The sequence below is a fragment of the Periplaneta americana genome, chromosome 9, assembly GCF_040183065.1.
Source record: "Periplaneta americana isolate PAMFEO1 chromosome 9, P.americana_PAMFEO1_priV1, whole genome shotgun sequence".
Classification (NCBI taxonomy): domain Eukaryota; kingdom Metazoa; phylum Arthropoda; class Insecta; order Blattodea; family Blattidae; genus Periplaneta; species Periplaneta americana.
The window spans coordinates 63,162,882-63,223,777 of NC_091125.1; the positions used below are offsets into that span (position 1 = coordinate 63,162,882).

Genomic DNA, 60,896 nt, shown 5'->3' on the forward strand with positions numbered 1-60,896 from the left:
TTTAAAAATATGTTCAGTGCTTCTGATATCATAGTTTAAATTTTTATGGTCAAGTTTCATTGTATTCTTCACCTGACATAATTAGGAACATTAAATCCAGATGTTTGAGATGGGCAGATCATGTAGCACGTATGGGCGAATCCAGAAATGCATATAGAGTGTTAGTTGGGAGGCCGGAGGGAAAAAGAACTTTGGGGAGGCCGAGACGAGATGGGAAGATAATATTAGAATGGATTTGAGGGAGGTGGGATGTGATGGTAGAGACTGGATTAATCTTGCTCAGGATAGGGACCAATGGCGGGCTTATGTGAGAGCGGCAATGAACCTCCGGGTTCCTTAAAATCTAGTAAGTAAGTAAGTATGGTCAAGTTTACCCCAGTTTACGGAATGGAAAATTATTTATTTCATAGGCAGTAGGGAAACAGTAAGCCACGCAATATGTCCAGCACCGTAGCATCATGCGTTATGGAATGTGCGTTGGTTCGGGTCCTCACGGGAAAGAAATTGTCTCATGATATTTCAGCCAATGTATGGGACTGGTGTCCAGCCAGCATCGTGATGAATTTGGAAAGCTACGATAGGTGACAAAATTCGGTTACGAAAACCAGCTATAATGACTGGAGGGATCAACGTACTGACCACACGATGCCTCCGTTATGGTTGGATGATCGATCACCTCTGTTGAGGTACGAACATGAAAATACAAAACTACACAAACCGGTACAATAAACTTACTCAAAATATTATCCAAACTGCGCAGTAAGGAGCCTTTAATAGTTCAATGTAACACACTCATGGGTCATTCCATGCAAAAAAGTATGTTTCTGAACTATGATGTCTCAAAAGTAAAAAAAAAAATATTGTTGTAGGTTATTCTGTATGTTCTAAATATGAATTTCACGCAATATTATATTTATATTCTTCATAGTTTGGCAGCAATCAGCATTTACAATATTGGTTTAGCAAGGAACATGGCTTAATTTCTTTTATTTATTTTAGTAGGTTATTTTACGACGCTTTATCAACATCTTAGGTTATTTAGCGTCTGAATGAGATAGTGATAATGCCGGTGAAATGAGTCCGGGGTCCAGCACCGATAGTTACCCAGCATTTGCTCACAATATGTTGAGGGAAAACCCCGGAAAAAACCTCAACCAGGTAACTTGCCCCAACCGGGAATCGAACCCGGACCACCTGGTTTCGCGGCCAGACGCGCTAGCCATTACTCCACAGGTGTGGACACATGGCTTCATTCATTGAAGTTTCCTTACAATGTAAAAAAGATGAAAAAGTGATTTCAATGCAATTCGGAAAAGGAGAGTCTAGTTTATAAATGCCCTCAAAATGAAAAGAAATATACATAATTTTTTTAATAGTTACCAGCCGTAAAATAATTTTAAAAAATATGGAACACAAAATAAAATTCATTTTACAGACGAAAGAAACATGTGTTTAATTCTTTAGGGTATATTGATTCCACTGTGAAAATTTTAGATTGTAGACTTAAATACCATGCTAGTTTTTAATAAAAATAACTCACCCGAACAAAGGAGCTCCTGCGGGACAAAATTCCGGCACATCCGGCGACGCTGATATAACCTCTGCAGTTGCGAGCGTCGTTAAATAAATCATAACATTTAACAAAGGAGCTCGGCAGGTAGGCTATCCCGCAACTTCTCCGTGCACTTAAGTAGCTTCTTTGGGTACTTCACATGACGAAGAAAATGTTTTAATAGTTATTTTGTTCTCGCAAACTGAAACTACACAGTGAATGCTACGTGTTCCCGGCACTGTCTTCAACCTGAGAAACCGATCGTTATTTAATACGTCAGCCTCATTTTCATGTTGTTCTTTCCCCGTAAACGAAATATCAACACCAGGAATATTAGTTTTCGCACATTCATACAGTTCTTTCGGGTTCGTAATTTGAGTTTCCCGCAGACTGGCGTGTGCAGCAAGCCTCTTTACTGTTATTTTATTTTTATTTTAGTAGCTTATTTTACGACGCTTTATCAGCATCTTAGGTTATTTAGCGTCTGAATGGGATGAAGGTGATAATGCCGGTGAAATGAGTCCGGGGTCCAGCACCGAAAGTTACCCAGCATTTGCTCACATGGGTTGATAAAACCTCAACCAGGTAACTTGTCCCGACCGGGAATCGAACCCGGGCCACCTGGTTTCGCGGCCAGACGCGCTAGCCGTTACTCCACAGGTGTGGACTCTTTACTGTTCCACTGACACCGTCACAGGGGCTCTTGACGTGATTTGTTGCAAAAAAATATCACTCAGCTGCGACCTGAAAGTCCGTTATGTGATAAGATATATTGACAAAATTCTTTCTGTTCTTATATTGCCCTGCTGCACCATCGCTGAAATAATAAATTTTTTCCACATCCTGAAATTTTTGTTTTAGTTTTAGCATAAGTTCTTTTTTTAAATAAATGAACCCCTGCAGTATCATACGCACTAAATAATCGGATGTAACTGCGAAGCACAGATGTTCCACTGAGTCATCCTTAATGTTTCTGAAATAAACAACAAATGGGTGTATTGTGGCTTAGCTTATACTTCAGTGGTATTCTTGAATCGCATCCTGTGTTACGAAACTGTAATTCTCAGAATAATCGCCAATAACGATAAGTACTCCATGTTGGATTGTATTTTTGAGATGTTTTAGATATGAGGATTGAGCTTTTGCAATGAAATTGTGGGCTTTGATTTTTTTAGACAAATTATGAAATTGTATAAGAAGTTTTCTGCAGTTGCTTTAATTGTTTTATGTCTCCTCTGTCAGTTGTTGTCCATTTTTTGTATATAATTTCCTCTATTAGATTTTCCTTCATGAAATCATTTATTAATTGGGAAATATTTTGAGTTCCAGGACATTTTTCACATTTATTAAGGAAGCAGTTTTCAGAAGAATTTTCACAAACCATTTTTTGTATAAAAAATCAATTTTATTCATTTCGGGATTTACACCTTAATTAATAGATTGCATACTCATTAACATCAACTTCGTGTTTTAACACGTAGTACATACACAAACATTATGCGTGCCTGGGGCACCCGGTAGAACACACTGTTTCGATCTAAGGGACGCAAAGCTAGAAAACCCTATCTTTGATCTGGATGCCTGTTCTTAAATTCTTTGTAGAGCTCTTTTAGGTTAGCCAAAAGGAGCCGTTTTTGTTTATTCACTCTTCTGTCGCCCTCTTTCAGACTTTGTATCTTTAATTCATGCTAAAATCGTCCTCTAAGTAGAAGTTGTGGACAAGTATGACAGTTTCTTCAGGGATATGGCGTTGATATTTTCTGTTAGGTACAGACATTATTCCTTTATGGTTTTGTGTCAGTTTAGAGGTGATAGTTAGGCCTACATAAAGTGAAACTCCAAATTCTGACATTATTTTGTTTACGCTCCAGTTTTTGGGTAAACAGGTTAAAACCATATATTTTTCGTTCGTTGAGTGCACATTTAGAAAATTTCTCCTTAAATTGTGCGATCATTTCTTCGCCATCGTTAATTTTATTCCCCACATTACTGTTTCGTTTAAGGCACTGACTTTCCTTGCCGCGTATGATTTGACGCGCGACAACTTACATTTAGAAACAGGAGATTGTCCAAGGGGCGTTAATAATTGATTTAAATTGCTTATTGCGGCCTTCCCTTTAATTTCTGGTGGAACATACTCTTCTTCACTAGATTTCGACTCAATAACAGTTCGTGGCACACTTTCTTCTTCGCTCGATTTCCTCACATCACTTTGTTCACTACAGCCCGCGGATGCTATTTTTTATAATTTGATACAACACGAACTGCATATTGCATCACCTATCACTAAATTCGGTAATTTTTGTCGCATCCATTCGATAACTTTTCTATTACCTGTCTTTCTCTATGTCCTTGGAGTCCGAAAGGGTTACAACACCACAAATACCGAAAAGACTTTCAGATTTGGGCATTTTAAATCTAATCAAGCACCACTGCACTGTTAAAAATTCACAGCTTTAAACAAATGCTTCAGCTGCGCGATCAAGGTCAGGGAGAGGACACACGGGTTTGAGATTATTCATCGAGTTATGACGTCTCGCGACCGCCACACATAGCAAGCGATTTTCAACCGTAGAACAAAAATTAGGCTACTAATTTTATTAATTTAATTACTCGTAGGTTTTTTGAGATTATGTCTTAAAACATGGGAGATGGATTAAGAATAAGATTTTCTTCAATACGAATGAAATTCGCATGAATTTAAAATGTTCCATTCAAATATAAAACTATTTCCTTTTTTCAATGAAGCATTTTTATGAGCATCCCTTAATATTATTCGAATTAGTCTTTAAGATATTCAAATATGGTTGTTCAGGCTTACAATGGCGTCTCTTTAGTTTCGATAACACTTCATGTAGGGTGTCTAGAATATTTCAAATTATGGATAACATGTACTGCCACCCATTTGTCAGTCATCCGTAAGACTAAAATATTAATGATATGGGTCATAGTTGGCAGTTTAATTTATTTTTATAATAACATTATTATATTAAAAGCACACAAAAAAATTCATGACATCACTGGCATATTCTTAAAATTTTCTATGGAATGACCCTCATACTAAAATTTGCTGTGTACACTGTACCGCAGATGCGTCCTAATTCCACCCTAACAGAACTTCTGATGCACATTTTTTCGGCTTTAAAGCAAGAGTTGGGAGCAAATGAAGAGTGCTGGTAGAATTGAATGCCTGGCTGCAATGAAAACATGCGACACGCAAGAGCCAAAAGAGTGCAACAGAATTTTATTGTAGTTGAAGAATAGCTTGAAAAGCTTAGGGAGGAAAAATGAGGTAGTGTAGTATTCATATGTATTACTTGCACAAAACATGTGATTAATAGTAGGTATCTGTTTTGGTTGGTTATTTAACGACTTTGTATCATTACGAGATTATTTAGCGTCGATTGAATTGGTAAGATCAAGATGGTATTTGGAGAGATAACACCAAGGATTCACCATGGGTTTACATGATATTCCCCTTACAGTTTGAGAAAACTTCGAAATAAAACCCAGCTGGGTAAACAGCCCAAGCGAGAATCGAATCCATGGTGGCTTATTGTCTGTTAATGATCTTCTGTATAATTAATCAATACTTCGTACTGAAAAATAAAAAACATTAATTCACTCATTCTAATCTGCAAGAACGAAAAACTTTCAAAAAAATCCTACAGATCAAGGCATTAAGCAGGGATTTGAGCCTCTACCCCAGTCACTGTCAGATAAGACGATTCTGGACGCGGGCCGATTTTACCTTTCTGGGCAGCAGTGAGCAGGCAAAGGAGAAGAGGTTACGTCAACGACAATGACCATGAACTGATAAATAGGCCTACTATTTTCGCCGCCGGGAAGAAGTCGAAATCATATGGTCTCTAATCAGAAGAATATGGTGGATGTTACTTATTTTCTACCTTCACTTGCCCAGTAACGTCCCCATTTAGAGCGAAGAATAACCGCTAGCATAGTCGAGTGCGATTTCGGCAACAGTGGCGTTTTCTGACAGATTGCTGGATGCTAGGACGACACCATCATCCAGTGGAATAACACTGCAATTAGTCACTCGAATACTGGGGGGGGGGGGAAACCATACCTAATTGGGATAGGAGAAAATGCCTATACATAACCCTGAACACCAGGAGAATCGAGAGAAGGTAACCCAATAAACCACTCCACATTGGACTAACCACCCATATGGAGGTATAATAATTCAAAGAACAAATTATAGCCTCGGACCAGACAGACTTAACAGAAGACAATCAGAATGGAGGTAAGTCGCTGGAGAGTCTGAATGGACTGAGGTGAACCCAATGCCTAATGGCATAATGGGATGGAAGAAGAAGAAGAGAAGTGTATTTTCAGCATGAACTTTAAGGGAGTGTTCAGAAACTTTCCAATCTTACGAAAAAAAGTTCCATTTTGCACACAAGTTACATTATAATTAAAACGGAGTTCATATTTATAAAGACACAAGAACTATGTTGAATTCTTATGTAAGTTCATGTAAATTTTGTCAAAAACAAAAAGGATACAGGTTCGCAAGCTTAAATAATTGAAAACGAACACGTTCTTATATAATAATATCTATATTATATTTATAATAAGACAGCACAATACAGTTCATGTCAAGAACAATCAAGTTTGTACAATAAATCATCTGGAGGACTTGTAAATATAATGTACACAACCTTTCACAAAAGATGCAATACAAAATAAATAAAAGGTAGAATAAAAGGACTGAAATAATAAATACATCACCCTCACGTTACTAATTATTAACACAGCCAAAACAAGTACCATCCAACAGACTGGAATATGCACTAGTAAGATGATAACTGCATCCTTAATTTATTTGCACCAAACTATAAAACCACACAGTTTGCAAACACATTGTGAAAATGGGGAATCAGAAATTCATTCCGTCGTTAAATTTCTTTTAAATTCAAATACAATTTTTAAAAATTAAAATAAATAAGAGTCGCCCTGGGTGGCACAGGCGGTATAGCGCTGGCCTTCTGTGCTTGAGGTTGCGGGTTCAATTCCGGCCCAGGTCGATGGCAAATGCGACAGGCTCATGTCACTAGATTTAGTGGCATGTAAGAGAACTCCTGCAGGACAAAATTCCGACACATCAGCGACACTGATATAACCTCGGCAGTTGAGAGCGTTGTTAAATAAAACATAAAAAAAAATAAAATAAAAAAGATAAATAAGACAAATTAAAAACAATCATATACATAAGTCAAAACAATACTACGAACACATTAACAATTACGTTTATCCAGTTCCTTAGTAAAAAAAATTCTGTACTGAAAGATACAAACTTTTTTTTATACAATGAGGCGACTAATCTTCAAAATTCAACAAATTCAGGTATTAACTTTTTGAGGAAATTGAAACCTCTGTTTACTAAACTGTATAATTTTGAAACTGACCTCAATTTTTAGATTCATTTATCCATTTCTATTTCCATCAATTAATAAAGTGGAACACCTGCTTTAAGATGCAAATCACACAGCTAATCGAAACTGGAGTTGCTATTAAATTTATATAGATCACTCTGGTTAAAATTACATTGTTAAATACATTATAATTTTTTGAAAAAATATGAATATGGGCACTGTTTAACTGGTACGTAATCTAATAAGAAAATTTACACAACTCATACACGGTGTAAACTATAAAAATTTCCAAAATTATTTAGGCAGTACGTATCGGTCTACTGAACAAAATGTCTAATAGAATTTAATTATGTCTTATAATTTTAGTTTTAATTTGTAAAATATCATATTTTTAACATTGATAGTAGTATAATATTTATTACCATTTCGACGAACATGAATGTCATTGCCAATAACCTTGCACTCAACACATACCGTAAAGTGGGGTGACTTTGAACGCTGAGGTGACTTTGAACAGTAATTTAGCTCCTTTCTAAATTAAATTCTGTACCCAATTGCGAAAAAACTGTTTAAGTTGTCAATAAATTAGTTCTGTTTTTTCGAAATAGGGTACAGCATTTAATTTAGAAGGGTGCTAAATTACTGTTCAAAGTCACCTCGGCGTTCAAAGTCACCCCACTTTACGGTACCAATACACAACAGACACACAACACAGTAACAAACGATGGCTTCAGCATATGTATCGGGCAAAGTAAATAATGACCGTCTATTCTCATTTTCAAAAAAAAAGTTTGACTCACAAAACACATTTTTTCCTGGGAAAACCATGACAGTTACAGAAAAACATTATTTGACTTCTTTCTTTCGTTATTTATGTTCTACCACCAGTATGTTTTTGCAGTTTATATCATTTGCACTCTGCATGTGCCAATAATGAAAATTTAACAATTACTGTTTTTCGAAATGTAGAGTAAATATCTTTTTTATATCAACAAAGCAACATGTTTCTCTTAAACGATTTCGAGATATAGCAAGAAATTAAATGTTTGCTAAATTTTTTATTATTTTTCTGCTCTCTACGAAATTTAAATATTACAATACACCGAAACATAAATCTGCTTCTTATTGTGAGACTTGTCAATGACTTTGTATTAAAAGTAACTGTTAAAATATGCTTAACAATAAAGACCGAATGAAGATGAACTGTAACAATGCTAAAAGAGTTTCGCACTTTGTATTTCTCAAAAGCATTTTTTAAATAAAATGAAAGGGTAGTCACAATTTGTCGCATGCAATATAAAAAGCAGCCAGAAAAACAAAATAAATTCTGAAAGGAGAAAAAAAAAATTAACAAACAAGTAGCTGAGATGATGACAATGAGACTTATTTGAATATGTTATTCGTAACTTGCATTCATGTCATTCAGTATTGGAATGTATGAACATATGAGTAATGATTTACTTCCGTTTCCACTATTATATAAGTAAAACAAAATAGGAATGTACAAATTCACTCATGGTACCGGTACTCAATAATGTATATAAGAATATATAAATGTAACTTCTTATTTGAACTTTTTAATACAAATAAATTGTTTGTATTAACATACCAGTATAGAAATGTTCAGTGTTTTTGTTGGTATATATACCCCTCCATTTTCACAATCATGCTAGTGAACTGTTTCCAAAGAGCTACTAATAATTACAATTAACAAACACACTGCTCTGATTTGGAGCAGAAACCTATACTTCAGTATTAAGTGTATTCAGTTATATTTAGTCACCAACTTAGAATAAACCTTTCAACAATCATTTCTCTAAAATTCTAAAATATTCTATTTTCCAAATGCAATCATATATCATCCCATTCCCTTAATATACAAGTCACTTTGGAATAGCCAACTTTATTTACAACAGCCTTTAATGTAACCTAGATCTTATAATCCTTAGCTTTGGCAATGAATAACTAATTCAGGACATTACAATGGACTGTACTTCCAATGACAATAATGTTTTATTTGCCAATAGCCAAACCTTAAAGAGATACCTACCACTGTTTTATTCCCGAAGGATTTAATGGTAAAATAATGCCTGTTATGAATATACAAGACTTATTTTTTAAACCATTATGGATGGATTAAGTTTAACATCACCATTTGGAGGATTTTAAAAATAACTGTTCAATTACGTCATATACTTAAATCCGTGGCTTAAATCACAATATTATACACTATGTATAGCAACAATTTTTCAATTAAATGTTTATTTTAAATAGAAAACTTGGCAACAAATCATAAAATGTTTACTTTAAAGGTTGGTTAAATTACATTAAAATATTTGGTAACAGTTATAATAACATAAGCATAAGAAGTGATAACAAATAGATATGAACATGCATACATGGTTTTTAAGCTTGAAACAGGTGCTCATGTCCACACGCTTTTTCCCTGCCAAATGCCCACAGCACATCAAAGATTTCACATCCAATCGTTATTATTTTGTTTACATTAGCCCAGTAATTCAAAAACCCTTCAGTTTCCAATAGCTATTTAAAACTTTACCGCAATTTTCATCCTTTGTAATAGAGGAATCTAAAAAAAAGTCCCGTCGTTCTAATTTCCGGCAGCCAATCGCGTTGCAGGTCGCCTACATTTAAACGTGTGCGTCTTGTGATTCGCAGATTCATTTCTTAAGGCTCGATAAATACTTAATATAATCGCCCGCCATTTTAGCTCTTTTTTTGGCGTTCGCAGAAAACACACGAAGACGTTATTTGCCGCTCAATTATTTGCTGAATTACATTGCGTTTGATTTATTATCATAGGAGCTACGACATGATAATGTTTAACGGTGCAGCAAATAGATTCCTCGTATGGTAGCTCGGCAATGTGAGAACAAAAATGGCGAACGATACTACCTACCTAGACTTCATAGAGCATTTACTTTCTAAGACGTAAGCAAAGGGGCGGAGTCACGCCGGAAATAACAGCGTCGGGACTTATAGTTGGGTATAGTTTATTTCAATCAGAGAATAAGTTTCATTCTATTTATGCAAGTAATCAACCGACATAGGATCCATTTTACGAAGCAATTAATACATTATGTAAAGATATTTAAGTAAAGTTAGAATATTGCATGAATGCTTTAGTGCTACTCTATTAAATTAAAACATTTGCAGCAAATTAAATACAATAGACAGAATAACTGATATATTAAAATTTAATCTCGAACTTGACATGAATTCAAATAAAGATCATAAATATGTAAGAAGTTTCGAGGCATGCAGACAGATTGTAAGTATACAAAGAAATAATTTTATAAAGAAGCCTGCTACTAAAATATCTCATTAGAATAGTAAATGCTGCCTTAGTGATCTCCTGGGTGTGCTAGGGACGACTATGCCCTAGAGTGCCTATACACTGATGATGACTACCACAACTGTAGACAAAACATTGGATTTAACATCGCCAGACCACAGCCTCTTAGTCCAGATAATAGATGGTTTTATAACAATTGGTTATGGATTTAATAACAATTCTTTTTCCCAGATAATTCTTACCCCATTAATGATGGCCGTGAAAGCCTGCATTCGAACATCTTTAGGTTTTCAAGAAGTGTCATGAAATTTAAAAATAATTTTTGCAACAAAAAATTGGCACAATAACATACTATTTATTGGTTAGAATATAAAAATTGGTACAATAACGTACTGTTTATTGGTTAGAATAAAATTCTTTTTCACGATGCTCAAGACCTACTCAGTGCCTAAATATTTTATGTACATGACATATTTCATATAAACATTAATGCAGATCGAAATTAAGTTTATCTCAAGACAATTTAGCATTTGATTTCAACAACGAATTACACAAGCCCCAACAATAGCAACATTCACTTAGAATTACTCACAGAACATTAAAAGTTATAAATGCTACAGACTGAAGGCTGCAAACACAAAAAGCAGAAGTTCTTACAAATCGATATATATTCCCGGAGACTAAATAAGAATTATTTTAATCTTTCAATTTGTGTTCCTGGACCTTTAGTGTTAATTTTATCTGATTTCAAATTTTTTTTCACGTATTAGACCCTACAGGATCTGTTACGGTCTCATGCCAGAGCTTTCGTGGTCTTCCCAATTTCCTCTTTCCTCTTGGTACATAAGTAAGAATCTGTTTAGGCCATCTAGTGCGATCCATCTTTTCGACATGTTTTTTCCACTGAAGTCGATATTGTTGAACAAAATGAACTATAGGATCCATTTTGAGTTCCTGCAATATGTCCACATTTTTACGGTGTTCCAGCAAAGAGCATCCCGCTGTTCATCTCATGAACCTCATTTTTCAAATTTGTACATATTAATTACTAGATTTTAAATAAAACTACACTATCTTCTTTTCATTTTAAATAAAGGTAAATATAATTTTAATTTAATTCTATTCCATAAAAAAATATCTAATATTTCAACAATATGAACAAATTCTTTATGTCAAGATAACCACACTTTCTACGTTCTTCGACTCTCTTTCTGGAGGGCATAGTATACACTATGACAGTAATGATGCAAATGCAAACTTGGTAATTTTAAATTAACTTATTTACATCCACACACAAAACAAAACGGAGGAATGGGGAGATTTGTATATATCATCTCTTGCATTACAATATGGTCAACTTCGTAGGTTGTATATGTACATATTATACAAACAGCAGAGCAGATTATGTGAGGTAGTGCATTTGACTTCAAAATAGTTTAAAATGTTACTAATAGTACAATGAGGAAGTTTCATTATACAGAATCAAATGTAATATGAATGACAAATAATCACAACAATGAAACAAATTACTCTATATTCCTCAAAAAGGAAAAAGAAAATATATCTTCATGAGAGGTCTGAATTTAGCCTTTCCTATTGCTCATGAAATATCGAACACACGACGTTTTGAAAGTTGAATCTACCTTCGTCTTCAGATGAACAGAGTTGAAATAAGGTTCTACTCCTCCGGTAATTACAAGTGCATAAATGCAACGCACTTGAATCATTCAAGATCAACCAAGGTTCAAGCAAATCGAAGCTTTGAAACATCACTGTGTTCGACATTTCGCCAGAAATGAAAATAATCCTTTCATGAATAAGTCACCATTGCGTCCTATCTGTTTAAAGTGATCACATACTTTCTTGTAATTTGTTGTATCTGTTTGCATGAAAATGTTACAATTTTAAATTAGTATAAATGGTTTACAATTTCCAGTGAAGCAAATAATAAGTTATTTCTGGTAACAAATAGACTTTTGAAACATTAATGAAAAATAAATAACAGCTTTACTTCACTGTCAAAGAATTTACAACCCTATAGAAAATTATTTATATTCATTTATATTCTGTACACTTAATTTCCACACTTAAAATTGAAAAGAGATTTAAAAGAAAAATAAGATACTTTTTCAGAATTTACGATGTTTGGTGACGTATACACCTCCGTTGATGTGACATATTAATGAATTTAAATACTATTATAGTCACAATCATGCCACCAGTGGTAGAGCGCCTGACCGGAGAAGAGGAAGTCGCAGGTTCGATTCCCGCTCGAGGTTGTGAAATTTTTCTTTCATACCATGGCATGATTGTGACTATAATAGTATTTAAATTCAGTGAATAATCGTTCAATTATTTTTATAAAAGTTGGTAAAAACCATATTATATATAAAGGAAATGTCACACCTTTTTAATTTGCTTGCATATTTAATGTTCTCTTGTAGATTCCCAAACAAAACTAACAATTACAGTTTTTATATTGCTACTCGTGTAACACAATTTCACGTTAGTGATTTTGAAGAGCTGAACATGTATTTTTACACAGTATCACGTACTTTTATACAGAATGTTTCGAAATTCCTACTACAAATTCCCAGGGCTTGTAGAGGGAACCATGTAAATAAAGTTTTGAATAGGAAACCCATGTCCGAAAACGCACCATGCCACAAGTGAAACGAAATCAAATCAAGTGTTTATAAATATAAACATTCTTGATTCTGCTAAGTCAAAGACCTGCATACCAATGTCAATAAAAGAAAAATGTTTGCAGTTTCTCTTATGGAAAAGATGTTTATATCTAACATCACCATGTGAGGTCATGAAACAGGTGTCATTTTTGTTTTACAGTTCCAGATGTTTGTTCGGCACTGCATCCTGGTCCATTAAAATAGCTGCTTGATGTGGTGACCACTAACTTCATTGTAAACAACAATGTATCTGCAATGCACGTTCTGGTACATGTGCTCAACAGTACCTGGTGTGTGTTGAATCTCTTGTGTCAAGGCTGCAATTCGTGCATGACATTGGATAAAATATCATTTCCATAATGGAAAATTGTTATTGGAAATGACATTCACGTCAGTAATGCTCTTTGACCCAGCGGAAGCAAGAATATTTATTTTTATTTTTTATGAACACTTGATTTGATTTTCTTTACTTGTGCCATGATAAATTTCCAGACATGGGTTCCTAATCAAAACTTATCTACCTGGCCCTCTCTACAAGTCCTGGGAGTTTGTAACAGTAATTTCAAAACACTCTGTACACTGAAATTCTGCCTTATAGATTGCTTCACTGTGATCATTTTATTAAAAAAAATGAACAGCTCAACTTCAAAGAATTGGTCAACAATATTTGGAATACTTTCAGGATTTTTCAAAATCTAAAACAGACTTCCAATATGGGTACCCACAACAGTTATGAATTCTATTCGATGACAGTATTTATCTAATCTTCGATATATCTACATCCAGAATTTTACACTGTTACGATGGTATTCCCAGCCAAACACGACGTTCTACAACATAATCACCAATGATATAAGACTCAAAAGAAAATGTTAATTGTAAGACAGATACATATGTAAATATATAATATGTCATTAATATACAGTATGTTCACAAAAACATTCCGTGATTATAAACTGCTATAATTTTGTAACTATGAGTATTACGAAATTCATATCAGTGCCAATAGAAAGAATGGCTCAAAGAATTTCAGGGGATGTGTAATTGTAATTGTTGGCAGAAAACAATAGATGGTACCATAAGAAAAATAATGTTGTTCCCGCTCTTTCATTTGTCATTGTGGCATTGTTGGATAGAAGCAAATTGTGTTATATGGTGTAAATGTTTACATTTCAACTCAATGTAAATTCTGGAGCATTTAGAGAGTTATGGCGAACCCACAGGAAACATAGTTGGTGTGTATTGTACACCTCAGAATCATCTTGTTAGTAGGTGTTGCATGTTGAATCTTACGTCTCACTACACTTCAAGTGCTCTGGTATTCCAATATACACCAATTCATACTGCTCAAAGATTCTTCAAAATAAGAAACGCAATAAAGGTAGTATCCTCTGATTGAGGTTCTGGCTGATAAGTACCTCTATTATCAGGCAGTACATCTCACTTGACGATTGTGTCAGAGGAAGAACAATTGTTTGTATGCATCTGAAGTCTGATTAGTGTAACATGTAGCTAATCGGCGATGTATATGCAATGGAGGGGAAAAGGAACTGGCCACCCTACCCCATTATCTCCTGGCCTAGTTACCTTATAAGTGGTGCCTTGTTGGTATCACTTGTGAGGTTCAGACCTGTCTTCGGACAGTTGACTAAACAACAACAATAAAGGTAGAATTCTGCTGATTTTGAAATAAAGCAGTTATGTAGAATAAAAACATAGAATATGTAAATTATTTAATGACTTCACATCACGTGAATTTTATGAACATGTCTAAAATGTAAGATTAAAACTTCTCGAATAAGTAAAATCACCAAAACCTAATAACATCTAGAACTACGTAAATATGATAAAGTTTTCTAGCACTGGAGCACTTACAAAGTTAGTTATGCCTACTTTTCACATAATCAACATAAGAATTATGAGTAACTTAAATGAAGATAAAATGATCCATATCAAAATGTGACAAAGAATCACGAAAGAAAGTTCTCTGCTGAAAAATTAAACTTTTCAATAAGATTATTTACTGCTAACTTAAATCAAAATTCTTAGTTTATGATTTATAATGCTGCAGTAACAAGGTATGAATATTTAATAGCACTTACCAAGAATTAAATAATATATAACTTCGGAATACTGGGGCAAAGTCCAAATAATTTGGACAGTAATAGATAAAATAATAATACAGTAAAACCTCGATAAGGCGCGCCCGCTTATTACGCTATCCGTGTAATATGCTTTTTTTGTCCGGTCCCTGCACATTTCATATATAACATTTTTATAAAATACCCCGTTTGTTGCGCTCAAGTCCCGCATAATACGCTGATTTTGTGGAATAGTTTGGATGTAATTTTCAGCAATGTACTGTAACAGCAATGAAACATCTTGGTCATTGAACTCACTGGTGCCATTAACCTGAAAAGTATTGGTACTCGATCCTTTACCTGCGCATTTAAACCTTCATACTTCATACCTTAGAATACCCCATCCTCTTGTTACGCTCTCTTATTCGACTCCTTACCTGCGCGGTTAAAGCCTTCATACAGTTACAATACCCCACCCTCTTGCTAACCCTCTCTTTCAAACAGCATTCCTGTCCACACCTGTGGAGTAACGGTCAGCGCGTCTGGCCGCAAAACCAGGTGGCCCGGGTTCGATTCCCGGTCGGGGCAAGTTACCTGGTTGAGGTTTTTTCCGGGGTTTTCCCTCAATCCAATATGAGCAAATGCTGGGTAATTTTCGGTGCTGGACCCCGGACTCATTTCACCGGCATTATCACCTTCATCCCATTCAGACGCTAAATAACCTAAGCTGTTGATAAAGCGTCGTAAAATAACCTACAAACAGCATTCCTCACTCGGCCGTAATAAAATTCTGGAAAATTTTGCTGGACTGTTTGTTGTCCTTTATTGTATTTAACTGTCTATGAATGTGATTACAATGAGTGTTAAACAAAATGCCCTTTCTGTGTCGAAAAAACTGGAAATCTTACGAAAGTATGATGAGAACAGTACTCTTACTCAGAAACAACTCTCTGATCCATTAGGAATCCCATCATCGACAGTAAGAACGATAATAATAAAAATCGCGATTCAATCACTACAGCTGCGATGTCGGGAGGATGTAATCGCAGGAAACTGAAGTGTGGTAAACATGAGTACTTGGAGAACACGCACACGGCAAACAACTATAAATTACTTTTTCTTTTTCGAAAGAAGTACAGTACAAATTGTAAATGTCTTTGACATACAGTACAGTAATTACATAATGGAGTAATACTGTATAACCTTTCATGAACCATGTATTTCAATAAAGAAAAATGCTGATAGATACTGTATATAAGTCAAAATTAGTATACTCGCCTAATACGCGGTCCCGGTTAATATGCGGTTTACACCCAGTCTCTTGAAGAGCGTCTTATCGAGGTTTTACTGTAATAATAATAATAATAATAATAATAATAATAATAATAATAATAATAATAATAATAATAATAATTTATTTTACCTGGCAGAGTTAAGGACTTAAGGCCTTCTCTTCCACTCAACCAGCTCTACAATTAATACAAATGCATAAGTAATAACACGAATTAAAATTTCTTCACAACTTTTTCTCTTATTCTAACAGCTAGTCAAATAATTAGCAATGAATTAAGCTAACATAGTTTTTAAACGATTACACTTTAAGAAGCCTGTTACACAATGTCAAACTGAGACCATATTAACCAAAACCTTTGCAAGTGCTACATGAAAATAATGCAAACCGTCATTTGGGGTTCTGTAAATGGTTCGTAGTATGACATGAAGCTAAACCTTACTTTCGGAAACCATTTTATGGAACAATGAAGCCTCGTTTGAGCTGAATGGCCAAGTAAACCAGCACAAGTGAGTTTACTGGACTAGTAAAACCCATTTGAAATTATCATGAGAGACTTAAACACTCCTGGTGTGAATGTTTAGAGTGGCGTTTGGAATGAAGAGGTCATGGCACAACTTTTTTTTTTTTTTGAAGGAACACTTACCACCAAATGTTATCTTAAGATGTTAGAAGAGGAGAATATTCCAGAATTAGAAAACAGCCCTCATTTTGTCGAAATGGTTTAGGGATAAGGAGCTTCTTAAATGAGCAATTCTATGAATGGATTGGCTGTCATGTGGCCACCCAGGTCATGTGATTTTTCACTTTGGGGTATCACGAAAAATGAAGTTTTTGCTCAGAAAGCACGTGATTTGAGTCTATTGTAACAGTTGATCGAATAGTCATTCCAAACTGGATATGAATCGTCAGTATGTTCTGTCATTTCTGCCATCTGTGAATTGGTGTCCATACAATGTGAAATGTGTACAGAGAATGATGGTCTCCACTTCGAACAAACTTTGTAAAGAAATACACAATAAATGATAAGGAAACTGTTGCTCTTTGTTCGTTTTTGGGGAAAGTGACTTATCTCACTATGATAATAAATAATATGTGAGGGGAAAAAAATTGGTTTGCAACAAATATTCACACAAAAAGTCAATTTTTCATTGCTCTTTTTCCATAATGGCTAAGAATATGTGAAATAATTACCATATTTAGTCTTGCAATTCAAACATGTTTTTATCATAATTTTGAATCTTAAATTAAGGTGCGTGATTTAAGCAAGGAAATTAAAAAATTAATTCTGAACTGTGAATTTGCGTCCAGCTGCTCTATTGTCATGCTTTTCTGCATACTCTACGACCTTCAATTTCAAGATTGCAGTATGGTTCGAATATCACTACTTGTTTATTGATTAAACTTTAATACATTCATACACATAACATTTTCTGTTTACCTGCCAAGTTACAACTTCAACCAAACAAGAATAAAGTATTATCTAGGTACATCACAATTCTTGGAAAAGGCGAGAAAGATCTAGTAGGTGCCTGCATGACATATCATATATCGTTGTACAGCTGCTATGGTTAATGATAAACCCAAGACTACTAAATATATCGCAAGTCAATGTTCCACTAAGGTTATTGTGTAATAAAGGTTATTTAAACAGATTAATTCATACATGTTGAATGCGAATTCATTTTACCTGTGTATTTAGTCAAGTATGTAGTTTTTACACAACAGCCCTATGTAGAGACGATCAGTAGAAGCTACATCACTGGAAGAGAGCAATTTCAAGAAAATCCTTACATTTTCTGTTAGAATGATAAGGATCAGATATTTTATTGAAGAAATGTTTATGCTTCTGTACTCGGTTATAGATTTAAACAAATAGAATTATATAAGTAACTCACAGCATCAGATTCACTCATGATATTGACAGCAGTGAAAGTGGAAAATTATATATTTCTTGAAAATAAATGAAAGAAAAATTAAGTCTTATATATGATGTACATTATAATAAACATGATTCATCTACAGGTGAGTTAGAAAAATTGCAGTACAAGTAGATGTAACAGAGAGATGGATTTTAAATGAAAAGTGAGACTATTCACGAACGCAAATGCATCTTACAATGTTTTTGAATAAAATAATTAATTGTAAAACATAAATGCATTGTTAGCAGACTATGTCTCATTAAATTTAAGATTAGTAGGCCTACTTCTAAGATGATTCAATTTTCCTAAATTAGTACTTTAAAATCTTCCAATTTTCCTAACAACTAATGAGAAACTTGAGAATCTAGAAAAATATGGAACATTTTTCAGTTAGTAAAATTTATATCTTAGGTTAATCAAACAGAAAATGTCAATAACCGGAAATCTCTTCAATATTAGTACTCAAAATGACCTTGTACGCTATATATCATGTTATCGACTTTTTTCTAATTCACTCTGGAACTTTTTACTCACGAAAATGTATATTCGTATATTCTGAAATAGTGCATTCATAAAATAAAAAAAACTATAGCAGAAGATCTTTTAAAAGCAGACACTGCACCTTCAACAATAGTGCTGCATACATTGTAACAATGTCATGTGAAATACAATTCCTGATGGTTAGTATATTTTATTTTATTTTATTTTATTCTTATCATGTTGCAATGATTTTGGAATGCTCATGTTTAAAAAAAAAAACACTCAACGTCTCCAATTTAATTAAGATATAATGTTCAAGTTTGAATCCACAATTATAATACACGTATGATTTTAAAGTGAGTTAATAAATTAACACATTGCACCTAATTCAGTTTATAAGGCAGATTTACGTAAATAAAATTATATCCAGTTACATATCTATGTGCTTTATACACATAATTTCTTCCTTTGGCCATATGATTCAGTTTTTATAATATACTAATCTCCTAAATCTCCATTTCGAACACTGTGAGAAACCAATAAGGATTAAAATGTCACTGCAGCATTAGCATACAGATAATTCAAAAGAATACTTTCATGATACTGTCCAACCGTACATAGTGTGGTTACACATACATACACACACATACTGTTCATATTTCTATACAAAAACTGACACTAGAATATTTCATAACAGTGATTCCAATATCAATAAAATCCATTACGATCAACCAGAAAATCTGTATCTCAGAGGTAAATTGTCGTAAGTCACAATTTCTTAATTGTACATGAGATCAAAAAGAATGTTTCTGACTACAGTTATTACTTAATTTTTTTAACATAGTTTTTGCTGATATTCATAAAAGTGATTTTTGGGTTGCAAGGGCAATAGGAAATGATGGTACGTAGGCTATTCAGTTTCTGGAAAATTAATTTTTTTATCAACATTCTGGGACTTACAATTTTCTGTTTCTGGAATAAACACAAGCATAAATGAACAAAAGAGGACTTGCAATTTTTAAAAACACCATAAAAAAGTATCATATACTGAATCTACAATTCAAAGATTTTGATTCATTTACTTCCATGGTCATCATCTGGGTAATCAGGTGCATCTTCTGTTGTCCGCAGATTTTTATAGAAGTCGTGGCATACACTAGGGATCCATTGCAGACATTTCTGTAGGTCAGAATACTTGTATGCATTTATCAGAATTTGAGTATCTCTCAGAGGTACATCAACTGGCCAAAAAGTTGACCGACTCTTCCTCTTAACATCCACCTCTTGGAAGTCCTTGGCTCTCATATCTGCTTTGTAGCTCAGCATAATTTCTCCTGGTTCATCCTTTTTTACAATTTTATTTTATTGGGTTATTTTAAGACGCTGTATCAACATCTAGGTTATTTAGCATCTGAATGAAATGAAAGTGATAATGCCGGTGAAATGAGTCTGGGGTCCAGCACCGAAAGTTACCCAGCATCCTTTTTTACAAGAATGTACGTACACAGCTTTGGAGATCTTGGAATTTTGTCCTTTTAGTAGGGGTGATTTTACTGAAGTAAATAACAACCTGTAATTTTTTTAATCTTGCAATTCCATGTTCACCACAGAAAATGGGTTTCTCTGTTTTGCAACCCCGAATGAATTGCTGCCAATCCCAAGGAACCATTACCTGCATCTGATTCTTGTGCTTCTTGGAGCGTTCAATAATGGAATGGTCACTGTCAGCCTCCAAGTGTGTGTGGCCTTCAACAAGAACTTGTGACAAATTACTTTGAGGTTGGCGTTGAACATAAGGAGACAGAAACAGAAGGCCACCATAATGAAATTTCGATTTTGGTCACCGCAGTTATCACTTCAAATTGTAAGTTCTTCTATTTGCAATTTGGTTAATTCAATCAAGATCCATTTGTACAGTGCTGAAGAAATTTCACACCCACCACACTTTCATCCCACATCAGACAAGTAGTTTTATTTGTAGTTGAATTGTGTATTGTCAGGTTTTCGCAAAAAGAAAGACTGACAGTTTGTGAGCTATGGTGTTGGCAAACATTTCTCAAAGTGTATCATAATTATTGTTCTTTTTACAGTACTGTTCTCTCGAGATGCCTTTTTATAATTTGCTTTTTCTGTGTAACATAGATCTGCTTCTGTAAGATGTTTGTTGTAGTCCATTCGTATTATATGCTTCTCTTCTTCAATCTCTGCCTCTTTAAGTTTTATTAGAAACATATCACAGACATTTACTTTTAAAAGCGTATTGGGCTTACAATAATAAAGCAACAGAATTACCAACATAAAAATTATTCAGGGGGAAAGTATTGTAATATAATGGACTTACAACAATATTCTCATAACTAAAATAGAGCAACAGAATTACCAACATAAAAATTCTTCAGGGGGAAAATATTGTATAATGGACTTACAACAATATTCTCATAACTAAAATAATTGTTCCAGAAGACTTGCCACACTTCCCCTCTAATACATGAAGGGACATACAACAGTTTCACATATGCTGTTTTCATAACAGCTTGATTTTGAGATACAATACTTTTCCCCTAGAAAGACACTGCAATCATTAAACCTCTGGTGAACTTAACTAATAATTGAAAAATTTGGACTTATGGCAGTTTACCTCTGAAGTACAGAAATATTCTAAGCATAATAGATGAAACGAAGATAAATGCGGGAAGAATCTCAATTAAAACCTTTAAATAATTTATAAACTCACGACATTCAACATCTCTACTTTACCACACTTCATACATACCAGAATTCTCGAACTTATTTTTAATGTTCTTAAATGTGTTTTCAATCCCATTATACATTGGAAAATAAAACATTTCTTCCAATTATTTATAATCACTCCAAGTGGTGGTGTTACAAACTTTATTAAATTTGATTTTAATTCTTCCTTCTTTCATATCATAGTTAGGCGCATATAAAATAGAGCAAACAGGTTTTTATAATCTTATTCACATCCCAAGCCCACTGTTTACAATTCAGGCAACCACAATATATAAACTATGAAAATGTAGAAGCATGTATCCACTTTTTTATGGAATATTGTTTTGTGTAATGTATTATGAACATGACACATCATAAAACTCTCATTTTATCACTACCGACCCCACACACACAATAAAGAAATCTGACAAAATTTAAGAGAGATTACATCAACATTTTAGAAATTTAAATATGCTGTTTTTGTTTGTTTACTAGATACTAGGTACTCTGTGCTACTTTATCAGTTAGTTTCTACTGCCATGGCATGTTTAAAGAACCAAAATTACCTACTTGGTGATTAGCTTGCAACAAAAAATATTTGATAAGTTAAAAAACTTAATATTTCGTCCATAAGAACAAAATCGTTACAGCATTCAGTTCACATTCTGAATAACAAATAGAGAAAAACTTAATTTTTTTCAATCAGCAAACATGAGTTAAATTAATACATCTTGACATGAATTAGATAATATCATGATTGTCTTGCACCTATACAGGCATAAAGTTCACATTTTGAAAGGATCATAAGTACAAATACAAGAAACAGCTGAAAATGTTGCAGTCTATAAAATCAAGTTCTCGAAGTGGAACAAGGCAAGGCTATCTTCTGTTATTGTCTATGTTGAGAAGTATACAAAACTATCTGGTATATAATTTGTTGAATAAATAATGCCGGACTTTCAATACACAAATTAATACCTTAGAATTCTGACAAATGAAGGTATACATCTGTAGCAAAATTTCTGCAATGAAAACTAAAGCATTCATAATACGAACACAGTTCTAAATCAGTTTTTTAAGCACATCCTGTCGACCTTTTCTTCATTTTAATTATACTTTAAAATTATAAGAAGAAATTTAATAAAGTGAGAACCTATCACAGTGTATCAACGACATCCCTTAACTTTTGACAGCTTCCCATTTAGCACTTGGGTTGTACTATTAACATGTGCTGCTGCCAGGAAGTCAAAAGGAGGATAGCAATGGCAAAGGAAGTTTTTAATAAGATAGGGACCACGTTCTGCAGAAGCTGGAAAAAGAACTAGGAAGAGCTGCTTTGTGTGGAGTGTGGCATTTGTATGGGGCAGAAACATGGACATTACGACGAAGTGAAGAGAAACGACTGGAAGCATTTGAAATGTGGATATGGAGAAAAATGGAGTGTATAAAATGGGCAGAGAAAATAAAAAATGAAGCTGTGCTATAAAGAGTGGGTGAAGAATGAATAATGCTGACAGTAAATAGAAAAGGAAAAGAAATTGGCTGGGTCAATGGCTAACAAGAAACTGTCTCTGAAGGATGAAATGGAAGGCATGGTGAACGGAAAAAAAGTTCAGGGCAGAAGAAAACATCAGCTGATAGACAACATTAAGATATATGATCATATATGGAGACAGAGGAAGGCAGAAAAGAGGGAAGATTAGAGAATGCTGGGTTTGCAATAAAAGGCCTGCCCTAGAGCAGAAAACTATGAATGAGTTACTTCATAAAACATGTCCTATATGAACAGAACTATTTTCTTGCAAAAAAAATTCATAATATAAGTAGAGTTGATTTCTATTGGTTTAGCGTTCTACAATACACTTGTTCCAATTGTACTATTTTATATAAGTAATATGTAGTTCCAAAGTTTTAACTACAAATGTTCTTACAAATTAATTAACACACAATGACTATAAAAAAATTCTTCAAGCAGTTTAGGGAAAAAATAGACATGAGAACTATTCAAACTCATCTATTCATCGTCAATAAAATCACATTACAGTGATATTCGTCATAAACTTCATAAACACTAAACTTCTATTCAATAAAGATTGGGGGAAAATAAATAAGTAAAATTCATATAAAAATCGAAAAAGTATTGAATAAAATATATTACATGATACAGGAAACCGTTTAAAAAAGCACAAAGTAATATTCATCCCATGCATGAACTCTACTGAAGCCTAGGATAATGAAGAGAGAAACGTAGAATTTTATTTATGTAAAGAAAAGAAAGGTGATATGAGGACCATCACATTAAACTATTACTACTTTTAATTCTGTATGCTAGTTTGCTTATATCACTTGATGAAATTCATTAAAAAAATTACCCTAGTCAATTATTCTGCTTGTAATTTTGTTTAGTACTGGTACAGTGAATCCCAGTAAGTTCCAAAATTTCTGTTGTTGATCAGTGGCAGGTCCCCCCACTATCACTACTGCTTGTATCTGTGAACTCATGGTGATTCACTGAATTAAAACTTACATACAATGTTATTAATATCACATTCGGTACTCAACCTCCTCACAGTAGCTGCTGCAAGTGTTGCCCATCTTGTGTTATACATAATTCACATCACATCATTCACAGAACTCGTTTCATTAACCTATTCATTAAATTTATTATTGTTTTTCTACACAAAACTGGGCAGCCAAGAAATTTACGTCTAAAGTTTTCTCTTGTTCTACCAATGAATGTTATTAATAAAACATAGCACGTAAATTTTAACCCAACAAAGCGCCCTGAGTTCACAGATGCAATCAATATTGAAAGTGGGGGGGGGGGGGGGTAACCTGCCACTGCACTGGTCTGCTGACAGAAACACTGGTAACATTTGCTTGGACTCACTGTAGTAGTGTCCACTTCTTAGACAAGTTGTGCAACTTATCTTTATAGCAGAGTATTGTTTTTTTTTTTCGAAAGGGTAGCTTGTTTATGACAATTGAAGAGTCCACTGCAAGAATGATGGATGTTACTTTTTTGCCGAAAATGAACCAAGACTGTCAATGCATAGCTTAAGACATGTAGAATGTACATAGAGAGTTATATGGCATTAACATTGATAGTCATTGTCCAGTAATGATCGGAAAATCACAGTTAAGCTTTGAGCGCTAAGCATTTCAAACTTCCAATCGCTTCTCCTGCAAAATGATATCCATCATTCTTGCAGTGGACTCTTCAATTATGAAAGATGTTTAGTTTTATTGCAATGTTTTATTAAACAATATAATGCTTGTATACAACCCTGGATATGAATTCAATATTTACGAAAACTTGTCTTTTTGAATTCTGAAATGTCTACTAAATAATATTTTATTCTGAATTCTGGATGTGACGTGTTTTTTTCTAAAGAAAAAGGAAAAGAATTATAAAGAAAAAAAAGTGAGTGAAAATAAGAATATGATCAACATGATAGTATCAAAAGTCACGAGCAAGCATCAAGGAAACTACTCCACAAAAACACACAAATTACAAGAAATGTGTGTTACTTTTCTTTACTTCTCTTCGAAATTATCAATTCGATTGACACAATTGTGTTATTTATCCAGGAGTTTAAACATATAACTCCATTCTGGCATATAATGATGCACAGCATGTCTTTACAAAGAAAGCTTTGAGAAGAATGGATAGAAGCTTCTGCTTTGTCCACGAAACAGTTCAGATCTGACTCTCTCAGACTACCAATTATTAATATGCTCATGATTTTTGGCACAACTGTCGTAAAATGCAATAATATTTTAGCTAAACCACTCGGTTTTAATATATTCGATTTTATTCTTAATTACAAGTCAGTTTTACTAGCTATAAAATGTTGAATGTTGTCACTCAAAATTGAACAAATTTGTTAAACTATTAGAAAAATGATTAAGATCATTCTAGCTGACAGGCGGATGAAGTGATTTCTTGATGGCTCCATATGGCCTTTTGAAGAATGTAAATGCATAAGAAATTTAAAAGATGGTTTATAAATGATGGACTATCAAAGAAAAGGAAGACTATTAGGTGACAAAGAGTATTTTTATAATAGTAGATTCTTTGACGTAAATCTGTTTCTGATTCATGAACAAGAAACATTCTGCTAAAAGCAATCCACATTAATTTAGTTTATAAGGCACTTTCTATATTACATATTCAAGAAATGAACTACTCTTTATTAATCTCTAAGTGAGTATCACATCTTGAAAAGAGAGTTTTTCTTTTTCAATTATGCAGTAAGATTACATACAGTAAACATTAAAAGATATTTTTTCTCCCTTTCAAAACAAAGTAATACAACATCCCAACATATAAATTTCTTAATCCTGTTCACTTAAAATCTTCGCTCACTTCTATACATTTCATGCCACAAACTACCATAAATTGTAGCGAGATAATTCTGTAACTCAAATGTGTGAGTAATATAACCAGTAAGTGAGGATATAGTTTAATGCGGAACTTTTAAATTGTTATTCTCACCTTGAATTTATTGGGCAAGCTTTAAGTTAATTTGATATATTCCTTGACACACTTAAATGATTAAAAGTATGATTCAGTAAGTAAAGAGACACTTTAAATATTAGATGTTTTGAAGTGTATTGGAAATGTATATCACTTTTCAAAATTTATGACGTAAACTCAAGAAAACAACATAAAACTACAATAATATAAGTAAATAAATGTTTTGTCAATTAGTGAAGGGATAAAAAATATCTATCACATTTGGATACAAGACCAATAATGTTATGATCATTTAGTTAGTAGAGACTACAGCCCGGATTCATATGGAAAATACATGTCACATATATCAAAGGTGGTACTTACTGAAAATTAAGCCTTATTTGATGACTATTTCATGGTGCATACGAAGACATATTTCTGCAAGAAAATTTTATCTTCCTCTTGAAGCCTAGCTTTATTAATAATGTGATATTTGGTTTAAGATAGTGACTAGTGAGAAAAACCGAAACCATTTTAGTAATATTGATGTTTAGTAACCTACTCCTATCATTTCCGTAATGTTAGTAACCTACTCCTATCCATTTCCATAATGTATCTTGTAGTGAAGAATGAAAATCTTCCCTAGGAAGGAAACAGACATGGACAAGTCACTGTAGCAAGTCTCCATATGGCCTCAATCCCACACTTTACTGTAGGTAATAAGAAAGATTCATTGACATGATGTCTATCTTGCAATAATAATACAGAGTGGTGCACGAATAAGTAGAACCAACTGTCCGCTTGAAATTTTTCTGCACAGTTATTATTGTGCATGCATATTAATGACAAATTTGAGAACTTATTTTTCTTTCCTTTTGTTCCGATAATTTGTATGCCTGGATCATACTACAAAGAAGACGTATCAGATGCAATTTAACAGCATGTTTATGTAGTGGAATTACATGTTTGTACAGGTTTCTTAAGTGAAAGTGTTCCTGCACAAGGTGTGATTCAAAGAATAGTGAAGAAACAGTATTTTACTGGTTCAGCGATCAATGCACCTAAGCCAAGAAACTTTTCTGTCCACACCATAGGTTATCATTGATTTGCTGAGTGATGAAGTGACTGTCTCAGAAATTGATATTTCATTGACATCTTGTCAACATATACTATTACATCAATTGCAGCAGAAGTTCTATTGTTAATGTGTTAAAAGAAATAGAGATGCACAACCATGTGACTCACTGTAGATGGTTTCTGGAGTGTGTTATGAAAAAAATAATCCTCTTTTTTCATTTATCAGAATATGTAATTTACACAGTATGTGACATTGGTTTAATGAAAATCTGCACATGTATAGAAACCACAACTCCACCATATGAAAATAGGTGTCTGGTTTGTAATCTCAGGAAATTGTAATAATGGAGCAGTGTTCTTTGAGGAAACCATTAACTCTGGTGTATATATGAGCTTCTTTGATGGGTCCCATGAACTGCACTACATAATGTTCCAGCATGATGGAATCATTTGTCTCACATTCGATTGGTTACTCGTCCATATATACAGTATGCTTACTGAGAAAAGAACTGCAAGTGTAGATCTACAACTGAAGTTCTTTAAAGAGAAAAAGTGCACAAAACAATCCACGAACACGTGAAGAGTAAACACAAGCCATGCAACATAAGTTAAAGAATGCCTCAGTTGCTAACCTGAGGTTTGTCGTCTGCAATATGTGACAGTGGAAATCATATTCAGCACTACCTTCAAAATGGGGATGGTAATGGTGAGTAATTTACATAAACTACACAAAATTTCTTTGGAATGTATTTGCTGTATAATCTTTTATGTCAATAAATAAAAATAATACATGATCGACACTACTCATTTGTGTGCTACTCTGTATCAACTCTAACTACACATTATACAAAGTTCCCCCCTCCCCCCGACTTATGTCGCCTGCACTAGTCACATGCTGACAGAACACTCAGCAGAAAACAAGCAAGCAGGTTCCATGAGCAGAAACATAACTGTGTATGGACAAATTAATTCAATAAATTCACTCCTAAAATTACATGAGAGAGTAAAAACTCCCTCCGTCATCACAGTCCAGACACTATTTGGCAGCACTTCTTGAGTTAGTTTTGGGACACTCTTTGAAGTTCAGTCGGTGTAATAGCTATTGTAACCCAAATATTCTCTTTTAATTTTTGTGCGAGATCGTGCGTATTTGCTTGGTTTCCGCACAAAACCAATCCGCGGAAAGTCTAAAATTCCACATTCAGTATTCCCAACCTAACACACATAACAATTTCCCTCTTCTTACCGCTTAAGTGACATATTGATTTTACTGCTTTAGGCTTTTAACATATTATTTTTAGAGACGTTCAATATAGTAATAATTATAAATTGGAAACTTACCACTGCAATTTCACCTAAATTGCACTGTTAATTATTGTTCTTAAATATTTGTAAAAATTAAGTAAACTCTACAACTCCACTAAAGTTACTGCATTCGTGATGCAAGTAACATTAAGGAAGCCGTGAAAAAATCAACAAGATTCCAGACTCATCATAGACGGGGGGGGGGGGGGAGACAGACGTATATCACGGCCTGCTGGAGTATAGTAAACACAGAAAACATTTTAAAGCAACAATGTTAAGATAGATATTTTTGTTTTGCAAATTTGCCGTCATTGAACAGAAACCAAGATGGAGATTTCATTGCAACTAATTAGAAATTCCTCTTTCAGGTATGTAATAAACGATCTTCGCACAAAATAATGTACGATACACGAGCTGTATGTTTTCTTTCAATTCTCGGAAATTAAAAAAGCTCAACTACGTTTCGCTCTTTCAAACTTTTCCTCGAACATGAAAACTTCAATATACCGCTCTTGTAACGCATATTACTATTCTACTGTATGCGGATTATTTTCATACACTTTCCCCTTCAAAACTCACACGGATTTAAATCAGGTGATCTCACAGGCCACAATTCTCTGCTATATAATATCTAATAAGTTTCTTATTACATTCAAAGAACTTTCCTTTCTTTCGAATTTCCATTTACAGTTTTTACAACTTTCATGTTTCGCATAACAATTGTAAATAAAAAATTATATGCTCTTCTGTATTTCAGCTAACCATACATATTGTATAACTATAGAGACTGTTGATTTTCAACATAATCTCAATGGAGTCAAGTTCATGATGTCATACACTTGCAATGTATGAGTCACCGCTTATCATTTCGTCCATAAATTCACAAACAATATCTCTACTCCCACCGACAGAAACAAGCAGCAGACAAAGATAACGAGTCAACTTATAGGTCTAAATAAGGGGACTCTATATATTTAATAAGTAATAAATGTTGCGCACAATTCGGAATTTATATTTGTATACATATTCAGACTACAATAGGACTCAATTTCAGAATTAGGGCTTTAAAAATCTTCCATATCAAGTCCTACATACAGACTGATGACGCAGCAATGAAGTTCCTTCACAGTCGTCAAAATATTCACGATAGCAACTGAAATTGAGATCTTCAACAATGATATCTCAAAACTGTTCCCATTGTTATGTTACATGTATGATACCTCTAATGCACAATACAACTTCTTGTATTTCCCAAACGACCTACAAATCAACAGTTCATCAAGAAGTACATGAGACAAGTCACTATTATTCTTGAGAGGCAAGTAGGTTGAAAATTCAGGCAATGACTATATGATAATAAAGTCTGTCCCATCTGACTCAATGAGCACAAATCAAGATTACTGATAAAGACAACCTAGAATATAAGAATCTTTACCATATATGACTACGATCATACTATAGTGATTACATTTATTCCAATGACAATTCAACAAATGCAATTTGCAAGTTTCAATTTTGATTTATATTCGAAAATATCACACAACAAGAATCAAAATATTAGAAACAAGCATTACACAATTGGCACTAGACAAAAATGCCATTGGATCTTCTCAACTGATCTGGGCTTAACTGAGAACGAAGTAATGATGGATTTGGAAATATAATTTTGTCTTTATTGATCTTAATTCATGAACAAAGGTATCGTTTATTGCAGTAAAACTACCTACTACATATGGTCAATGACTTTTCTTTTTCAACACATTGAAGCCACACTTTGATTTCTTCAGCCTATAAATTCACTGCCTTCGGTTGGGATTAAACCTATATACCTCAGATCCAAAAGAAAGCACAATAACATCAACTATGGAGTCGAAAGGATCTCAATTTCATGTAAGATAAAGATAATAAAGTTACTTAATTGAAACAGAAACTGTGCAGCAGTGTTTTCGTAAAATTTCTAAAAATATTACTTGTAAGAGATGTCATTTGTTCTGAAGTTACCTCATGCACCAGAATGGAAAGGTTAACAGATTGGTATATGGACGGAAATAATATATACCGGTAATTATAATTTCATATTAAGGTTTGAACGAATAAAGAACTTTAGAATCCCATCAATCTTACAGTAATAAAACAACCTAAATATATTTTTGGAACTTGAAATTGGTCAGAACTGACCTAAAACAAATAATATAAATATACACAAACAGCTATTGAGGTGTTAGAAGGAGTTTAATACCATCTCTTCAACCATTAGTAGATGACCAGCAGGAAGTCTTAATGTGCTCTTGGTTTAACTTCAGTAGTTACAAAGTTTCCATAAATATTTCAATTTTTGACAATACTGCACTATTGAAATAACCTATATCATATTATTTGTTTCCAAGCCTACCTTTTACTGCATTTTGATATATAACACTAGAATAAAAGTCATTGCTTCTCTTCAGTGCTTTAAATTTGTGATGCAATTTTGCTTCTGCCGGTCATTTGATCTTTCAAAGATGTTGCCACATGTGTCTTTGTTGGATTTAAATGATAAGAAAATAAGCATATTAAAAGGATAGAAATAATTCCTTCGGGTTAAATTTCATTCAATAGTTAGCAATTTCCAGAAATTAAATTGCAAGCACGTTTTGAACATTGCATATACAGTGGTTCCCACTTAAGAAGATTCAGCTTGAAATGTTTTATCCCTTAAAATGTTGAAATGGTTTGATCCCAAAATTAACCGCATAACAAGAAATGCTTTAATTCCCGTTTGAAACAATTTCCCACATGAAAAGGGAAATTTTCAGATAATAAAAAAATAAACAGAGATAATGTCCAGTACAAAAAGGTCAAACATACGAAAATATCCATATGCTTTCAATGTTCAGGGTATGAAAAGGTCCAATGTACTGAAAAAATCTGTTACAAAATGTCCATGCAGTAATTAAGTCCAATGGTCAACATGTCCAATGAACAAAAATGTTCATTTGATTGTAATGTCTACGGTACCAGTATGAAAAAGTCCAATCTAAATATAATATAAGAACACAATTACTCATGCAATGATCTCTGTAATACAACTTTATTTGGTAGTGTAATAGTTATAACAGAAACCTTATAAACAACAAATTCTTATGGACTTCGGATGCGCAAGGTAACGTAATTGACTCATCAACATTTTCAGGTTCATCCGGGTTACTGTATAATTTCAGATGATACGAAATTTTTCTTAAATAGCAAGGTAAGTCATTTCCAGCTTTATTTATTTTATTAGGTTATTTTACGATGCTGTATCAACATCCAGGTTATTTAGCGTCTGAATGAAATGAAGGTGATAATGCCGGTGAAATGAGCCCGGGGTCCAGCACTGAAAGTTACCCAGCATTTGCTCGTATTGGGTTGAGGGAAAACCCCGGAAAAAAACCTCAACCAGGTAACTTGCCCCAACCGGGATTCGAACCCAGGCCACCTGATTTCGCGGTCAGACGTGCTGACCATTACTCCATAGGTGTGGACTTTTCAGCTTTATATTGATGGTAGTTGTTTACTACGATGGTGATTCTTTGTAGGTTCTCTACATACCTTTAATTTAGGGGCTGTTTTATATTAGTGTGACCTGCAAGTAACTGTAAGACCATTGGCTTTGTTGCTGTTTGAGATGTTCAATGAAACGCCATATACTTACAGTACATAGAGTATGTATATTATCGCATATTGGACTTTCCTATGTATTGGACTTTTTGTATATCGGACCTATTGCATATTGGTTTTTTTCGTATATTGGATGTATTACATTTTGGATCTTTTTGCTTCTTGGACATTTACTGCTTGGACTAAATCCTTGGACGATTTTTACTTGGACATTTTTGACTGGACCTTTTCTGTCTGTGGGCATTTTAAATTGGACGAAATTACCTGTAACCAATAAAAATGTAATGTTTTGTCCAGCAAATGTTCTTAGATTATTACGGGATCACTTATTCACCCAGGTAACTTCGTTGAGTGCTATGAAACGTGATTAGTGAAAAAGTGTATTATATTCTGTCTAATTTAAGTAACTTTTGTTAAAAGTGGTTGTGAAAATTGGTATAAAATGGAAGGCATTATTCATTTCCGAAAAAATAAAGTGTTATCAACAAAGTTGAAAGCAACCATATGGAACACACATCAACTTAGCAAAGAAATTAGGTTTACCAATTTCAACCTTAATTAAATTAATGGTGCATAAAAATAACATTTTTCAGCAAGGTGGAAGTATCAAACCAAGCACAAAGTTAAAAATTTCTACATACAAGAAGATCAAAACAGACCCTAAAATGGTTTCGTTAAAAATGTGGCATGAATATTTCTAAATGCAGGTCCATATTAAAGCAAAAAGCTGAAGAAATAACTTCAAGACCAAATAATAACTTTAAGACAGTAAATGGACAGATCAACAATTCATTCAGAAAATATTGTGGACAGAGATATAAAACAGTACATGGGAGGCAAAAAGTATTTATGGCCACAGTGTTGGTTCTCTTTGCTGAGTTATTTCAGGCATTCCCCAAATTATTAATGCATGCTTCATTCAATTTCATTAGTGATTATGCTATAATTCCGTTACAATATATAGTTCACTCTTTTAAGATGTCTTCCCTCAGAAGAGGTTTAAAATGTGCTGGTCTCTTGGAAAACGTCTTAAGCAGGAATCACTGTAAAAATGTTCATTACTGCTGCTGCTGTTACCTCTCATGCAAAATCGTTACCTTGAAATCAAATTGGTATTACATTATGATTTGTCATTTCCTTATAGAATAAACATTATGTTTCTAGAAGAAATACATTTATCTTTCTCTTCTATTGTTTATACATGTATAATACTCTTGTTAAAAGTTTTCCCATCTGATTAAAATGGAAATAGGGCTTTCTCTACTATAAGAAAGTTATCTAATAAAACCCGAAAAGATAATCCTGTAAAATTAATAGGAATCTCAAGAGGAGCTTGTTTACCAGTCTGATGCTATACAGAGTGATTCACGAGGATTTACCTTCACTTACGGAGCTTACTTCCGAAAACATTCTGAGCAAAAAATATCATATAAACATTTGTCCTAATCGCAATATTTTCAAAGTTACATTAATTTGAAGTTGTTAGTAAAATATCTTTTTCTTTAGTTTTAAGGGTAAAAAAAATATTACAAATAGAGAATGAACTATTCAGAAGTGTTATTTCTTTAATTGGCTAGTGTTCTGAAGTTAAAAATATGTTGTTAATTGCTTTGTACAGATTTTATTTTTCAATTTTTAACTAAAAATAACGTCATTCTTATGCACTTATCATAAAAATTCTTACAAATCATACGACTTTAAGAACTTGATACTTCATAGTTTAATTATGCACCCTAATGCACAGTCTTAAAGAATTTACAAGAGTGGCGTGATTTGTAACAATTGTTGTGATAAATGTGTAAGAAAATGTAATTTTGTAGTTAAAAATCGAAAAAAAAAAAAAAAATCTGTACAAAGCAACTATGGAATTCGCAACACATTTTTAGCTTCAGAATATTAGCTAATTAAAGAAATGATACTCCTGAATAGTTCATTCTTTATCTGTAACATTCTTTTACCCTTAAAACTCAAGAATAATATTTTATAAACAACTTCAAATTAGTGTAATTCTGAAAATATTGAGATTAGGACAAATGTTTATATGACATTTTGAGCTCAAAATGTCTTCAGAAATAAGCTCCGTAACGGACGATAAATCCCCGTGAATCACCTCGTATAGATCAAACACATTGCGTGAATCAAACTGAGATCAGAATGACTAAAATCTTACTTCTTTCTAATCTCCCTCTTTAATTGTTCATTATTAGGCCATGAAAGTAATTTAAATATTCTTTCACAAAAATGTAAAAAAAAAAAAAATGAAAATTGTACATTATCATCTGACATATACTGAAAAGAAAGGAAATATAGATACATGCTACTTACATTTTCAATATGGAAAATATTGAACAGACTTAACAGTCTCCTTACACTCACAACCGCACTTTTCACTTTGTTCCATTGCTCATCTGTCTGACAAGAGTCCGTAACAAGTCTTTTTGTTCTGAAGATAAATGGCACCAAAGTTCTGCTTCGAGGTTGCAGAGAGATTCCACATCACGTGACTGACATGCCATCACTAATGACTGAAGGAGGAGGAACTGATCTTCTGTCAAGAAGCTTACTGTAAATTATAAAAGTTACCAGTCACCAGATACAGTATATACCATAAGTTCAAAGACAAGTACGAACTGTTAACAATACTATCAATTTATGGCAATCCTAATACAAATTAAAAGTGTGTCTAGATTCAGATTAGGCTATATTTGGGGTGAGTAGTAGCTTCTATATAATGTACAGTCAGTACAAATAAGACTGAGCACATTCTTCATAGTGCAAATGGCAAAATTCCAACACTGTGGTTACATTATATGCTAAGTGTCTACAAACAAACAAAAATATACATATATATATGAAAACAAATTATTTTATTCATTTACTATTTTCTTTTTTTGACGTGGCCCCCAGTAGGCCAGTACCCTACTCATTGGTTTAAGTTATGGCTGTGGGCCAGAAAGGAAGAAACAAACAAACAAAAAGAGAAAAAATATGTTGTTGTTTTGTAATGCCAGGCGTTTGACAATAAAGTCATTTGACCTCTTGCACTCCAATATTTTTCAAAGATATTATCATGACCAGCCACAGAGACAAAATATATATCTCAGTATATATACATGGTGTTAGGAGTTTGAGTGCACAAATTTTAACAGGAGGTAGCTGCACCCTCACTGCGTGAACGTGTTTACGTAACTAAACACGAAATGTATGCGAGCAAGAGATCTGATCACTGTGATGGTGCAGCAGTTACTATGCATACGACTTTTGGCTGATGCCGGTCTAGCCCTGGCTGACTCACTGTATATAAACCAATTTTTATGTGTCACATTTTTTTCAGCAACGGTATGTCGTTTTTCACTAACGGTATGTTTCCTAGCCATACAAACCAGTGGCAGTATTCCATACCGGTGCATACTATCTCACTTCTCTCACTGTGTATGTGTGTGTGTGTGTGTGTGCGCATGTGTGTATGTAAAGTAAATCCATGGCACTACAGTCCTGAAGGGCCAAGACCAACCAGCCGGCTGCTGGCCTCATGCCCACATGTCGAAGCAGAGGTGGACGATCATCCAACCAGAATGGCGGTATCGTGTGGTTAGCACGATGATCCCCCCCCAGTTGTTATAACTGGTTTGCGAAACTGGATTTTCGCTACCTATCGTAACTCTACAAGTGCATCACAATGCTGGGTGGGCACCAGTCCCATACACTGGCCGAAATTTCATGAGAAAATTTCTTATCCAATGCCAGTCCTAGGGCACGATGCCTTAGACCGCGACGCCACTGCGTGGGACGTGTGTGTGTGTGTGTGTGTGTGTGTGTGTGTGTGTGTGTGTGTGTGTGTGTGTGTGTGCATGCGTGCATGTGTGTGTCTATATATATGAGAAACTGAAATAATGTCTCTAGCGAAAAAAAGTATGAAAACAATATCAATAACTCGTCTGTCCATCTTTCTGCTCTATGACTTCTTAAAATTGACCAGACATGCAAGATTGATGAAATAATCCTCTTTGAGGTAGAGTTTTTACAAATCTTCAGAACCTTTGACCAGAGGTGTCTTCTTCACTGGGATTAAGGCATTTCCAATAAAAGACAGGTCAGGTGAATTTGGAGACAAGATATTACTTTAATTTTTTTGTTTACAAGCAAATCACTCCTGAATCGCCAGTGAACTAGGCCTCCTGTATGGACTGGATGGCTGTTCTACTCAAAATGAATATGCAATATTTCGAGAAACATCATTCAGGGCTGGAATTAACCAAATACTCAGAAGCTCTTCATATAGTGTTACGATAAGAGCTCCCGGGTGTCTCAACAGCATCCTGGCACTATAGGAAGTTATCCAACCCAACAATGAATATAACATGGCCACTCCTGTGAGTAAAAGTGACGTGTGTAGATTCATACCTAGTTTGGGTGCATGGTATAAGCAGATCAGTAGTAGAGAATGTGGCTTCGTCAGAGAAAATTACATCCTCCCAGGAGAAATTCAGCACCTCTGTTGCATATATGAGACAATAAAGTTTTTGAGCACCTGTCAAAGATACCTTCGTAGAGCATATTTTACGAACGTTGGATAAAAAGTAATGGCAACAGTGCTATAATTTTGAAATGGCTTTATTATCAGAGGAAACACCACTTACATTCCTTCAATGTAATCGCCATCCATGTTTATCATCTTCTGTCACATTTGTGGAAGGCATTATACACGATCAGCGCATCCATCTCTGTTGATGTCTCGAAGTGACCACTCTATGGCATGAATAATGATGTCTCTTGTGTTGTAATGCTTTCCTCTAAATGGCTCTTTCATTTTGGGTAAAGGACTATAATTGCACGAAGTCATACCAGATGAGTTTGGCAGATGTTGCAGTATTTTCCATCGCTAGTAGTAAGCAGCAACTACCATCTCATCAGTGGTACAGCATGACGCAGTATTACCCCAAAGATGTCATACACCACAATGAACATCACCTTCACATTGCCTTGTGCAGAGCGCACTGTCCTTGGATGAGGTGAACTTCTATTCATTTGATTGCTGCTTCAAGCATGGTTTGTATGGACAAGCCCACATTTCATCCATATGAGGATCTGTCCAAGGAAGTCGTCAGCTTTCCTCTGGTAACAGTTCAGCAATTCCTTGCAATTGCATAGTGCTATCACTGTTACACCTATATGATTCAATGGGGTACCCAATGTGCTGCAATTTTGCAGAACCTAAGAATATCGCACAAAATGTGGAACACAGATTTGTGGCATACGCCTACCTCTGCAACTAATTCACGTGCAGACCAGCAGCAATCAACATCAAGCAGAAAAGCAAGAAGCTGAATAGTGTGGTCGTCAATTTGGGGCCATCCTGAACAGCATCTCTGCCTTCACGAAACAATTTCACCCATCATGCCACTGTATAATATGACAATGCCGCATCACCACATGCTTCACGCAGTCCCTGATAACAGTCTTGTGCACTATGACCTCATGCAACTTCAATTTTGATTTCCACGTACGTTGTTACAGCTTTGTAAACATGTCGTTAGGGAGCTTGCACTATCCTCCTGTACTTTAAGGTGTCCCCATATCTGACTGAATATTGTACAACCGATACCACTCGCTGCACTCCATTCTCAGCTTCAGAACACCTTAAGGCTACCTGACTTACGTGACTGACATAACAGCAGTGTCGCCATTTCTTTTCATGCAGCCCTCGTAAGTTCAGCATTCCTAAGACAGTTGTGAACAGTTTGCCTGCAAACTAGAAAGGAGGACAAAGTCTTCATCCATCAGGAGATTGAAAGGAGTTCTCCCGAATCTGTGTCTGGAGGGTTTCATCTTGCTCCCTATGTGAAGGCAGACTGTAGAATGCATCTTTGCTACCTGATCACTCTCTCGATAAAGCTTGGCCCACCACCTAGCTGTAGAATTGGAAATGCTTCCCCTTTCACCATCTATATCTAGACCTACATCTACATCTGAAATATCTACTACATTTACGTTTAAGAAACTACGATAAAAGTCAGTCTATATTCCAGAGCAAACTAACAAGTCAAATACGAAATAAAATCTGTACACCAATTCACAATACCACTTACAATGAAAGGTGGGGAAACCTATATCAAACATTAAAAAATATATTGCCAGTTTTAAACACTGAATGTCTCGGAACTGTAAATTTCTCATTATCAAATATTATTTATGTGTCACCAAGCCACCACGCACATGTGACAACAAGCATAGCTACTATACACGTCTCAGCCAACCTTAGTGTTAAATATGTGCGAACCTTCAATTCGGAAAAATATCGTAAAATATTCCAGTGTATTGCTTTCTTTTTTGCCAGTCAGTATGTGTATGTAAGTATCTATAATTTCTTTTCTAGATACCATTTAAACAGAAAATAAACATGAATTAATAATGAACAGTTTTTATGAAAAGTAATAAAAAAATTGACTGGAGAATTATTTGTTAAATCTACAGTTTCTTTTATTATTTAAATGACGTTAATTTTTAATACTTAATCATTACTTACGTACTTGATATAAGCATATCCAAAAATTGAGTAAAAATCTAGATTTTTTTTCATGAATATCACAGAGGTACATAATTTCCCCCTCTACCACTGTATTCACTTTCGACATTTCCGGGGCAAATTATGAAGTAAGTCCTTATTGGAGAAATAAAAAAGAAATGAGAATACCCAACACCACCTAATCTGAAATACAGCCAGCCATAAACATATTTATTTACAAGATAGAGGAAAGTGAATATACACATGCATGTCTAGTGGCTCAGACTGCATATACACACTGTTAAAAAAACTATGATTTATCCAGATCTATCAGGATATATTTGGTCACATCCCGACCTATACAAGACAATATGTCCTATCTAGATATGGTCAGGAAATCATAATGCGCCCAAATTTTGGAATTTACCAGTAACATATATTTAATGTGGTAAAAAAATTAGTGTTAATTCAGAGCTAAGAAAGATTTAGAACTCGGAGTTAAAACTAATCTTTTTAAGGTGAATAATTTCAAGGGAAAAATTGTTCCGGGGCCGGGTATCGATCCCGGGACCTCTGGTTGAAAGTACCAGCGCTCTCCCAACTGAGCTACCCGGGAACTCCACCCGACACCGTCTCAACTTTTCCCTTTATATCCACACAACTCGCATGGGCTGACGAAACACCAGAGACCCACATCGAGTGCACACAAACTCTGTGTGACTTGGAATTGTGGTTTTCTGTTAATGTACACAGTGACGTATATATAGACAGAAAACCACAATTCCAAGTCACACAGCACTGGTACATTCAACCAGAGGTCCCGGGATCGATACCCCGCCCCGGAACAATTTTTCCCTTGAAATTATTCAAATCTGCTTTACAGGAAGCTTCACCTGAAAGACTAGATTTGCACAATCTTTTTAAGGTTTTAACAGCTTGTAGGTTAAGATCTGAAATATTCGATAACAAAAGAAGCACTACAATTAGAGTTTTTTTTTAATCTTTTTCAAGATTCATGGGATTTGAATGTCCCGTCTCAAACTTTTAACAAGTTTTAAAAGCACTACGGAAAGTCTATCGAATAATAGCATATATTATTTTACATTAATTACCTGGCACTTTTCCATCTTCAGCCCATGCATACTTTTCTAATACTTGGGCCAAGTCTGGAGGCAGTCGCTGAGCTGTAGGTTGCAAAATTAATAGAAGCAGAACCCGTGTTATTTCACACCTTGGAAAAAGAAAGTATTTCAGTGAATTACTTGTATCATTTAATAACGTAAAACACACAGAAAAACTCAGTAAGTAGATCAAATGGCCAGAAACACATACCTCCTCTATATAAGCTAATTAGACAATTCATTTTATACATTGTGTTGACATACTAATTCTTTTACCATAAATGTACAAAGTGCAATCAATAGATTTTCGAACTACACTTGTATTTATTGTACAGTTACACATATATGTGCGTGTCACAGAAGATCATTGCTTCCATGACTGTTGGGTTAGTCTATTAAATAGAGTCAGATTATCTTTAAGAACTGAGCTTCTACACATTTTGTGCAAACATGTCAAGGACCTATTGCGATTTTTTCCTGGAATGCGCCTTATGGCCAGTCTTCTTCTCTGCCTTTCAAGTGATGCATTTAGTATAGTTTCCATGCGTATCTCTGGTTCTAAATAACGTCTCCATTTCCTATGCCCTGTGCGTTATCTGTATTCAGGGCAGTCAGGTATCTTATTGATTGCTCCTTGTACATTGAATTTTAATCATTTGCACATCATTGGTTTCTCTTTTAATTACTGAATGATGAAACATATATCATACAAAAGACGTAGTTAGTTTTAGTAGTAAATTTATAAAACTCAGACAAACTCAGGGAGGTAAGATCGAGAAGCAACAGGGGGGAAAAGAACATAGAAATAATAAAAGTATGATTGTTTGCGAAAGCAGTAATACAAGGTTCCTACACAAGACCTTTCCGGTTTCGAACACATATAATTTACGTTCTATGAATCTGAGTTGCATGAAAATAGAACAAATGGAAAGAGAAACTCAAAATGTTTAGTTGTGGCAACATTGTTTTCCTAGTTGATAACACTGCCTCATAATAGTGCATATAAACAAATTTGTTCATTGTTGAGGCGAAATGGCTGCTATAGAGGACAGAAAAGCTTTTTTGTGCTTGATTTTCATGTAAACCAGTCAGTTATTAATGTGCAACGGCATTACCAAACAAAGTCTGGTGCATATCCACCCAGTGCACCTACAATCCGTAAATGGTACACTGATTTTAAGGCAAGATTCTTCGCAAGTGATTGCAATTTCATCAGTACTACAGTTGCTGCAAGCCCTAAAAGCAGAAGACAAAGTGCTACAAAGAAATCTCTGCATTAAGTATGCAGACTTTAATTGAAAACGATGAAGAATTTATTCATTCTGTGGTGTTTTTCTGACGAAATCACTTTTTATCTTTCTGGTAAAGTGAACAGACATAACCTCAGAACCTGGGGGTCGGAAAATCCATGTCCCTAAGTGGAACTTGACTATAGGCTTGACGTGTGCCATGTTACCAAGGGGGGACACATTGAATATCTTTAAAGTAAGGAACTAAACTTTTTGAGTTTCTCTTTCAATTGGTACTATTTTCATGAACCTCAGATTCACAAAACGTAAATTACATGTGTTCGAAACCGGAAAGATCTTTAGTAGGAGCCCTGTATTCAACATGAATAAATGACAAACCTGTCTAGACTCTATAAAACTTCGCAAATATCAAAACTATACACTTACTAATAGTGGCTAAAACCAGTATCAAAGCGTAATAACACACTCAACAAAGAAATGTCATTCAAGGAAATGACTTTCTTACTTTCAGTTGTAATTGTTACACTATTAATTAAAATACAGATACAATAGGTATAAATCTCTATTTTTTTGCAATTCAATTCTGTAAACTGAACAATTTATCTTCACACTTCCTATGCAACTAATGGTGTAATATCTAAGTTATAAAGTCTAACTTAAAAAAAATATATAATGGTGGTTTTTTGTGGATTAGAACTACATAAAACTACACTTTGTAACATGAAACTTGCCCCAACTAAAAACAATGTGATTTGTATGTTTGGGGTGTGCTAAATGCGAAAATGAAGTTTTTTCGCATCAAAGATTTTTGTTATGCACTACAAACCACCTTTTTAGTAACCACTTTGCCAAGGAGCATCTGTATGCTCACTGGGTTGTAAACTTAGATCAAAGATAATGCACTTTTTCAATTTTATGACATGTTTTTATTTATATTATTTCAGAAATGTTAGTATTGCCCAATAACTACAAATACTTTGAAAACTCGGTCAGTCTTGTCTTTACCTGGGCAAAGTTGAAAACACTTTTGGTTAAAGGTAATAGTATTGCGGTTAGTTGTAATGTAATACAGTGAAATTGAGCATTTAACAGTTAACACAAATTAATAGTTAATATTTTAGGAGAAAAATTCGTTCCGGCACCGGGGATCGAACCCGGGTCCTTGGTTCTACGTACCAAGCGCTCTGACCACTGAGCTACGCCGAATTCAATCCACAGCACCGGACCGAACCTTCCTCCTTCGATGTTTCTCTTTGTGGCCTGACTCCAAGTTAGGCATATATATGTTGACGTGTATCCAATGTCAACTGCCATTATACTAGGAGCGCACTCAGCTGAGTGACTTGTTGGCCGGGAATCCGCAGTTATTATGCACTGCTAGCTAAGAGAATATTATAGATATATTAATTTGTCCCACAGAACTTTTTTTCTCCTAAAATATTAAGTGTCAACATTACAGATAAATTCTGTGGGACAAATTAATATATCTATAATAAACAAATTAATAGGTTTAGGATTCATAACGGTACACATCATAACCATGATGTCGTTCAGTATATGAATTCCTCAAGAACTTTCAATCATCCTTAAAAAAATTTATGCTTTAGGTCGAGTTTGAACTCACGAACTTTGGATCCAATGGCAAGCATAACAGCCCCTAGACTGTTGGGATGACAAGGCTCCAAGTTACTGCCACTTTTTAGAGGAAATGTTAGCATTAATATCATATATGACAATACCAAAATATACATACAGAAATGTACTGTGTTACATGATATGATGTGAGCCAAGTTAGTTGCTTCAGTAAAGTGACAAACTGTAGACTGGAAGAGCCTAAGTCTAAGTCTTGTGTAAATAGAATTTTTCATCTCGTCATAACTATCACAATGGCTCTGATGTTCAGTCAGTATTGGGTATGGAATACATCTTGATTACACAACTTTTAACACTATATCACTTCGGAAAACGTATAATGTGTCTTCCACGTATTAAATTTTATTACATGTTAACACGTGAAAGACACATTATATGTTTCCCGAAACATATATTCTATCAGCAACATGAACAGTTGCATTTCAACCTAAATATTCTCCTCAAATATTAACTAAATATAATAGTTTACCTAACTGTTGGATTGGTAGAGGTAGTCCTACTTCTTGATCTCTCAGAAATCCTGATCTTGACCCTCTAGTCTTTTTATATTGGGATATGTGGAAAACATTGTCTATACTGAGAAGAGCACTTCTCGATCTTACCTCCAGCAGTTAGTCAAGTTTTATAAATTTACTACTAAAATTAACTGCGTTATTGTATGATATTGCATATATTTCATCACTCGGTAATTAAGAGACAAACCAACAAATGATGTGCAAGTGATTAAAATTCCATGTACAAGTAGCAATGATTAAGTTTCCAGGCTGCCCTGAATGTAGGCAACACACAGAACATACGAAACGGAGACGTTATCTAGAACAATTTATTACAACAGAGAAGCACTGCAGACATTAGGACAGTAATTGTAGAAATGGTTGAGCAAACGAGGATGAAGATTCAATATTGTTTTGGTATACGCAGAGCTATAGTGTGTACATCAAAGTTAGTATTATGGTGTTCAGAAAACTTTCATATTTCCTGTGCATTATGTGATTTAAAGCATGTAAATCCATCATGTATCTTTTTAAACACACTGATTTTTGGAAATGCAGCATTTTTTTTTTCGATTTCTCTGTAAGAAGTCTATACTTAGAATCAATAAGATAATAAAAAAAAAAAGCTCGAAACACTTTTGTACAAAACTGCCTGCTTTACAAGGAAAAATAAGCTCAATGTTACATACCTGTGCATGATATCACAGTAAACTCCCATTGGTGGTTTTCCACCATATTCTGCAACTGAAACCATCTCATTAAACACAGACAATGCTCCATCATAGTCACCTGAAACAATGATAATGAATATTTCTATACTTCTGCTTTCATGCTTTCTTATAATTTTTAACTAAAAAATATATTTTCTTAAATTATTAACTGACAACACCACAACTGTCTTTACCAAAGTCTTATCCCCACATTAGCACACTATTTGATTAATACATAGTTTTTTTCTATAAGCAATGTCAGCTAATTCCCTTATTTTGCTTTTTCCATTATATCTTGTTACTGTACCCCAATTACTGTTTTACTGATCTATTTTTATCGTTTATTGAGTAGGTTTTAAATTACGTTAAATGACATTATCCTTAATAATAATAATAATAATAATAATAATAATAATAATAATAATAATAATAATAGTAATAACAATAATAATAATAATAATACTGATAATAGTAGTAGTAGTAATAATAATAATAACAATAATAGTAATAATAATGATAATAATAATAACAATAATGATAATAATCATACTAATGATAATAATGATAATAATATAATAATTATTATTATAATGATTTTATTTATTTATTTACTTATATTTAATGTGCTCTACAACAGCCAGTGCCCAATTACAGTTCAGCACAAAAAATATAACAAAAACATCAGCAATGAATAATAATAATGATAATAATAATAATAATAATAATAATAATAATAATAATATAATAATGATAATAACAATAATAATAATATATTATTATCATTATTATTATTATTATTATTATTATTATTATTATTATTATTATTATTGTTTTTCTCTCTCTCTCTTTGTACAGCCTTTCATCAGTCTCACAAAATTTATTTCTGAACTCTGTATTTTATGCTGACTTTCTGAAACCATACCTATTTCATTTTATATTTCCTAACATACAAATATAGTAAAAAACAATTATCCACCATCCAATTAAGTGATCATCAACAGATTGTGCGATTTTGTTTTTCATAAATTTATCAATTTCGTTTTGGCTGTAATGGTGCTGTATCTCGCATTAGAAAGTTTAGAAACCAACAACAAAACAATATGCAATACGAAAAAAGAATTTCGAAAAAATTGCCGAGGAATTACCTGGAGCCTTCTATTAGGGATAGAATTCTTTAAATATAGTAAATCAAAGACATGGATCCACAGCTTTTTCTTCCCTCCTAGAGGAAGCAATGTTAAGGATTTTTTCACCCTTTAAAATTCATCACCTTAAGCCAGGACTGGACTGGTGAGCCTAGAATCCAACAATCAGCAAGCATGGTAGCTGCATGGCCACTGAGGACAACTCTTTCTTCAGTGAAACTATCTTAATCTGATAAGCAGTGCAAACAAAGGAAGATAATGTGATAATTTAGAAAAAGATTTTGTACAAGACAAAAGAAACAATTAATATGGGTATTTGATTTTACGATATTTAGAAAAAAAGTATGTCCAACAAGTGGTACCTAGGATGTAAAGGGGTTACCAGTACACACATCACTCTCACCTAGTTCAATCTTACAGGTTGCTAATAGTCCTAAACTGTTCAGCTGTTCAAGAGGACTGTTCCGTTGCAAATCAGCTGCATGTCTGTATTGTGTTGCAGCCTCTGCTATCCTGTCCAAGTCCACTCTCAGTGCCTGTCCCAATTCCAAGGCCAGTCCTGCAGCTAATGGGGATTGTGACTGATGGTTTCCAAGAGGCTGGTCTTGGTTATGCTGGTGCTGCCATCTGCTGGCAGCATGTGAAAATGAACTAACTGCAGCCTGTAACATAACACACATCACAGTTTCACATGAACGTAGAACTAGTTAGAAATGCTGGTATCATCACAACTTTTACATTTAAGCAATGTTTACACGCACATATCTTCAATCTGTACAAACTTCTCTCCACATGCAATTTGCGCAAAGTAACTCTATTATAGGGATATCTGGCACGAAATAAATTCAGTGCACATAGCTCCAGATGATTCTACAAACAACCTCTAGTCACTTACTGGGCAGTCTGTTTAGCAGGATTGGTTTCGGAGTTATAGTAGTGTCGTAAAGCACATAACAGATAAAGGATCAGAGCACAATATTGCAACTAATAGCATTTCTCCTTCTCCCCCCTCATAGCAAGCAGCTGAATGAAGGGCAGGTGGACAGGCAGGTAAGTGCAGAAGGTAAGTTAGGGAATATGTATATGAGGCACATATGACGTAACTAGTTCTATTGGCTGAGGGATCCGGGGAGCAGATGGAAGTTCAAAAATATCGTTACAGAGGTGTCAAAAGTTCCTTCTTTCCCTGTGGGAGCTTTAATAATATAAGTTGATATTTGTCTATTTACTTACATCATTCAGGAGAGTTTTTGGCATATCTAGATGTTCTTGTTTTCATTTTGTTGTAATAACGTAACAGGTCTTTCTGGAAAAACTATGGTAACCCATAGCTGTTTTTATATTTGTACCGGTTTTGTCTGTTGCAATATTTAGAGTCATTTCATGCAACCAGTAACTCTGATGCATCGATAGTTTTGATGATTCAGACAATATCGTCGTTGTTCCTGCAATAACTCCTATGTGCAAAATATGAAATTTTTCAGTAGGAAGAAAAAACACATTTATTCTTCTATAGCAGTAGTTGGGAGGCCAGAGAGAAAAAGACCTTAGGGAAGGCCAAGAGGTAGATGGGAAGATAATATTAAAATAGATTTGAGGGAGGTGGGATATGATGATAGAGACGATTAATCTTGCTCAGGATAGGGACCAATGGCGGGCTTATGTGAGGGCGGCAATGAACCTCCGGGTTCTTTAAAAGCCAGTAAGTAAGTATAGCAGTAGTGTATAGGAGATTGTGAATTCTTACATTTTCGAAAATATATATATATATATATATATAACTACATATAGGAGATTTTATTATTTGCTCTATTACTATTTAAGTTATTTAATACAGCAAAAATCTGAAAATCGATAAATATGTCAAACAGGAGTTATTGCCGGAACAACGACGATATATTTTTGTTTAGACCTACAATTTTTTTAATTGCATGTTCGACATTTTAATAAGAAAGGAATATTTTTCTTTTCATTGTATATGATAAATGTCACTTTATTTTTGCACCACAATCAATGCAATCCTTGTCTTCACTTATTTATGTATGTATGTATTTATTAACACTACAATTGGGTATACACCTGGTGGCAGTGATATATAATATACAATAATACCATTACAGTTATACAATAATTACAGCAATAAAAGAAAAAAAAAAAGAAAATAAAATAGAATAAAATAAAATAAACCTAAATTTATTTCTAACTATAAATAAATAGATGCAATATACCTAGGAACTATAAATAAAAACTAATGCCTAACAAAGATGGAAGTAACATATTTTCTTGACAAAATTTGAATAACTCCATATCTTAAGTTTGTTCCACAAGTTAAGACCATGTCACCTCACCTAGCGGTAATTCAGAATGGGTAGACACCTACTGCTTCTATGACTGATATAACTAGCAGTATAATTAGACTGTCACTTGGCTGCATAGAACTTTGTCAAGAATTCTTATCTCTGCATATCATCACATGGTATCTTTCACACAACTTCCGGTAATGCTTGCATATACAATTTGGTGAAAGATTGTGTGCAATCTTGTGTTTCCACAAATCGTATGATGAAAACCGCGCATTGCAAATTTGGTCACCACATGCTTCAAGTCATAATTCCCTCTCATCCAATCTTGTGACATCACAGCATCAGTAGTATAAAAGTTTCTCCGGATTTCTGCTTTTTTTAACAACAGCTTTTGCAGGATATCCTTGTAACCAGATGGCAGAAGCATACTGATCCGAAGTTACTCTATGTAGAATTGTTCCCTGGATAGAACCTATACCAGCTGTGACGGTGTGAACTTCAATAGGTACAATGCCTTCTTGAGAAATGTTGCTTTGACTCTCTTGAGTCTGTCAGTTGCCTCTTCGTGAGATATACCTCGTGTTCTCTAGGCCATATGTAGCGATGGGTGATACTGAGACAAAATAATTTCATAGCCATTTTGAGAAACAATATGCTAAGTTGCTTGATGTCATTTATTGCTTTTATCTCTGCATTCACTCTGGCTTTTACCTACATGTAATATGAATATGCTGCCAGGAGTTTAAAACACTACACCTAAATATCTGGTCTTGCGATAAAGAAGTGCTTGCCTTCCGTCTCTTCTGAAGGACATAGTTACACAGTCTTCATTAAGGCTGAGTTCATTATTTTCTGCCCAGTTTGTCAGTTAATTGAAAGAGGCCTGAAGTTTTTCTTGTGATAATGAAGCTACAAAGAACCATCTCTCGACTTTAAAAATCTATAATGTACAAGGAAAAAAAATATACTACTAGAATTTGTGTTAATAATAAAATTGCAACACTCAAGGCTTATAAGGTGAAATTTTGATACTTTGTCGCACCATAAAGGGGAAAAAACAATTTGCTTATAACATTAAAAATAACCACTAAAGTGTAGCAAATTACCCTACAGATACAATGTGATCACTGAGAAAACTATAAACCCACCAAATCCGCCCTGAATACCTCCTTTGTTTTAAACTCAAACTGATGATTTTATCAGACATTTTCACACACAATGATGATGTACTCAAGTGATACCACCATGATGTTGCACTCTTTTCTTCGATATGGTCCAGGGTAAATCTTCCTTTCTTCACTATGGTTCAGAGTAAATAGATCTAAATACCTATTTATGTACCAAAAAGAATATTAGTCTACGCAAGGCACACCAAAAGCCTGAACAAACCAAATGTAACTTGTTCTTGATCTTGTATCTCATGAAAACTCACTTAGGGTACCAGTATTTATCTTTCCAAATATTGGTAGCATTGCAATACGCATTTCAAGACCCCTCTCCGGGATATAGTTACAACTGTTGAGAATGTAATAGATAATTTTGTGTAAGATGTTTCTTCAGTGGAACTATGAAAATCAAGTCTAGTGTATGAAACGTGTTATATATAAGCTAAATTATAGGCCTATTTGATTTGTACCATGTGTATAACCAACTTGTAAAGTTATTCCATTTCTCAGTTTCATTTGATCATGAAATGACGCAAATCAGGTGCCAGTGTCATATGCAGCAGGATACTGAAGTTTCAATAGGCCTAAATGTAAGTTAAATTGCTTCAAAGAAAATATTTAAATATAAGTTATACCATATAAAAGAAAGGAAATGTTATCAGCACCAGTGACATACAGTAGTGTCCATAGTTGTGATGGGAAGCACTGCTTCCCTTTTAATTTTTAAACGAAATATTTTTATGTGTATATGGATAACTTAATTATTCTTTTTTTTTATATTTCGTTATTTTGTTTCTATACAATGTTTTGATTTGAGATGCATTTGAATGTGTGGGTCGATATGAGATGTTAGCTTCCAACTGTACCTGTCTATGACAATGGGTTGCTGAGAAGAAAAGGGAGACAGAGAGATACAAAAGCATAATACTCTCCATTTAAATTCTGAGGTTATGTAACTTGCGACTCACATCATGCTTGCGAGTAGCCTATCTTCCAGTTTATTTTTGACGTTTTTCTGTTGTATTGGCAAGCATCAGCATGCATCATGTGGTGCTGTACAAAATGCGATACTGTGTAATATTGGGCAGCCAGGTAGCTCAGTTGGTAGAGCAGCTGGCTACGGACTGGAAGGTCCGGGGTTCGATCCCAGGTGGTCACAGGATTTTTTCTCGTTGCCAAACTTTCAGAACGGCCCCAAGGTTCACTCAGCCTTCTATAAAATTGAGTACTGGGTCTTTCCCGGGGGTAAAAGGCGGTCAGAGCATGGGGCCGACCACACCACCTCATTCTAGTGCCGAGGTCATGGAAAGCATGGGGCTCTACCTCCATGCCCCCCAAGTGCCTTCATGGCATGTTACAGGGATACCTTTACCTTTACCTTTTACATATTAATATTACAATTTTAAAATGTAACATTAATAGTAAATAATTAAATCATCACAAAATACAAATAAATGATTTTCCTCATTCTGTCCACCCATCTGTCCATGCCTGTAGCACCAAAGTTATTCAAATGATTTTAGTCATATTTATGAGTAGACCTTGGATATTCTAACTCTAGAAAGCACGTTTAGGCATCTAACATAGTTTTTAAAATATTAAAACAGGCTCTAAAGTACTCATTTTAGGCATTTTATAGAAACATCAGAAGAGGACAGCAATATTAGAAATTAAGATATGGAGAGCTAAACTTATGCATCTAAATACAATTATGCAAATTTGATTTCATTATAGGTACAGTACCTTGGAAGGGGACAGCTGTATTAGAATTAAAAGATATACAGCCAGTGTTATTTTTATGGCAGGACATGCCGGAACGCCCGTTTCAGCACTTTTTCCTGTATTTTTTTATCGTGGAACCGAGAAATGTGTTAACAGGCCTAATATGTTTTTAATGTCACTTTTCTTTGAACTCCACTTAGACCTGGAAAGTCTTAAAGTTGGACGAAAATGAGATTAAAAACGACAAAATTCCCATGTACTGGACAGTAATTATCTCTCTGTCCGTTAAAAAGTACATACAGAGTTTCACCACCTTTATCTCCAGAAGAAAAGCACTGTATACAGCCAAAATTATATATCTAAATTTAATTATAAATTTAGGCTAAATATTAAAGTTGTAGACTGAAATCATATAAGATTAACACAATATTTTAATATAAATTCCAACTTATCTGAAATCGAACCTCAAAATGACCTTCAAATTAATTATAGGCCTATAAATTTGATGTCACATATAGGCCCTATTAGGTTTACAAGAGGATAACAATCTTTGAATTAAAATGGAAGGCAGGGATTCATAGAATCTTGTAACTGTGTAGAATGTGGCTGCTCAAGCCATTAGTAATATCTTGAATGTAATGCAAATACGATGATAATATTCATACTTCATAGTTATGTTATGAATTGCATCAGCCCGCTGCCGCTAAGAAGTAATAACATGTTGTGGGTTGCATCAGCATGCTCCCACTAAGATCAAGAGGTGCGTAAACTATTAGGCCTACAGAGTTTCTTCCCTAATAGTTGCCCACATTCCACATTAATAAAGAGAACTAAAACTAAAATTCTATCCATCAATTTAATTAAAATAATACAATTTAAAAAAAAAAGATGTAGGCCTATGCTACATAATAAAAATAATGAAAATATTAAAAATGTATTGATATTATATTGCATTAAAGTAACCTAGTAACTACATTATGTAGTGATAACTATTAAAGTAATCCACTGCTGTGGAGTAATGATTAGCATGTCTGACCATAAAACAAGTGAACCAGGGTTCAAAACCTGGTTGGGACAGGTTATCTGCTTGAGGCTGGGTAACTTTCGACGTTGAGCTTGGGACTCATTTTGCTGGTATTACCACCTTCATTTCATTCAGGCGCTAGATAACCGTAGCAGTTGACAATGTGTCGTAAAATTAAAAAAAAAAATAAATTAGAAGAAAACTCATTTACGTGTTTCGATGTATGGGCTATTTTAATGGATATTTACGACATAATAATTGAACATATGCGATACTATCAGTGGCGGTTCCTCGGGGGAGGGAAGGGAGGAACGTCCTCCTCACATTTTTCTTCTTTTGAAAGTAAATACCAAATAAAATATGTGCCTTGAAATTCGAGGAAGATTCGATAATTTTTAAGTTCACAGCTATAAGAAAACCTTGGTTGATCGAGTTTTAAACGACGTGCGCTCATAATATGCTGCTAGAAAACTGTGAGAAAGATGGGAGATTATTTGTGTGGAGGAAAGTCAATCCATTCCTCCTTTACTGCAGTTAACAGACATAGACAACAGCGCACTAGCGGCAAGAGAAAAAAAGCAGAGTTTTAAAGCAAGTAAATGAAGGGATAGGGAGGAGATCCTCCTCTGAACCAGCGCATGGGCGGGAAATAGAAACCGAATGGTGGTGCAGCAAGCTTGCTACCGCTGCCATCTAACAATGTTGCATTCAACCAGACTATAACACATCTAGGAGGAGGCACAATAAAAACAGTTTTAACGCAAAGCTATGAAAGACAATATAAACTTTTTTTAAAATTATAAATCAAAATATATTATTCATTGCACTTTGTATAGGCTACTATTCGTGGTTTGAAACTTTCGCGTCTGAGAGTTGAAGTTGGGTTTGTACAAAACAAAGAGGAAGTAGTTCTACATTAGTATCGTAGATTTGTTTGGCCCCTGAAATTCACTTCCATTCATTGTCTACTAGACAGGGCAACAGCCAAGTTGTCACTTTTGTACTAATATATTTGAAATTGAAAGTACTCCAAACTACATTATTTGCAACATGAGAAAATTAATCGGCCACTGGCAGCTTTGAATAATAATGGTAGTATGACTTTACAAGAACTGACATTCTTCAAAAGCATATGATACTGAACCTGTAAAATATACATTTGGCAATGTACATGTGGCAACAAAGACCACGTGGGTGGGTGCAGTGTTCTCGCCTTCCTAACAGATTATTTCCCGTTCCCATTTCCGTAAAACGGTTCCGGTTACGTGTTAGTAGCTAGTCTCTTCCAACACGTGTGATGCTGTAGTGTGCGCGAAAAATGTTGCGAGGTTGTAAATTTCCTTGTAATTGTTAATCTGTGCAATTATTCAACAATGAATGGAAGTGAAAACATATTATATTTTGGACAATTTAGGGAACTCAGTTTACAAGAACAGATTATTGCTATACAAAAGGGAAGGCCAACCCCAACACTACCTGGTCTTACATACATACATGTAGGCCAATTTGTAGAATGTTTCATTCAAGAAGGTGTCATTTTATGTCATAACTTCTTTCCTCCTCTTAAGAAATATGCAGGAGCTGCCACTGGATACTACTATAACTTTTACACAAACCATTTAAAAATAATACTCTGGATTATAAACAATAAGGTAAGACTGTGGCAGAGTAGCTATTACTTTCACTTATTGAAACATCTATGATTCTTAATTATTGATGTAAATTATATTCTTATCAATGAATTTTAAGAAATTATTATTACTAACTAAAACTTGGTTGCTTCCCCTGTTTCGGAAACCACACTACGCCACTGATCAGCATCTATTAGTCTGATATAAGCTTACCTATAATGTTAATTTTCCACTTCAGTTCCATTACTAATATGTATATATTCATACACAGTGTAATTAATAAAACAGTTATAAACCTGGAAGTACAAGGATGCTCAATACAGTTGAAACAATACAAATATTTAAAAATCAAACTGCATTTCTAGAAATAACAACGTTGCAAAATCCAAGAGAAATTCTAAAAAAATGAACTGAAGAACTTTTTGAAACTGTTCTACTGAAAACGACATACCGGTACAAAATTGGAAAAAAAGCTCTTCAAAGTCTTCAACTGTGAGATGAATCGAGAGCTACCGGTACCACAATTAGTAAGTGTGTAGGTCAGACTGTCCACCACTGTGGAGTAATGATTAGTATGCCTGATTATGAAATGAGCAGATCCGGGTTCAAATCCTAGTTGGGACAAGTTACCTGGTTGAGATTTTTTCCGGAATTTTCCCTCAACCCAGTAAGAGCAAATGCTGGGTAACTTTGGGCATTGGACCCTGGGTTCATTTCGCTGGCATTATCATCTTCATCTCATTCAGATGCTATATAACCATAGCAGTTGAAAAGCGTCGTAAAATAACCAATAAATAAATAATAGGCTACATTAGACTTGATTAAATTGGTCAGTTAGCCTTCAGATTAGCATATCATGGTAGGCCTACATTTCGTTCCATAATGTCCGACAGGAGAAGTGAACATTGCCGGCAGAGGAAGAGAGAAGTATATTTGCTATTCAACCAATGGCAGAGATCTCATTCCACGCTTGACTTGAAGTTGGGCAGTCTGAAGTGTTCTACCCCCGCCCAACTTCAGGACAAGCGTGGAATGAGACCTCTGCCATTGGTTGAATAGCAAATATACTTCTCTCTTCCTCTGTCGGCAATGTTTACTTCTCCCGTCAGACATTATGGAACGAAGTATAATTAAATTAGTTTAATGGCCAATCTTTGGGTACTCACACCACACACGGGATTGACGTCTGATTTGTATTTCGTAATGGGGAAGGCCTAGCAGATGTGTTAAGTGAGCTAAGTGACATGAGGTCGAGGTACCACATGTGACAAGGTTAGTGGGTTATATGAGTTATTTAAATAATGTGAGGCCGAGGAATGTGAAAAGGTTTCAATGATTTACGTACTTTTTTTTCTCCAGTATGCAGTGTGGGAATATAGGCCTATCGAAGTTTTACCAGTTTAATTAGTTTCTTCGTATGTGTAATAGGAAGAGAAGCACATAGCGACTTTCTCAACATGTTTTTTTTTTTTTTTTAATACATTAAGTTTCTTTTCGGGGATATGAAACAACTCGAGTACGTTTCCGTAGTATTCTGGAGTTGTTCAAGATTATTGGTAACGTTAGATTAGGCTGTAAAATTAATGTTTCAGCCTTAAGTAATTTAGTGTTCATCTCAGCAAATATTACGATCTAATACCCATTCAAAGCTAAAGATATTTTAGCCCTTTATAAAAAAGAAACGAAATTATAATTACAATATTTCCTTCATCCTGCGTTCAAGAAATATATTATGTGGGCCTATACTTTGAAAAGTGACATAAGTAAGCTTACCTGCACATGTTCACCTCCTGGACTTGGGCATCCGAGATCTTTCGAAGTGATTTCTGCTGTTAGAAACTGTCTCCCTGCACGAACCAAGTTCCATGCTTCACCAGAGGCATTTCCAAGAGAACTCTCACATCTGGCTGCTGCTACCCAACACAATCCTGCATACTGGGGAAGTTCCTCGCGCTCACACTGAATTGCAAGTTTTCCTTTACATATAAAACACACCACATATACTGCATTATTGCTGGCACTATAAATTTCCTTCACTGATTTATGGCGTTATATCACGATAACAATTCGCCGGTACTCACCAAATTGCTCGCTAGCTTCAGTGACATTTGGTTTCCTAAGAAATCTCCTGAAACATAAACGATACAATTTCTTACTGTTATATTTAAAATGATAACGCTTTAAAATTAATGTAAAACTCTTACTGATAAGTTTTACAATTAACAGTTATTCATTTCTTTAACATACTTCTTTAGTTTATTAGATATTGCTCGATATTGTCCTAAAAAATCACCAGATCCACTTCCACCATCTGCCATTTTCTAACCTCCTGCCCTCTATTAACTCTCATGAAAATTATGATAAACAAGAGACGAATAGTGTGCGAATGTGCGCGTGCAATAGGTTGTGTTATGAAAGTGGATTGATTTGTTTTTTTATTTAATGACATTGCAGTGAGATAGATTTATATGATTGACTTTTGTGATGTTGGGTTTTACATTGTGTACAGATTGAAATATAAAATAAAATGGTAATTTTAAAGATACCTTTCGCATCCACTGTTCCTTCACTTCTTCCTGTATTATTTCCATCCAGCTGTGCTTAAGAATCTAAGAAATAATCAGGCAGTACATACTACTTAACTGTGTCAGAGGAAGAACAATAATTGAACTAATCAGTGTAATATGTGCACTGGTCAGCGATGTATGCAAAGGAGGGGCAAGGAACTGGCCACCCTACACCATCTCCTGACTTAGTTGCCTCGTGAGTGATGCCTTATTGGTGCCACTTATGAGGATCAAACTTGCGGCTAAACTAGCGCTGAAGTAGTTCCCTTCGTACTCCGCTTATACACCTTGCATATACGAATCTGTGATAGATTAGGTTAGGTTAGGTTAGGTTAGGTTTGGTTACTTTAGACTTTTGTTGTCTTGCATATACGCTCAATTGCATTTCCACACAAAAAAAAAAACCTTACAAAATTAATGATTTTCATTTCCGAAACCACCGGAACTACCTCAACTCTAGTTTAGTTCAGATTATGTTCGTCCTGAAATCTTTCAATCACACTTTCTTGACTTGCTTTTTGGCATTGTATAATATTTGCCGCAATTAAAAACAAAACTGTTTGTATTTACTTTCACTGACCATTCACAACTTTCACATACCCTGTTATTATGTATTTCACCACTTGTTCCTTTATGACGAAAGTTTAAATTTTGAACAGTCCGGGTAGAAGTTCCAATCACGGCCGCATTGGCGCTGTTGATTGTAATAAAATGGCGACACAACAGGAAAAAGCATTTTGTGTGCTGCAATTAGCAAAACTAGAGTCCATTATTGAAGTTCAACGTGCTTTTCGCCGTCAGTTTAATAATGACTTCATCTTCATGCAAGATGTTGCCCCGCCTCATTTCTCTAACCACGTCCGACGTTACCTGAATGACACCATTCCAGGACGTTGGATTGGAAGAGGAGGAGGAGATCAACTTCATCGCCGGTGGCCTCCCAGGTTTCCAGACCTCACTCCTTGTAATTTTTTTATCTGTGGGGTTACGTAAAAGACCGTGTTCCGTACGCCTGACATCGAATTGTTGAAGCTGTGAATTCGATAACTAGAGACCAGCTGATTTGTGTGTGGCAAGAAATGAGCACCATTTTGATATTTGTCGTGTAACACATGTTGCTCATATTGAATGCATACAACATTGAATCTTACTCTGTCCAGGAACATTGGAATTGTGTTTCTGTCTTTTATAATTTGGAAGAAATAAATGTTTGAAATCTGCTCTTCTTCTTGAATAGCCATGTATTTTGAAATACACATTTTTTCACAAATTTTCCTCAGGTACGGTTCTCGTTTCTAAAGGGAACTTCACTTTCATTGTTACTTCCCTGTCCAGTTGTTTTGCTTACAAAATAATAATAATAATAATAATAATAATAATAATAATAATAATAATACATCCATATTGTTATAAATTATAAATCAATTATGATAAGTATAAAATTTCATAGGTAGCTGGTTTTAGAATAAAGCAGCTGGATTTTGATACAAATGTAGCTGGAAAGATAGTTCTGAGATCGGAAACGCGCTTGAGAAACTTATTCTGACATCTGAAAGGCGAGTGTGTGCTGCTCCCTGAAAACACTGTTTCAAGTATCTGAAATACACGCCAGTTACTTCGTGTGAAGTTGAGAGATCATTTTCCATTTATAAAAACATTCTGACAGACAGAAGGCCGTTGATGACTGCAGAAAATATGGAAAATATTTTAGTGTTAATTACTCCACCAAACACTAATTAAATAAGGTTGAATCACGTGTCCACCTGTAATTTTTTTCAGTTCTACTTTCTTATCAGTGTACAAAAATACATCTAATGAAGGTTAGATTTTAAGTTACATATTTTTTTATTTATTACATATTTATCTTCGTATTTATTAGAGAAGAGCAATGGGCCTGTTCCCAGCCCAAGTTCTTCTTGGTCTTGCGTTATGCAGCTAATGTAAGTTGCAAAATCATATCATGCAGGCTTGTACCATCCATTGCTGTTACTCCGCAGGCTAAGTAAAGCACACTGCATATCTAAAAGGGGTAGCTTATCGATATAGAGCTGTAATTTCTGGTGTAAATTTAGTAGTAGGCTATGGACAGTAACACGTAAACAGTTTCCTTCACTTCACAGTAACTTAAAGTGAATGAAAGGTGCTTACATTAAATATGCTAAATTATTATTAGAACGAAATACTGCATTCACAAATAAAAAAAGGGACTACATAAATATTCAGTTTCAAGTTCTGTTAATTGTAATTAATATTGTTAATGTTCTGTATTTCCTTTCCGAGCAATGTAAAATATGCAGTTGTAAGTTAAAAAGCAACATTGTTACTGCATATAAAACATGTCTTTTCTGAGCGTTTGTAAAGGAATATAAGACAGAGCTGGAGTGATATTGATGTGAAAGACAATAAGAATAAAAGATGACTATAATGGTGAGGAGAAATATTCACTACCACGAGTAACAACTTATTTAACCATAGTTTTTCGTTCACAGATACAATGTCTACTCCACATTAGGACTTACGTTCATTTTATTAGCTTTCTGATGTCTGGGTAAAATACAGTAGCGTGCAAATTAATCCGAACAATGTAATTACTTATGCAAAAACACTCAAACGGGATAAAAAAAGGATCTAAGACATACCTCAGTAATCTATGTGGCCTCCCTTGTTCCTAATAACAGCTCTGAGACGATTTGACATGAATTCCACTAATTTCCTACAAATATTCATTTCTTCATCGCGAAACCATACACCAATGAGGGCAGAAATCATCTTCTCCTTTGTAGAACAATCCATTTTTTGCATTCTTCTTTTGCAAATTGACCACACGTTTTCAATGGGGTTGATGTCGGGTGAGTTGCCTGGCCAGGGGAGTACCTGAATATTCTTCTTGTTGAAGAATTCTGTAGTTTTTCGAGACGTATGGCATGGTGCCAGGTCTTGTTGGAACACACCTCTGCCATCCGGAAATGATTTTTGCAGCTGGGGTACGATTCTGGTTTCCAATAAGTGAATATATTTGTCAGAATTCATCATTCCCTTGATAGGTATTAATGCTCCAAGCCCTTCATGTGTAAAACAACCCCAAAACATTACTTTAGGGGGGGGTATTTGGGTGCTTGCTGGAGATGAGCTGCTGTTACTTTTTCGAATCCTTTCCATATGTAAGAAACACGGTGGCCGTGGACCTCGAAATTAGACTCATCGGAAAAAAGTACATTCTTCCAGTCATTCACTGTCCAGTGTTGATGTAATTTTGCCCACATTAAGCGTTTTTTGCACATAACAGGGGTTAGCAGTTGCTTCTTAATAAGCTTACGAGCCCTTCGTCCAGCTTCCAAAAGCCTATGCCGCACTGTTGTGACGTGAATATTCGCCCCAGTGGTAGCCATTAACTCGCGGGTTAAGTCAACAGCAGTTAGTCTAGGATTTAATTTACTTTTCCTGACAATTAAACGATCATCTGCAGGTGAAATCTTTCTTTTCCGGCCACAGTTTCCTTTTTTCTGGGGTGTAATGGATCCAGTCTCCCTGTATCGTTTTATGATCGAATTAACAGTAGCCAAACCGATGTGACATTCTGCAGCAATTTGCCTCTGTGTCATAGAAGAATGCTCTGCTAATGTTATAATTTTAGACAGTTTTCGTGGAGTTGTATCCATTTGTGAAGACGACAGAATATACACAGGATTGCAGTATTAAGTCTTCAACACAACTGAAATGCTTATAAGTACAAAACGACAGGCAAAATGTCACATATTATAAAAAAATAATGACAGACCTTCAACAATGAATTACATGTACTACAGATGCGGTATGAGCAGCTGTGAGGCCAACAATGACAGAAAATGTAAAAATATGTCGTGTTCGGATTAATTTGCACGCTACTGTATCTCCTCAATTTTTACAGCTAAACAAACACAATATTGTGTTTGAGTGAGAAAATTTTTCCGGTTATACAGTAGACTTATGTATGCACTTTCCTTTTGAAAAGATGAAAGTATGTAAAGAAGTATATTCCAGCATTGAAAACTACAGCACAGGGAATGAACTCGGATTTAAAGCTACAATTAATCTTAGAGGAATTCAAAATTAGTGCAATAAATGCCACTCAAGTTTCGTTCCAAAATAGTATGGTAAAAGAGATGTCTATTTCTTTTTCGTTAAAACATTTGGCATCATGCAATAAATCTTGAACTTCGAAAATATTTCCTAAATGATGTCATTCGCATTGGCTTTCGTCACCTTCTGATCCTTCCTCTTGTTTCATTGGAAGATGTAGAAGATAATTTAGACCAAATAGCAGACAGTTGTGAAGATGATGTCCAAGATCTTTTTGCATATATTGAGACAATATATGCAAGAGACCATCTAGCAAGAGGGAGAAAAGCGCTACCTCCAAGATTTTCACTCACACTTTGGAATGTCTATGGCCAAGAGACAAATAGAGTGCAGAGTACTAATAAATTATGAATTATGTGGAAGACTGGCACTCCCGTTTTCAAGAAATCATTAGAACACATCAAACACTGGGACGTTTTGGAACACATTGAAACAGATCATTCAGAAATATAAACGGTGATTCTACAGTTATCCACAGGACATATAAATATCATATACCTTGTTAAAAAGGTAGTCTAGATCCTGAAGCAATGGTAACTAGAAAAAATTATGGGTAAATATCATACATACTATAAACCTAACAACATTAACCTGTATTTGAGAATCTTAAGTTAAAAAATTAAATGAATTCAGTAAAACCACAAAGAAAAAGAGAACATTAATAACTATAGGCAAATCTCTTGTTGAAGAGACGAATATACTTAACATGGAATAATAAAATAACGTGTGTGTGTCTAATGCTCTGGATTTAACAATGAAGTCATCATCTGCCAACTCTTAAAAACATGGTGTCCTTCAAGAAAATGGTTAAAATCAGCTCATGAAAATAATAAAATAATAATTATTATTATTATTACCGGTATTATTTTTTTTTCTCTCTGACCATGATATCATGTGAACGAACAATATAGGTGGATGAAAAGGGAGTGGAGAAAGATATAGGCTACTTACAATGGAGGAAAGATTAGTGTAGATGAAAAATAGGAGTAAACGAAAAGGTAATCGATGGAACTCATGTGGACAACACATCTGGGAACCATGAATATATGTTATTATCCTATTAATACTGTGAATGAATGGTGGTAGTGTCAGAAAACTGCCATTTCATTTATTTGTTAACTCTGTATTGAACGACTGATGTAATGTTTTATAAAATAAAAGTTTTTTTTTTTTTTATATTTTACTTTTCATTCGAATATGAACAAGTTTAGTGTGGTAATACTGTTATTTTAAAAATAATAAGAGTAAAGGATAAGATTATTTACAGAAATATGTTATATTATGCATAAAGTAAAGGAATATTATGTTGTAATGCATTATTTGCAGAAAGAATGGTTAATATTGTATAAGTGAATAAAATAAATCAATCGATGAAAGAGGAAGGCTATGTTGTCTTTAAGACGGGCTTGGAGTTCACACAAATTGTGAAAGAATCGCTGCGGTCTTCAGGCAGACCTGCGTGGTCTCCACAGGCTAGCAGTCTCGGCCTCAGTCAGGTTAGAGTTCATTGGCTCGAGTGCAAACTCTGAAGCAAGAATTCACAAAGATCAC

The 60,896-nt window shown here is 34.5% G+C and overlaps 1 protein-coding gene across 1 annotated transcript; it reads right to left on the minus strand.

Moving 5' to 3' along the window:
• Nucleotides 1–6,520: 6,520 nt before the first annotated feature.
• Hap40 (Huntingtin-associated protein 40 kDa) lies at nucleotides 6,521–54,989 on the minus strand. Its single transcript, XM_069834884.1, has 8 exons — nucleotides 54,907–54,989; nucleotides 54,741–54,787; nucleotides 54,433–54,635; nucleotides 45,217–45,475; nucleotides 43,648–43,747; nucleotides 39,553–39,671; nucleotides 34,261–34,498; nucleotides 6,521–6,654 (listed from the first exon to the last, which is right to left on the minus strand). The coding sequence occupies exons 1-7, from the start codon at nucleotides 54,975–54,977 to the stop codon at nucleotides 34,323–34,325; spliced, it is 975 nt and encodes a 324-aa protein (XP_069690985.1). The 5' UTR covers nucleotides 54,978–54,989; the 3' UTR covers nucleotides 6,521–6,654; nucleotides 34,261–34,322.
• Nucleotides 54,990–60,896: the final 5,907 nt, after the last annotated feature.

Excerpts from the sequence above, each read along its gene's own strand:
- Hap40 (XM_069834884.1), bottom strand. The coding sequence starts at position 54,977 with ATGGCAGATGGTGGAAGTGGATCTGGTGATTTTTTAGGACAATATCGA. Across the intron at positions 45,476-54,432 it reads CAGGAGGTGAACATGTGCAG|GCTGCAGTTAGTTCATTTTC; the intron begins GTAAGCTTACTT and ends GTTATGTTACAG. Across the intron at positions 39,672-43,647 it reads TACTGTGATATCATGCACAG|GTGTGAAATAACACGGGTTC; the intron begins GTATGTAACATT and ends TCTTTTTCCAAG.